A 60,948-nucleotide genomic window follows, 5' to 3' on the forward strand; every position below is an offset into this window, starting at 1 on the left:
TTGGTCCACATTTGGGATTATGGGACTATTTGCATGACTAAGATCAACTGGATACTATTCTCAAGTGCCCAGTAAAGTAGGAACTGGGAATTGGCAAGGAGGTGAACCTTGCAGGTACTTCTGCATATTTTATGCCACAGATTCACCAGTGTGCTGGAACATTCTAGACTCCCCCCTGCTTCAGGTAGTTTGACAGGGATCCACCATTTTTTCTCTTTTTTCCATGTCATAGCAGCTCACATTATGCCTTTCTGTTCATAATTGTATTTCTTGCTGAGCCTTTTATATACACCCCCAGCAGTATACTAGCGTACTCTGGTTGATACCCCTGGATCTATTTTGTTGCCCCTACATTGTGTCTCTGTTTTTATACACAGAAATATCTCTACTTGTGATTTATGCAAGATCTGCCCAGATTTTAGCTACAAAGCCTCACTGGGATACATCATGATGCTCACTAGGGTCTGCACGATCTTTCTTCTAAGAAGCTTCAAAGTGCCATTATCATATGCATTCACACAGTATTTTTGCTTTCAGTCTTCCAAATATTTTTTCCTTCCTGGAGCTTTTACTCCCAAAAACAGTGACTTTCAGCTCAAGGTGAAAAAATTCAGTTCTGGAGTAGAGAGAGGTACTGGGTAACATATGTTGTGGACTACAGTCTTAGAGGTTCAGGTTCATACCACCAGAGAACTCGTTGTGGCTTTGAAACAATAGCTGAGGTTACACTTGTGATTTTTTTATCTAAGTAAAAGTTTATTTTTGTTTACTTTTAGAACAAAGGATAAATTGACTCCCTCAAAGCCTAAATGGGTGGGAGGTAAAAATTCTTCAAAGTGCACATCAGCAGCAGCTAGCAGAAGAAATATTCAGGTCAATTTAAATCAATCTGATTCTTCGTTTGCAGAATATCCGCAACAAATTCCAAGATACTGATTTTAAATTTCCAAATAACAGAAAAGATTGTTTCACCATTGCTTAAAAAAAAATAAAAAATAAACAAAAAAAATCCTTAGAATGCATTTTCTATAGTTGGCTTGAACACAGCTATTCAGAGCTTGGCTATGTAAAGACCATGGCCATTTTAAGCTCTCACTACTCCTAGACACCACCACCAAGTCCTTTATTTATGTCACTCACTTTCTCTCTCAAGACAGATGACCTTCAAAATGTGTTGTATGCTTGTTTTGTTTTAGCAGCTGCAATGCCTGGGCCACCAGGTCCTCCTGGAGAGCCAGGGTCACCTGTAAGCAGGAATCTGGTAAGACAACAAAAGATGGAAGTTTGCCATAGCAATCTTGTTTCAAATCTTTTCATGGTCATTGGTAGCAGTAACAGAAGACAGAAAGCTTAGTCCTGCATTTTTATTTATTAGAATCTTTTCTTATTTACTAAACCTCATCATGTTTCAGAATGGAATCCATGCAGCTGGGAAAAGTGATGAGAGAAGTCTGTGCATTTCCTTGTTACTAACAGTACATTCAAACAAATGCAAGTATTGATGGGATGTTAAAGAAGTGGAAAGGTGTGCGTATTCCATACCCAAAGCAACAGTTCTGAAAGAACTGCACTTGACTTGCAAAGATACTAGAATAACCTCTGAATGACTAGTTTCCATTAAAAAAAAAAATCCGCACTAGTCTAAAACACACTAATTCAGGTCACTTGATTCTAAGATGAAAACTGCAAACTTTCCTAACAAATCTAAAATTTATTATGACAGAGAATACAATACTCTTTCCTTTTCTTACTGGATAAATCAAATGAGAATTTTATCCCAGGTATCCATCCAGAGAAAATGGCACCTAAGACTTCTGTCTTGTTAATTTCTAAATTAAATATTCTTAATTTAATTTAAAAAAAAAAAGATTCAAGCTAGCAGAAGTGTTTCACTACCATTTTTTAACCTTTTCCATATCAAATGAACTAACAAGAATGTAATTGCCTTACCAGCACAGTATCATATGTCTGCTAACTGCATTTCTCATAGAAATTCAGAAATTCAGGACCTGTCAATGATTACAGATGAGGGGAGAAACAGGTGTTCAAAGACTGGTCCCTCAAGGTAGAGAACTGTGGTTACAGACTAGGAGCTACTTTATTAGATAGGAAATACAAGCCTGATTAGGTCAAAACCAACATTAAAAAATCAATATACAAATCTATAGTAGGGTCTGCATGATCCATAAAGCTTTTGGATGCCTTCTGACACTCTTGCACCAACTGCAATTATCAAGCAAATTGCGGCTTTAGAGATAACTGTGTTCTTATCATCAGGTGGCAAAGACAGAGGTAGTGTCCTTATCTGATAGATGTCAGTCTCAGCTTCCGGATGATCTATAAAAGAGAAATTGAAAATCATGTGCTGTGTAAACTAGAGGGTCTGCAAACATAACAAAATAGTTAGAAGAAAACACCCTCAAAGAAAAGAGAAAAAATTATCCTTTCCATCAACATCACTTCTCACAGCAACGAACATATCTTCAGTCTTCCACGGATTTGTTTCTCAATTGATTACCAAATCTAGAGGCTCACATTTCAGAGTCTCCGAAAAAGATTATCTGGTAAAAACAACTTTTACATTTAATTGAGCACGTCATCTGCAGCTCACCAAGCCCAAATGATTCCATAAGATTTATTCAGTCTTTCTTCAACAGCTGACATTTTTGAAAATTAAGTATTTTGCTTTTTATCTCTTAATTTTAAAAAGGTTATGAAAATAGTTCCATTCTAAAATACTGTCTATTAATCCTGCTACAAGGTTTCAGCTCAGCTAAAATGTATTATTACCACATCTGAACTCAATACACAATTAGTGCTGTTTCTCACTCAGATGCCCGATTTAAAGTTGTATCCCATGAAACCCATAGAATAAATATCTGAATACGTCACATTAACAAGACCACAAAAATATTTAAAAAAAAAAAAAAAAGAGACACAAATGTATCTAGAAGTGTGTGTGATATTTATCACACACCTTATCAAGTCTCTTCTGAATTCTGCCATTTCAATCTTGTATGCTAAATGTTAGAGACACAATCATCTCACTCTGTGAAAAATTAACTATTGGTGTAGTTCTATTAAAATCAACAGAGTAATGATTCTGTTATGCCAAAGTATGTCTTTTTTATTGAAGTTTTTTGTATGGAATGACAAAAAACTGATTTTATGAGCATTTCCCGAGCAAGAAGTCTTGACATTTATGTGTTTAAATCAAACTTAAATTTAACTTGCAAAATGTTTTGTGTGTTTGATGAAGCATCTTTTGTTTTGCTGCTTGACAGATTACAACATTCCAAAACATTGCGGGTATGTTGGAAAAGGTTCATTTCGTAGCAGAAGGTACGCTAATCTATCTGAGTGAAACCAGTGAGGTTTTTATCCGTGTTCGGAATGGATGGAGAAAATTGCAGGTATTATTGCACTACATCCTAATACTTTCCAGCTCCCTTACTCAAAATGGAATCGTTGCAGATATTTTTACAGGGGTGGAGAAGTATGGGTGCAAAGATACCTTTTTTTTTTTTTTTAGCTCATAAGCTCCTACTGATATGATTTTGTTTGCTTCTCTTTTTGGGTTCTTTCAGCTTGGTGAGCTAATTCCCATCCCTGCTGACAGCCTTCCTCCTCCAGCCATATCAAGCCATGTAAGTACAAAATACTAGACTGTGAAAAAATGAGTCTAAATGTGCAAAAAGAGACGACACGCTTGGCAAAAGTTGCAGGGAGGTCCCTGCACAACATGATTTTCTGCTGAGACTTGTCAGTTCAAAGTATCCTGCCACTACATAAGCTTGCAAACTAGTTCAAGCTGGCCAGCCATTAGTCTTTTTCCATTATATTCTGAGATTTCAAACATGACAAAGACAAAACAGTCTCCACAAAATGCAGGACAAAGCAGACCGCCTACTAAAAAGAAATCGGTATTCTGTTTCATAACACTTCTGTCAAGGAAACTCAGAAAAGTGTCTCTGAAAAGCAGGTTTTCTTTAAAAGTTTATAGTGCTTTATTTATGCTATATCATCATCACCTGCATATAGCTTATCCCACATTGGGATAAGTGGGGTACTGAGATCTATTCTAAAATATCACGTGTTAATTTATACCTGACTCCATTCTGCGGATTATTGTCCAAATTTGCATGTGAACATGCTGCCTGTCCCAAAAAATCGTAAGAGGATGAAACCCAGGAAGTGGCAAAGGGGATAGAGAAGTCTTGTTGATGACTGGTCAATTGATCTTACTGATAATGAAAGGACAAGAGAGTGCTATGAAGGCTCATGAGAAGGAAAAAGGCTGGGAAAATAAAAGTAGTTGGACTAGGTCAGACAGAAATGCACTTATCACACTGGGAAGATGTCTAGACTTCGTTTTATAAGAAATTTTCTGCAACCTCCAGCTGACACCACATTATTTTCCCAACCGCTACATTCACTGGCTCGTTACTCATATTTTCCATGACTATAGAAGAAAATTTTGCTGTTCATGAGAGAGCTATTGAAGCTCATCCACCTTTTGGTCTCTCCATTCCACTTGTTTAGGAGAGGGAATTACTAAGGCCTTAAGAAATCTTCCCAACCACTATACTTTCTGTTTCCACATTCTTCCTGTCCTTTCAATGTTATTTTTCCTGAAGAGGTCTTCTGCTCCTACCAAGAGCAGGCCACTTCCATGTGGGACTCCAGGTGCATATTGGTGCTGACACCAGCTATGGCAGAGTACTGCAGAATGGTTACACTTGGATCTAGCAAAGCAACTTGGCCAGGACAGCTTTCAAACACGTATTTATGTGACAAACTAAATTGAAGATACATAGATAAAGTATTGTGGCTACATGGTTCGGGTTTATTTTTCTGATGCAATATAGTTTCAGATTCTCCAACATTCAATGTCTACTTTATGTACAATATTATTCAATGTCTAAAATTCTGGTCTAACTAACATGTTTAACATACACATCTGCATGTGTTAAAATAACAGGGATTTCAGTCTCTTCCGGCACCGAGTCCAATATCAAATATGAACAATGGAAAGCCAGTAGTAAGTATGAGATTTGTATTGCAATTTATAGCTGCATTTCAAAATATTCCAATTTGCATGTTGAGGGAGATGTGTAATATTTCCTCTTCAAATTAACAGATTTTGCTTTAGAAATTTACAAATATTTTTTTTAACTAGTTTAGACATCTCAGATAAAATATTAAATTGTTTCCTCCAGGACTATTTTAGTCTCCCTAGCCCCTTTCATATCTCAAAAAAGAAACAAATGAACAAACAAACGAAAACTGGTTCTATGTTAGGAATACCTCTTAACTCAGTGATTGCGCCAAAAAATCTGCAACACAGTAATTTTTAGCTAATAATTGTGTTACAGTTAAATCACTAAAATATTAGTTAGAATCTTTTCTATCTTCATGATGCTACTTGTTTTTAAATAGACACTTTAGAATAGAAGCCTTCATTTGAAGTACTTTAAAATATTCAGACAAGGAAAGCAAAATAATGGAGTTACATGAAGAAAAAAAAAAAAAGTGGAATAGTTCTTGCATTTGTACTGTTTGACTCAAGTATGCTAGTTCTAATATTTGGTAATAGTGAAATTTCAAATGGTGTACGTCACCTCTTAGTACTTATTTCCATGCCTGTAAGATTTCAGATTATATTGTTAACTTTTTGAGACTGTTGTTTTAAGATATTAGCTACTTTAAAAAGTTTTTAAAGAGTATATAATTCATGGTTTCCTGACTGTTAAAGAAATATATTACAGGGCTGAATAGATTTAAGGAATTTAATATTATTATTATGGCAAAAAACTTTAATACCAAGAATGGAAGGTACTAGGTCTTGTGCTGGCGGGGGACAGAGGGTAGTTGTTTTCAAATATATGTCTTTCTCGTGTTATATACTTTAAAAAAAATGGCTTTTCTTCTTTCTTTTCTCCAGCTGCATCTGGTGGCTTTAAACTTGCCATTTTCTGGTGACATGAGAGCAGATTTTCAGTGTTTTCAACAGGCCCAGCTAGCAGGTTTGACAGCTACTTATAGAGCTTTTCTCTCATCACATTTGCAAGATCTGGCCACAGTTGTCAGAAAAACAGACCGATACAATTTACCAATAGTCAATCTTAAGGTAAGAGTGAGTGCTTAGTATTTGTTATATTAGGATAAGCTGTAGGTGCCCCAAAATCTTACAAAATGCCAAAAGCTTAAAAATTCCAACACAAATTGCATTTTATAAAGAAGTTTTCCTTCATATTTTGGAATCAGGTTACAGGAGGAAAAAGGTAGTGATAAAGCAGGAAGTTAAAGACTCTCATTTCCTTTACATTTTCAGGGGTTACTTCTTTCAATATCCTAAAGCTTATGGTAGAAATAAAGCTGTGAGAATGGCATACTTCAAGTAGACTACTGACAAATCAACAGTATAATGTTCAGTGTTCTGGATATTTTTTATATCAGCAAAGAAAATGCATCCTTATTTCTCAAAGATAGTAGTTATGTTTTACCTTCTACTATGAACACAGAGCACAGTAGACTAAAATGCCCTTTCTCATTTCTTAAGATAAAGGCAAATTCTGTGCTTAGGAGTGATGGATTTACCCCCTTGAACCTGGGCAGAGAGTCTAAGCAAGAGTCTGCAGCACGGTTCAAGTTGTAGTCTCACATAAACAGACACACTCTAAAACTGAGGAAAACAAACCATGTCTCTGTGATATTGGGTGGCTCACAGGAAAAATAAATAAATAAATGTCAGATCAAGAAGCCTGATGTCTATCAAAAGAGATTTCTGGGCCCTGGGAAGCCAGCTAAAGTATTCACTGTCGGCTCATATTCAGCTTGTTGTTGACCAAAACCCCCAGATCCCTCTTCTCGGTGAGGCTGATCTCCAGCATCTCATCCCACAGTCTGTACGTATAAGCAGGGTTGCCCCTTCCCAAGTGCAGAATCTGGCACTTGCTCTTTTTAAACTTCATGCAATTGGTGATTGCCCAGCTCTCTAATTTGTCTAGATCTCTCTGCAAGGCCTTGCCACCGTCAATGGAGTCAACAGCTCCACCCAAATTGGTATTGTCTGTGAACTTGCTCCAAAAACCTACATCCAAATCATTTTATGAAAACATTGAATAGGACTGGTACTAAAACGAAGCCCTGGGGAACCCCGCTAGTGTCAGATGACCATCCTGATGTAACCCCATTTATAGGAGCCCTTTGGGCCCAACCCATCAGCCAATTGTTCACCCATTTTATTATGCTTTTATCTAACTGTATTCTGGTCATTTTGTCCAGAAGGATACTGTGAGAGACAGTATTGAAAGCTTTACTGAAATCCAGACAGATTACATCAACTGTCTTCCTTTGGTCAGCTAGATGGGTGATCTTGTCATATAAGAAAATTAAATTTGTTAAACATGACCTTCCCCTTGTGAACCCATGTTGGCTGTTACCAATGTCTGCATTGTCCTTCAGGTGCTTTTCAATAACTCCCAGAATAATCTTCTCCATAATTTTACCAGGCACTGAAGTGAGACTGACAGGTCTGTAATTGCCAGGATCTTCTTTCTTGCCCTTCTTGAAAATTGGGACCACATTTGCCATCTGGTCCAGTCAACTGCGACCTCTCCAGATTCCCAAGACCATTGAAAAATAATTGAGAGAGGTCCCACAATGACATCAGCCGGCTCTCTGAGTATCCTGGGATGAATCCCATCAGAGATCGTGCGATCACTAGGGTTTGTCCAGTTTGGACAAAAAGAGGCTGAGAGGTGACCTCTTTGTTCTCTATAACTTCCCAAGGAGGCAAAATGGACAGGGAGGTGCTGATCTCTTCTCCCTGGTAGCCAATGTTAGGATGCTTGGGAATGGCACAAAGCTGCACAAGGGGAGGCTCACACTAAATATTAGGAAAAAAATTATTTACCGTGAAGGTGGCCAAACACTGAAACAGGTTTCCCAGCCAGGTGGTTGATGCCCCATGTCAAGGCATGGGGCATCATGTCAGTGTTGGACAATTTGGACAATGCCCTTAATAATATGCTTTAACTTTTGGTCAGCCCTGAAGTGGTCAAGCAGTTAGACTTGTATAAGTCTAATTATAATTATAATACTTGTAGGTCCTTTCCAACTGAACTATTCTATTCTATTGTAGTCTATTCTAATCAAGTCTAAACAACCCCTTAGACAGTTAGGAGAAGGACAGTGGTAATAAGAAATGAAGGAGTGTCATCCAGAAGGACTTGAAAGGTGGGCCCACGTAAACCTCATGAATTTTAACAAGCCTGGGTGTGAGTTCCTGCACATGGATTGGGGCAATCCCCAGTACCAGTACAGACTGTGTGATTAACGAATTGAGAGCAGCCCTGTGGAGAAGGACTCAGGGGTACTGGTAGATGAAAAATTAGACACAAGCGATGTGCACTGTCAGCCCAGATAGCCAGTGATATCCTGGGCTGCATCAAAAGAAGCATGGCCAGCAGGTTGAGGAAAGTGATTCTCCCTCTCTTTTACACAGACCTACTAGAGCAGATCCAGAAGAGAGCTACAGAAATGATAGGGCTGGAGCACCTCTCCCACGAATAGAGGCTAAGACTGTTGGGGTTGTTTAGCTTAAAGAGAAGGCTCCAGGGAAACCTTATTACAGCCTTCCAGCACTTAAAGGGTATCTACAAGAAAACTGGAGAGGAACCCTTTGTCAGAGAGTGTAGTGATAGGACAAGGGGTAATTGCTTTAAACTAAAAGAGGTTAGATTTAGATTCAATATAAGGAAGAAATTCTTTGTTATGAGTGTGGTGAGGCACTGGAACAGGGTGCCGAGAGAAATTGTGGATGCCCTATCCCTTGAAGCATTCAAGGCCAGGTTCAGTGGGCCCTTGAAAAACCTGATCTAGCTGAAGGTGTCCCTGCCCATCTCAGGGCTGTTGTACCTAGGTCATCTTTGTCGGTCTCTTCCAACCAAAATCTTTCTATGACTGTATAGTTCTACGATCAAGCTGAATATTCAGAGTGACAACAGAGCAGAGATGCAACTATGAGGCAAAGGTCAGAGAGCTATTTGCAGAGAGATGATAGCTGGATTCATTCAGGAGCATTGTGCAGAATCTAAGATGTGAAAGCTGGAATCACAAGTTTTCTTAAATGAAGATAAGATTTTAGATTTACTGAGAAGTCTATAAAAGTCAGGTATGACATATTATTTTGTTTGTAAAAATGGCTTTGAAATTTTAACAGGGAGAAATGCTTTTCCACAACTGGGAATCTATATTTAAAGGCAATGGTGGAGAATTCAACATTAATGTTCCAATATACTCCTTTGATGGGAGAAATGTCATGACAGACCCATCCTGGTGAGTTTACATTGTCATTTTAAAGTTTAACATGACATTTATTTTTGCCAGATAGTAAAAGTGGCAATACCTTGGGCTATTAGAAATATGATAAAAAAAATCTCTATTTTCTTATGCTCTCTTCTTTTCCATTTCAGATAGCCTTCAACTGAGATATCAGGCTGTGTTTTCCTTTTCTTCCTCTGCTTTCTATCTTCATCTTTTCCCACATGCTGTTTGCTTCAAAGCAGGAGAGCAACAAAAAATGGTCATATGGTATGAACAGAACAAAGTCACCATATAGGCATGCGGGTGAATGAAACAAAATAGACTCTTTCAGCAAATAACCTGTTAGCATTACTTTTCAGGCCTCAAAAAGTAATATGGCATGGTTCAACTGCAAATGGGATCCGAATGGTTAGCAACTACTGTGAAGCCTGGCACACAAGTGATTTGGCAGCTATGGGACAAGCATCACCACTGAAGAAGGGAAAACTTCTCGATCAGAAAGCATATAGCTGTAGCAATCAGTTTATTGTTCTCTGTATTGAAAACAGTTTTGTATCTGATCCCCAAGGAAAATAATTCACCTGTTGCACATAGTATTCTATCTTATGACAGAAAAAGCTGACACTGAAGTTTTATTTGTACTGATGTAAATATTTTATTTTTTGCAATTGCACCTTTCAGGAAAAAATAGCCAAGGAAAACGTACCTCAACATAAACCATATTCCAGTTGGGTGAAATATCCCATGTCACATGAAGCTGACTTAAACCCTTCTTTCCACTTGAACCCCACATGGTTCAAGGTCTGCCAACACTTAACTCACAGCCCCTCTTCTTTCTGTCTGAAGATCAGTGAAAGTCTAGTGTGGTCTACAGGAAAGATTCAGTAGCTTATCTTAGAAGCAGTACGGCTCAGCAAGGCTGATGCTTCTTCATAGTTGAGAAGATGCATGTTCTTTTCACTTGCATAGGTTTTGAACACTCAAGGCACTATTTAAATATATGTCTATATACATGCTGTCCCCGAGTAAATAAGGGAATGCTGTTAAAACTTGCAGGGATGGAATTGTCAAAAATTTTTAAGAACGAAGGTGCTCACCTTTCAGTCTCTGAGGAAGCTAAGTAATTACCTCCCATAAGCTTTTACAGATTTCACCCTTGTTCTTATACATGAATTTAGCAACCTGACTTCTTACTTCCACTATTTGCAGATTCTAGGCATAGGGCTTTATGCAGGAGAACTGAATCTCACATAGACAAAATCTTCTCCTTATTTTGGTGCTATCATTATCAGGAAATCTGGAACAACATTAATAGAAAACATCCTGTTTTAACTGGCAGAACTTTGCAAAGTATATGCAGACAAACAAGCCATCTGACCGTTATTTATTTTATTGCATGTTAGAGGAAGTCATTTCCTGTTGTGGCAAGCATTGCTGAATGAAAAATATCTGTCATCGTTTCTTTACAATAGGTTCTAGATATTGTTATCTCACTAAGTTACATGTAAAAGTGATTTTCCTTTTTTGTGAATTTACCCTTCTGGCATTCACATAATGAAGGAATTGTTAATATATAATCACAGCAGCAATGATGGAAATGACCTGTAAATGCTAATGTTCTTGGCAAACAGTATCACCATAATATCTTAAGTCTTTTGCCTACATATTTGTCTACTGCATACTTTAAAAAAGGTATTTTGTTGTATTTTTTCTGGTGGTAACTATGGAATTCAAGACCCATGTTATCATTTTTAAAAATCTAATCTAAAGTCTGTGTTTTAAGTACATAATACTCTTATTTGTCAGCAAATTAATAAATTACTAGATAACTACTTTCAAAAGACAAGAGCAAGCCAAATCACATTTATTATACTAAACTGATTTAATTATTACATAATAATGTGAAATCCAGCTTTATTCTTTCAATTATTATAAAAGCATATTTCCCAGGGTCAGCTGGATTGTATCTTCTTTTTTTCTTGGAAAAGCCATGACTCATTAATGAGGCAAAAACAGCCTCTATATTACATTTTAAATGTATGCATAACAATTCACTGCACTCATTTTTAGTATATCCATTTCCCTAAAATGTTGAGCACTTGTGAAATGCTGTATTCCTTTAATTTGCACAGCTGGAAGAGCTGTGTATGTATGGTGGGGTTTCACTCTGAGTCACAGAAGCTTCAAGGGGGAAAATAAATTGTTTTTTTATGTACGTCCAGCAGGAGCCACCTAGATTTAAACCTCGGTTTATGCTTGCAGCCAGTAATTACAGTCAATTCTTACTCTTCCACTCCAGAGCTAGAGCCATCAGTCACAGGGAGCTGGGTATTTCCTTGGCTAAAACTGCAATGACAAGTTGGGGATAAGAGATGGGATCAAAAACAAGTGCTCAAAGGGGGAGGGGAGAAGGCAGAAAAACATACAGTTTTTAGGAGATAGTGAATGAGCATTAAGTCAGGCCCAGCAGAAATGCGTGTAGAATTCCGTTTGTGCTGATCATTGCACAGGACTAACTTCTCTTTGTATCCTGGATAGCTGTTAGAGCTTAGGAGGAAACTGAAACAGTTAAACATGATCAGTGATACATTAGAGAAATCTTAACATTTGCTTCCCAACTCTAACATTAATTCACACGCTACAGGAATTTATTGTACATCCTTCATCTTAATACAGAGCATAAACAATGCATCATTTGGCTGTTCCAGTGCTGAGTACATTCACTGTGCTCATACACCTGCCAGGGAGCTAGCTGAGCTGAGACCAACAGAAGAGATCTGTTAGAAAACTGAGGTTTCCCTTGAAAAAAAACAAATAATAAAATTTTCTGTCATTGTAACCAGAGCCGAAGATGCTCTTTATATTCCCTGGTATAACTGCAGAGAAACACATGTTTATCAAGGATATGACAGAGACAAATTTGGCCCAGTACTTAAAAATAAATTAGCTCTCCCTATCAAAGCTGAATACTTTTGAAGTTCAACACAAAAATCAGGTGCACTTCAGGAAGAAGATTTGTTAATTCCAGTAAGTAACTGCATTTAAAGCAAATGAATCAATCACAAAGAGTAACACCGGAGCACAGTTGAAAAGAATAACTATACTAGAAACGGATGTAGCAGTCTGAATGAATGAAATCAGACTATCAGTCCAACAAGATTCTTCCATCCTTAAGAGGTAAGCTTTGGTTGAAAGCATCCATTTATCTTGAAGCTTTTGTGCACTTTAAAATATAAGTTAATATACTGCAAATACACAGGAGGTGAAAATACTATAAACCATGAGAATTCCAGGGCCAGTTGATGAATCAAACACAGCAGATACATTTCAACTATTGGAATGAGAATTTCTATACATTTGCCTTTATACAAATTGTAGGTTAAAGCTATCACAATAAAAGTTTGATTTAAATCAAGAGGAATCCACAGTTGGGTTTGCACTTCTCCAAAAGTGCAAAGTTCTTCTTCACCTTGGAATAAACAAGAAACAATAACTCCTTCCCTTACAAAGTTGTTAACCCTCCTGCATGCTCTTGCAAAGTACTACACCATATTTCTTTCAAGCTCAGTGCACATAATAGACAGCACAAGCTGTGGGAATATTTAAGTGTGAAGTTCAGCATCATGCCCTGGTGTTGATCAGGAGTAACATTACAACCTGCTATCCTAAACTGGTCTCAGGGATACTAGTGATGGTTCAGTAGAAAAGAGGTTGTTAGCCCTGTCTGACCTTACAAGAGGCGCATGAGATCACCAGCAAATTCAGTTCCAGCCAGGATGGTGATCATAGCATAGGAAAGGCATTTTTGTATGCTGCACTTCAAGACAAATATGTTTGTATGAACAGCAGCAGTGGACAGCTGTGTTTCTCCACTGGTCAGTACCACTACTACCGCACAGTCCTTTTGTTTGGCCTTCTTTAGCTCCACCAAGCTCCTAGCTACAGTAATAGTTTGCTACTGCAAAAACTACTCCCCACTCAGTTAAAGGATAGGCTGGGGTTAATCTCTGAAAAACTGTTAATTGATGTTTAGCTCTGCTACAGTTACATATTTTAATTTTGCAGGTACCAAGTTCTCAACAGAGGCTAGTTCCATCTCTGAGGCTACATTTACAGTAGAGAATTATCAGAGCCAAAGTACAGGCATTAGCACAAACAGTATGACTGATTGCTGAATTATTCGCTGGCACAGTTCTGGTTTGTCACCTTTCCAGCCCCTGGCTTGAGGCATGTTTTTGGGGGACAACATGTGCCATGACTGCTTCCATGGGTATATTGAAGGAGCCACTCTATTTGGGAACACAAAGGTTTAATTGTACTAACCGGTATTTAACCACTGTGCCTTGTTTCAGGGCTAACTGGAGTCCTCACTCAGCGGAAAGCCCGTAGTGAGGCAGGGCATGTTTGTCTGACACAGCAATATGTCTTCATGGTTTTGCCAGTTTGACTATACAACCCTCCTGCAAATATCCATTCATGTAATCTTATATGTTCAGGCTGCATTCATTCAAGAAACAAAGGAGAACCCTCTTAAAGCCATCGCTGCCTTACACAAGTGCTCTCATGCTATTTACAGATACATGGTGCCATCCTGTTATCCTCACCTCATTCAGCAGTGATAGGCACCTTGGCTTGGGCATGGAGCAGCTGTTCACATAGCTGTAAAGTTTCAGATCTGTGAGAAAAAAAGGGCACTGGCATGATCCTTCTGTACCTGATGACTAGTACCATGAAGTTTTACATTAGCAAACAGGGCTACATAAGACATTTGCCTGTGTCCTTTACTCCAGGACCTGATGGATCAGTTATCATGTTCATGTGTGTATGTATTGGGTTTACATGGCAAGGGCCTGGTAGCAGGGAGGTTCAAGAATGGCCTCTGTGAGAAGAGTCCAAAGCTGCCCCATGGCAGATCAAAGCCAGTTTCAGCCTGCTCCAAAGGGACCCGCTGCTGGCCAGAGCTGAGCCAATAAGCGACATTGGTCATGCCTCTGGGATTTAAGAAAGGAAAAAAACTGCTGTGCAACTGCTGTTGCTGGGATAGAGAGGAGTGAGAAGCAGCCCTGCGTCCCCCAGGTCAGTGCAGCAGGAGGGCAGGAGGTGCTCCAGGCACACAGCAGCAGTTCCCCTGCGGCCTGTGCAGGGAGAGGCCCCCGGTGGAGCAGGCTGTCCCCCTGCAGCCCATGGGTCCCACACGGAGCAGATCTCCACGCTGCAGCCCGTGGAGGAGCCCCCGGTGGAGCAGGTGGATGTGGCCTGGAGGAGGCTGCGGCCCATGGAGAGCCCCCGCAGGAGCAGGCCCCGGGCCGGAGCTGCAGCCCGTGGAGAGGAGCCCACGCAGGAGCAGGGGGTCTGGGGGGAGCTGCCGCCCGTGGGGGACCCGTGCTGGAGCAGTTTGCTCCTGGGGGATGGACCCCGTGGTACGGAGCCGTGTGGGAGCAGTTCCTGAAGAGCTGCTGCCTGTGGGCAGCCCCCGCAGGCTCAGTTCGGGCAGGACGGCATCCCGTGGGAGGGACCCCACGGGGAGCAGGGGCAGGGAGTGACCGTGAGGGAGCGGCGGAGGCAAAGTGTTACGGACTGACCACAGCCCCCATTCCCCATTCCCCTGTGCCACTCAGGGATAGGACGTAGATGAGGGTGGATGGGGGAAAGGTGTTTTTAGTTTGTTTTTAGTTTCTCACTGCTCTAGCTTATTAGCAACAGGTAACAAATTATATTCTTATATATTATATACTCCCAATGTTGAGTCTGTTTTGCCCATGGCAACCCTTAAGCCCTTTCCATCGTATTTTCTCCCTTTTTCTTTGAGGAGAGGGAGTGGGACAGCAGTTGTGGTGGAGTTCAGCTGCACAGCAGGGTAAAACCACCTCAGTGTACAGTGTAACAGCTTCAGATTCTACAGTCAGCAGCTCTTCTGCATGACATTTTATGATTCTAGAGTTCCCAGAATCATCCCACCACCCTTCCAACCAGCCCATCAAAAACCTTCCTGATACCTTGAAATATGAGACTGCATCCCTTGATCCTATACCATATTAGGGTAGGATGAGTGGTGTGTGTGAACTCATGAGTTTTTTAAGTTCTCATTGTGATGCTGACCACAGCCAAGCCCCTTTTGCAATTACCAAAAGCCATATTAGATTTTTTGTTACAGATGAATTGGTAATTGTTCATCAACTCCATCAAAACTTAGCAGTAATTTCCAACTTGTTGATCATATTATTTTAAAATTGTTATTTCCTTCCAAGAAGGTATTACCCCATGAGCTGTGAACCCTCATGAGTTCCTAGGGCTTGTGAAGTCCCTGTGGTCCATCTGTCAACAGGTTGCCTTGGAAGGCAAGAAGCAGGTATCTCTGCATGTGCCATGATACTTTTCCATTTGGGCAGGAAAGTACCTGGATGATGTACAGAGGTAATTGTCACCAAAGTGACAAGTGAATGGATTCGTAGATGAGGCCTCTCAAAATATGTCTCCTACAAAAAGGCTTCTGCTCTTACAAAGAAAAGCTTGGGGGAGAAAAGCTAAAGAAATTAGTTGCACCAAACTCAGTTACTTTCTAATGTCCATGTTTTTTCCTGGGGGGGGGGGGGGGGGAAGTGAAGTCAACCTAACTATTGATGATATAACAGAAGACACGTCAAGGCTTAGGTACATATCAGCATTTCAAACTCCTGCTCTCAATTGAGTGTCACATAACAACAGATAAGCTATTCATTCTGTCAAAGGCACTGAGTCACGGGATCTCTCTTACAAAAAACTGATTGCTCACCACCATGAGAAAAGGTAGGGAATACTGGTGAGTAGCCTAGAGAGCGGATCAAAATAGTCACTTAGAGCTGTATCATCTCTTACAGGTACAATCACTAGGACATAAGGTGGGAAGGAAGAAGGGTAAGGCGAGTCAAAAATATTGGAGGAGGAAGAACAAAGCACTGAAGTTGTAGTGAACTCTGTAAATGAGAAGTTAGAAGAAAATCCTATGTAGGATCCATTACAGAAACTCAGTAGGCAGTAAACAGGCTAGTCTACAGGTTGGAGCTACAGAAGGGACAGTGAACTCAGATGAGATGTTTGCAAAACGCAACCCATTTAAATCTAACAGAGGTTAAACACAGTGATGAAAAGGACTTAATGTATCCACATACAAACTTAATGATCCTCTAATGCCCCCTCAGCCACTGGTAAATATCCATAGGCAACTATGCTTCCATTGACACTTTGGGCATTTAAAGAGCAAAAATCCCTTTCTGTGGCAGGAAGAATCCGAAGACATGGAAATAGCTCCAACAGGAAGGACTGAAAGTATCAAGCCAAACATCCATAGTCTTGCAAGTAAGGTCTGTAAGCACAAATCCCTTGGGCATTGAAAGTACATTTCCCATATTAGCCACTAGAAAAGTGAGCCAAAAGGTACCAGCTCTAAGGTATACTTTTGCATAAAAGCTTTGGTTCTACATAGCAACTAAACTATGTGAAGAAAGTGAAAAAGTCTAGGCAATCCTTGGTGCCCTGACCACAACTTTCTGTTCAGTTTATTTTTAGGTTGATATCTCTGTACAGTGTGCAGCTGTAAGCACCCAACAGTAAAAAAAAAAAAAAAAAAAAAAAAAGTACTACATTGATAAGACTTGAGCTGCCTAAGTATGAAATGGTAAGTTACTTCTGAACTACTGAAACCTATTTTAATCAAAGGGAGGTAAAGATAAGAAGTAGAGCAGCAACTTATTGGTATAAAAAATCACAACCCTCTGGAACAGTTAGTCCTAGTTCATGTGCAAGAGAAGACTAAATCTGTTTTAGCCCCAAGTAAAATACAGAATACAAGAAAAATACAAGAGCAGACAGACTTGTGCAGACTTTGTACGCATAGGACAAAGCTGTAATAGCACAGACCAGGACAGAAATCTGCGGAGATTAAAATATGCCTCTAAAGGTTTTGGTAGCAATGTTCAAATGTACACTGCACTTAAGACCAAAGTGGTTTATGGTTTTATTTTTGCAACTCTTCTTCTTCCTTATTTTGTAAACAGGAAAGCAATGTCCAGAGCACAAACTGAGATTATTTATTAAGGCTAAGACTGCCCAGAGAACCCTAGCTTCCTGTGTTACAAATGCTACAGTGGCTAAGGCATGGTGTGGCCAAAGAGGTCTCATGGTCTCATGTTTATGGTAATAGAATACACATTTGCCCATTAACGTTCACAACAAATCTATTTTCTGCTTCAGGACATACAGTGTTTTTTTTTTATACTCTTTGTTATTTTCTGCTCACATCACTTGCCTTTCCTTTCAGTGTTAATAAGCCAAGACACCAGTCTTATACAGAGCTCCCATTTGGCAGAATTGGGTTCCTCACAACTGTACTGGGGAATTGTGCATACTGGAATGGGATTGATCATTTATTTACATTTTCCTTCTTGTAATCACAGACATTTGAACCTAACCTATTCAGAGATGAGTGGAAGTAACTGGGATGAAAAAGGCTGGCGATCTGTATACTATGTCGCCAAAATAGCGCACTGTTAATTTTGCTGGAGGAATGCAGAATTATTTGTGAATGGAGACTGTTTGATGTCCAGATTCTGGCATCTACGCTAGTAGCAAAAAGAGTTCTTTACAGCAAGGACTGCTGAGTACATTGATTTGGCATCACTAGTTCAGTAGTAAGCACCCAGACTCAGGGTTCTACTCACAGCCATGCTTAAAGTGGCATAACACAATTTCACAATCCTGTGGAATACCAGAAGGGATCTGTGAACTGTACAGAAATATCAACAGAAACAAGCATCAGAGGGTAAGACTGGAATCTCATATCTCTCAGCTCCTACTTTTAAAGATATATGAAAAAGCCGTTTCCCTTCAAATATATCAGAAATATTTTACCAGATGTAAGCAAACAAATAACTGAGTGCCAGGTGACCTTTATGATGCTTACTACTCTGTGACTGTGCTGTGCTGTTGCAGTGCTGAATTTTTAAAGTGAAAGCAGAAATGGATCATGACTTCAAGAAAAATTTAGAGCTTTATTAGTAGACAAAATTAGAGGTGTGAGTCAACTGTTATCCTTATGCACTAAGAAATTCTGTAAAGTTTTTAGACAATATTCCTTTGAGGTTAAATACCAGCAAAAATAAAGAATTACAAGAAATGAATACCAGCAGTACTCTATGAGGACTTCTCATCAAAAAGACCTTTTTTCTCCCTGGCTTGAGATTATTTATTTAATTATGTGGTGCAAAAGCCACGTACTTTCAAGGATATTTGTTGTGAGCATTACCTGAGGATCTTGCCAATTGAGGTTGTCACTGCCAGAGAAAAGATATGAAGGACACCATCACTCCAGGTCACAAGCAGTCATGAGCTCTGAAGAATGAGAGTGGATGGTGAGTAAGTAGCAAGATGGGATGTGCTGTAGGAAAAATGATATACATTATTACCTTATTATTACTATCAACTCGGTACAAGAAGTAGAGCTCAAGCAGGTAAAAGCTGTGCTTTTACCAAAAAAAAAAACAAACTATGCTTTCTTAATTAAAGGCAAGCTACTATAATGTATCTATCCTTCACTGTAGAGTCATTGGTGAGATAATCATATAATTTCAGGGTTGCTACAGCAACATAAAGCCTTTGGATAGATCATGACATACAGTCCAAAGTCATTTCCAGACCTCATTGATGTCAGCCTCTTTACTTCTGGCTACCCACCCCCAGTCTAACCAGTCTTCTTAGTCACTTCTGTGTTTAGTAACATGCCTCAGACTACATATTTCCTCACTGCTTTTAGCATAAATTAGACCACTCTTTTGTGAGTGCGGCCCCAGGGCGGGGGGACGGGCCGCTGCGGGCTGTGGCTTAGCCACAGCGGTGGGCCTGGTGGCGGTGCTGGCCCCTGCAGTGCTGGGCCCGGTCCCCGTGATGCTGGGCCTGAACACATCAGGCGGCCCCTTGGTGTCCTGTCCCCGATGAGATGCCCCCGCAGAGGGGCCCTCATCCGGATCCTGGCCCAAGGGCTCCAAGCCAGCTTCCTGTCAGCTGGCGGAAGACTGGCTGCAGAAACCTCTGCATTTTGCCTGACCCAAGTGGGTTTCTTCTCTTCACAAAGTCACGCTGCCTTGCATTGCATCCTGGCTTGTCTCAGGAATAGTGTAGCCAGCAGGACCAGGGAGGTGGTTATCCTCCTGTACTCTGCTCTGGTGAGGCCGCACCTCAAGTCCTGTGTTCAGTTTTGGGCCCCTCACTACAAGAAAGGATATTGAGGCCCTGGAACATGCCCAGAGAAGGACGACAAAGCTGGTGAAGGGCCTAGAACACAAGTCTTATGAGGAGTGGCTGAGGAAACTGGGTTTGTTTAGTCTGGAGAAGAGGAGGCTCAGGGGAGACCTTATTGCTCTCTACAAATACCTGAAAAGAAGGTGTGAGGAGCTGGGAGTCAGCCTTTTCTCACAGATAACTAGTGATAGGACTAGAGGGAACTCAAGTTGTGCCAGGGGAAGTTTAGATTGGAAATTAGGAGACATTTCTTCTCATAAAGAGTAGTCAGGCATTGAAACGTTGCCCAGGGGGTTGGTGTAGTCCCCGTCTCTGGCGATGTTCAAGGAAAGGCTCGACCTGGTGCATAGGGACATGGTTTAGCGGGTGATATTGGTAGTAGGGTGATGGTTGGGCCAGATGATCTTGGAGGTCTTTTCCAGCCTTAATGATTCTATGAGACTTACAGTCAACACTGCCCTCTGTGAATACACCCATACCTGATTTCAAATTAAGCTGGACATTGTATGTGTAGGAAACAAAGTTCAAGGGGTTTAATAGCAGCACCATTAAAACTGCCGTCACTGCAATCTGCTTAAGTGCAAACTAAGAACTTACAACATTGCAATATACTTGTAAACCTACTAGCTGTAGGATAACTAGTGTAAGCTGTAGGGACCAAGCAACTGTATACTGAAGCAGTATGAAGCAGTGCTGCCTGATTCGTAATTCTGAGATACGGATCTGTCATGTTTCACAGATAGTGAATTAAAAGGAAAATTTCAAGACATATGACACCCTTTAACTGACCTCCTGATAATGGGGATAATGAACTGGGTTTGTTTACCTAAGAACTCCCCGTATTTAGTTTTGGAGGGACTGATGAGGTAAAACTGGCAATATCTATAAAGGTTATAAAGGTTGCTTGAGAAAATCAGGGATCTGGTTTTTTGTTGTGTTGGGGGCTTTTTTGGCTTTTTTTGATGAAAAACAGCTTATTCTGTTGACTTGGAAAATATTACACATTCAGTATTTTTCCTCTTACTGACCATAATTTGTAAATATCACAATGCACCAAATAGTTTAAAAAACATAAAATTCAGCTAGTTGTATGAATACTTTAAAAACTGCAAATGAAGTTTTGCAACATCTTTATTTCCTCTTGCGCTAGCACTAACCATGCATATTTTCTTGTTGAAACACAGATTAACTAAAAATTTTTGTTAGCCTGATACAGTACCTCTTACCCTAGAAGACTGATAGAGCTGTTAGTGCCACATTTCTGTTAGACCACATAGTGGTGTAACCACAGCTGTTAGACCACATAGCAGTCACTGTTAGTACCACATTTCCATACACTTTTACTTCAAAAACTGAAAGATTTTTATTAGTGCCCATTTGCTTAAGTAAATCTACTTATAAGGATATTTGTATATTTGATCTTAGTTAAAAGCTAATCCATAGAACAATTTGTTTCGTATAATTTCCTGTCATCACTTGTCCCTTTTCAAAACTGGTTATATTTTCATGCTTTATGTAGCTCCTTAGCATGTGCTTTTCTTGCATTACAGAGTTCTGTTTGAGCCTTCCATACATTCTCAAGTATTTGATTTCCTTCTGGAAGGTGGAAGTAAAAGACCATTCAAAAACTGTCTATAATTCTTGCAAGAAATAAGACTACCACTAAGTAGAGATCAAATATTCCATTCTCTGTCCCTCTGGGTCCTGCAAATTTTACGCAATGTGTCTAAATGCCACCATGTTCTAGTAGAGGTATGAAACAAACCCATGTTTAAACTGCAGATAATCCTTGTATAATAACCTGCTTTAATGAATCTGTGAAATAACACAGGAGCAGCAAACAGGGTCTAGCAATGTTCTGTTCTCATACAGTACTAATGCATGTAGGCTCTATGCTATGACCTTTCATGCTACAGGAAGACAAATCCTTTGCTCCTGAATTGCAGGCAGGCTGCAGGACTAGCATCACGAAGGCTGAGCTTTCTCATATGTATGCCAGCTGGTCTGTGAGTAGTGAGTAAGCTGTCAGTGTTCGTGCGTTACATCTACACCCAGCCGAACAACGCGTGAGAGAAAAGCATCACAGTGAGAACACGGAAGGGCTCTGCTTGCTTCTCCTACTTCATGTCCCACCCACACAGTTTCCAAAGAGGAATTCCTCAGCTACTGGGGCTTCTTCTCCTCTCTCAAGACAGCCTGAGAGGTGTCCAGCTCCTGCCCGCATCTCTCTTCGATGGAGCCGCTCTTCACCCTTCAGCTAGCCGGTCAAGGCGCGGAGCACTCGCCAGGACAATCCCTGCTCCTAGCGAGAGCCGTGACAGCGCCCCAGCCACATTCCTGGGTGCTCCTTTTCACAGATATACCACGGTGCCTGAGGCAGGAGGCTGCCCGGGGCTCTGCGCGCACGGGGACCGCTCCCCGCCGCTACCCAGCGCCTCACGGAGCCTCGCTGCAATGGGGGGGGGGGGGGGGGGGGCAGCTCGGTTCCTGCCGGAAGCCCTCTCCGGCGGACGGACGAAAGCGGATGCTCGGCCCCGCCGCCCCAGCGGCGAGCCGCAGCCAGCCAGCGCGCACCGCCACCGCCCCGCCGGGCCCACCCCGCCCCTCGGCCGCGCTGTCCGGAGCCCCGTCGCTGGGGCTCCCGGCAGCTGCCGCGGGGGTGGGACGGGACGGGACGGGACGGGACGGGGGGGGAGCGGCCAATCAGGCGGCGCCTCCGCGCCCGTCGCAGCCGCGGCAGGAGCGAGCCGAGGGGCGGGGCGGGGAGGGGCGGGGAGAGGGTCGCGAGGCGGAACTCCGGCGGCGTGCGGGTGCGCGCGCGCGCTGGCTTTGCGGGTTCGAGACCGGACCATGGCGGTAACGGCCACCCGGCGGAGCTGGGCCCCGCTGTGCCTGGCGGCGGCTGTGCTGCTCTTCCCCGGGGCGGCCGGTGAGTGTCTGAGGGGAAGGGGGGGGGAGCGGGAGCGAGCGGGGTAGTGCGTGGTGCGGTGGGGGGGGCGGGGGGGTAGGAGAGCGGCGGCGGGCTGCAGGTCCGCGGCGGTTCCTTTCAACAACATGGCGGAGGGGCTGGCTGGGGCGGAGTCGCCACCCCCTCACCCCCCTGGTGTCCGAGCCTGGCAGAGCCTGGGGACGGCTCGTCCCTTTGTTGGCCGAGCGCAGCGGCTGCCCCGAGGGAGGGGCCGCGGCTGCAGGGCAGACGTGATGCTGCCAGGCGACGAGGGGCGGCGGCGGCGGCGGCTCGCGCGGAGGGTGTGGTGAGAGGTGGACGAGGTACCCGCAGCGGGTCTCCCTCGGTAGCCCCCGGCCACCCCGCCGGGGCGCGCGTTAACCCTCTCCAGCGGTGTCTGCGGAGGGTGACTTGATTGTACGCCCGCCCCCGTCAGGCAGGTACACGGAGGTAACGTGGCTGTGGGTGGCAGAGCGCTGCTCCTCGCCCGGGTCGCTGTTGTCTGGCGCCTGGGTGGTTGGAGCGAAGCAGCCTGTAGGAACGAGCCTCCCTTTTTCTTTGGGAAACTTGTGTCTGCTCCCTAGACGTGCTGGGTTCGTCATCGGGCTAGGGAAATCCCGCTATGTCTTGCGGTCTCCTCTGAGCGTGTTAAAGGGCGCTTACAGACAGTACGACGGGGGAGGGAGAGAGAGGAGGCATGAGGTTGTGTGGTTACGTGTTGAGTGCTCCACGGGGTGAAGGTAAAAGATCCCCTGACTGCCATGTCGGGCGCTTTAAGTCGGTTACGCGCCACGTTGTAGCGTGTTTACAGTGTCTTCGGAAAAGTTGTGACGATTTAGGTAGGCGATCTTCCAGTTACAGTCAGACGGCTATGTTTGCTTTGCGAGGACCAAACCGTGAGGAGGTGAAGTCTTTAGTGAATGTTGTACAGTGAAATGGCTTTGTTCTTTTGGCCTCTCTGTACTTAACGGTGTCTTGTAAGAGAAGGATGGTAGCAGAGCTGTGCTGTGGCAGAGCTAATGCGTGAAACGGGAGTTTTTAATGGCATTCAGAAATGAAAGAAGTAAACTTTCTTTTATAAAAAAAGGAAGTGGGAAAAATGTTTTGTTCTTTGGATAGCAGTTCTGTACATGTCCTAATGTGTTTGTTATACAAATGTTATAGATGCCTGGTTCTAATTGCTTTAGGTTCCAGCTTCATCTGTATTGAGAGGTTAATAACATATACAAAATGTGTCTTATAATGAATTCCGGTTCCTAAATTATTCTGCAGGTGGGTCGTATATTGCTTTGGGTTTTAAAGAGGAAACGGAGAAGCACCACAACTTATTCCAGCTATAAGACATCTGGGGTTTCACCATGCTGTTTACAATTCACTTTAAGGTGGTACTTACACTGCAAAGAAAGTACTGCTTAAAGCAAAACAACAAGTAGCTAAACTAAAATGCTCTATTGCTTGTCAGTATTCTTACTGAAGAAGATGGAGAATCTTTTGTTGTGGAAACAGTGAAGTAAGCCTAAGTTGTTTTTTCTTGCATTCTTGAAAAGGTGTAGCAGGCTTTAATAATTTGAAGCTTTCTTATGTACTATATCCAATCTAGATGTTGAGGGAAACTTTAACTTGATTTCAGCTTTGAAGCTTTCTTTTCCCTTTTAATGCTTCTAGTCAGTCAAGAATTCTCATTTAATCTCTTTCAGGAAAGAAAGGTCTGAAAGCTTTATGTGAAAACAAGGTAACAGATTTCTATGCAAAAGCTTAAGGTTGGAAATAGAAGTGTTCTTTTTTGTGTGTGTTTCTTTGTTTTGTTTGTTTTAAGTGGGGCAGGAGGGGAAAGAAGTCTACCTTGTCCAGAGTAACAGGCGGGGATCTAGGGCTATTGATCCGTAGCTCGTAGACAAGTCCTCCCTTACTGGTAAAGGGATTAAATTGTCTAAATACTGTGGTGTAAGTTGACAAAGAAGCATGACATATGATTTGTCTACAGTTACTTAGTGTTCTTTGCAAAAGTTAGGCATTTTCTGATTGTAAAACAACAGCATCAGAAGCAGTATGCTAGTTTAATGTGTGAATGAATCCTCTTATGATAGGGTTTATATGAAAATCAGACATGTCGTGAATCACAGCGGCTAGTTGACTTCCTGTCAAGCTCTGCTTTTTAAGCCCTACTACTAGCCTTAATTTGAAAGCAGTTGTGATTTATTTATTTTTTTATTTCATAACTGTGTAAGCCATGAATAGTCTTTAATCTTTCAGGAATTCAGGGGCATTACCTCTTGGAAACAATTGCATTCACACAACTAGTCCTTATCACAAATAAGGGTAGAAATCTGTTTTGTATGCTGAAGTATATTTAAACATATAAACTAAAGAGTTCTTTTTTTTATAAAGGTAGCAAAGCTAAAACAAAGATAAAGACCAAGGTTTTTAATTCTAATTTTCTTTTTTTTTTTAAGCATACTTTTCTGTGAAAGTTACCCAAACCAATTTTGATGTATTTTGCTGTAAGAGACAAGAACACACCTATGAGTAGCTTTATGGATGAGTTGCAAAAAATATGTAGCACCATTTGCCACCTGCACTACAGAGGACATAACATGGCTTCTTGGAAGCTGAGATTTTTCACAAGGCTTTATCATTACCTGCAAGATATAGATAGGGCCTCAAAGTATTTTGTCTGCTGTCTTGAGTGTATCGTTTTGGTTGCTAAAATTGCTGTTTTCCTTTAAAGTTGTGCTCAACAAAAAAGGATGAAATGTATGTGAATGCTGTCCTGGAAACTGTTACCTTACAATACTTAAACTGAATTAGTGCCTTTGTGCAAAGAATGACTTAGTGAATGTCCTGAAATATCACGGTTAAAAATGTCATAGAGTATCTGGAATACCGTACCTAAACGCTTTTGCATCTTGAGCTAGAAGAGTTCAGAGGTGAGTCAGGTGTGTTGTTTGAGGGGAATGTACAAATAATGTAGGAAGCTGACAGTACCTCTATGTATTACCTTTTTGCTTGTGAAAAAAAAAATTATTGGACAAGGAAGAAAGTGACAGTAAACACTACAGCCCTGTTGGTCATCTCCCCAGGATCTCTCACTGTCTCTTTTGTATATCACAGCCTTGCTCCTTTCTCACCTTAAGCATTATGTCTTGTGGAACCAAAGTCCTGACTGTTCCTCTGGTGGTACCTTCCCCCCAGCTGTCACGTGCATTTCCCATGGAAGAAGAGTTTTAATGTATATCACAAGAGAAGGACCTGGAGCTTCTTGTTCAGCATAATACTGCTTTTGGGGCCTGAAATCACTTGACTTTTGATTTGACTTATTTTAAAATGTTTAAAACAAAGATTTTGATAAAATAATTAAAAATAGAAAATTATATTTATATTGAGATGTGGTTTTGCTTTTGAGAAACACCCCCCAGGGTGTTCTAACTGCTTCAATACCCTTTGTTAGCATCCCTTGAAAGATGCTTTTCAACATATGATTTACAGCCAAAAATTCTTTCATCAAAGGTGGTGTTCTATACTAAACTGTCTGGATGAAATAGTGTTGCAGGATGTGAACAAATAGTATATAGTAATTCATAGGTTTTTGTGTTACTTAAAAAAAAAAAAGTCTTTCTGTACTTTTGTTAATTTGGGAATGCAAGAAATATATTTAAGATATCGTTTCTGTAGATAGAACATAGACTCTTAAAAATTAAGTGAATAGGCTGTACTTAATCCTGTTCTGTTCGCTTTTTGTATATAGTGTTTATAACTGAGCTCTGGAGAACCAGCTTCTTGTCAAGCTGCATCTCACTTACGTTGCCAGCTTGTTATACCCTCACTTAATGTCAGTGGTTGCATCCACACACTGTTGTAATTTTTTTAAAAGAAGAAGTGTTCTGTGCTAATTAAAACATGGACTAAAACTTGAATTAAAACTTTTTTTTCTTTTTCCTCCTCTTCAGGTTTAGTAGTTTTGAAGGAGTTTTTTGTGTTATAAACTTTACTGGGGGGAGAGAGGGAGCACGGAGATGAGGGTTCAAAATTTATTGGAATGCATTATACCTGAAAGGTATTACTAGCTCTGGAAGATTAGAGAATGACTGCTGTATCTTACAGCATGATCTTATCAACCAACTGTAGTTGAAAATACATGAATATTTAAGTGGGCTTGGAGAACTGACTGGGTTCTGTGTCTGTTCTTAATTATAATGCTTCCCTGAAGAAAAAATGGAGATGAAGCAAAAACTTCTCTCCGAGACAATAGCAGTGTGATTATTTTTTTCCTTGAGGTTGAAGTTGTGAAAACACTTGCTTATCAAAATGATTTAATTGCATGTTAGTAATTGGCTTCTCCTTCTCATCCCGCTAGTGTTAAATCTCATCTATAACATATTCATATATTCATAGTCTTTGTTCTTTTATGAATAGGTAACTGGGAAGTGAGATATAGGCAAGAATATTGCAAGGCTCTCTCTTGTCCTCCTGCTAGTGGTTGTTAATGATGCCTGATTCGGTTTTCCTGTTAGTAAAATTACAGGCATTCTACCATTACACACTGTAGTTGTAAGGCATTAAGAATTGTAAATGGCAAAAGTAGAAAGGTGGCTGACATTTTTGGATGTTTTTTTTGTAAGAGTGTGTCCACTAGAGAGCAGCAAAAAACTGTATTCCTAGAAGCTTGCCTGTTTGGCTGATTAGGCATTATTTTCCACTTTAAAATAAAGGGAGGGGGAGTGTAGCTTCAGAAGGAAGTAGGGATGTATTTGTGGAGAAAACCATTCAGTCGAGTGTGAACAGTGTGCTGTCTTGATATGAGGCTAGAAGATAATTGCATCAAACTGGGACAAAAATATAAATTGTTCTATAAAATTGCACTCATTGAGAACTCTGTAGCAAAAGAACAGTGGGAACAAAATAAGGAAGACACTTACCAAATGCCTTATTTAGTATGAGTGACATTTGTGTATCTTTGCAATTCTGTGTGATCAGGGAGATGAATAAGCTTAACAAGGTCTACTTAAATGTCACTTTTCAGTTCAGGTAACTTATTCTCTGTACCATGACTTAATGTACATAAAAAAATATTATCTCTCTTACTGTAGGCATACAGATGCATGTGCAGTTATGATGAGTCAAGAAGATGACTTAAATAGAAAAAAAGTCTTGGATGAAGCAAGTCAGATAAAGGCCTGCAGGAGTTAACTTGAAGAATAAATGTTTGTAATAACAGATTTCCTTCTCCAGGAAATTCAGCAATTTAAAGAATGAAACCCGATCTTACATGTGATTAGTCTGCTATATTCCCCCTGCCCTCAAATTACTAGTTCAATTGATAGGTTTAGTAAATCAGGAACCTGAGTGCCGTAAGGAAATGTTTTCCTGTATCTTCAAAATAAGTCTAAACTCTATTCTGCTTGTGTGGAAGGAGGTATGTTCTCAGGTTGTTTGGGCTCTATTTAGGGTTCAGATTCTTTTTGGTTTTGTTTTAAATGAGGATTAAGCCTTCATATGCCCCTTCCTCAGCAAAAATTGTAATTGTAAAACCATAAGTAATGGTGTTAAAATGGTTTTAAAATGACATTACTTGTACTGGTTTTGAAAATAAGATAACTGCATGGTAAGTGCTCTAGAGGGTAGTGTTATAACGTATATAATTTTTTAGGATGTAAGACAGTAACAGAACTTCTCTACCTGCAGAAATATCTAAGATAGTAGCCTTTCTCTTTTAATACACAACTGTATAAGGAAGATGACTTCAACTTTGTTTTACTTTCTTAAATATGCAGATCTCCTAATTCTGTTGTCACAATAAAAAGCATTGTAGTGTTGTTGTTTAGTGTTACAGTCCTGTGTTTATGTAGCCAGAAAGTTTATATAGGGCTCAGTTTCTTAAACTTTTATTTTTTCAGTAATTCAAGTTCTTTTACAATCCAGAATGTGTGCCAAGAGTAACATTAATGTTTTTTTCTCCATACAGCATTACAATGTTATTGCCATCTATGTACAAAAGACAACTTTACATGTGTGACAGACGGGCTTTGTTTTACCTCAGTAACACGGACTGCAGACAAAGTCATACACAATAGCATGTGTATAGCAGAAATTGACCTGATTCCCCGAGACAGGCCATTTGTTTGTGCACCATCCTCCAGAGATGGAGTTATTACTTTGCCTCATTGCTGTGACAAAGACCACTGCAATAAAATAGAACTTCCGATTCCAACACCAGGTAAGAGTTCTTGGCATGTTGGTTTGTTGTTTTTTTTAAACTTCACAAATTCTGCAGGCATACAAATTTTGAAGTGGCAGGTGAACTTGAAGGCCTAAAGTACACCTTAGATTTTGCAAATAAAATTTCAAGAGCTTTGATATAAGACATTAATATCTTGTGTAGGAACAGTAGAGCCAGTTTTGAAGACTTATATGCAAGTCAAATAAAAACTCTGAGTAAGCATATAGTTGCTTTTGTTCACTGTAATACTTAGTCTTCAAAAATTTACTGTGCAAAAGTTATTAATGAATGCGTTGAAGTAAATTGAACATCACAAAATAACTAAATTTAATGTATTTCATAGTGTTACAAAAAGGGAGGAAGTTTTACCGTTTCCTTTTATTTTTACCATCAGGTCCTACTCCAGGAAAACCAGCTTCTAATCTAGGACCTGTGGAACTGGCAGCTGTTATTGCCGGACCTGTCTGCTTTGTCTGCATTTCACTAATGTTGATTCTATACCTTTGTCATAACCGTACTGTGATTCATCATCGTGTGCCAAGTGAAGAAGATCCCTCATTAGATCGTCCCTTTATATCAGAAGGAACTACTTTAAAGGATTTAATTTATGATATGACAACTTCAGGCTCTGGGTCAGGTAATGTCATACTTGTAGTAGTAATTACTCTGTTAAAGAGCTTTGTAAAGCATTGATTTTTTTTAAATATTGTCGGATCTACTTAAACTTGTAAATAATTGGAAAAGGAAGTAGAAAAGATGCTGCTTTCATGTAGATTTATTTGATATCGGTAAAGATTGCAGTATATGAAAATAAGTGATTTTTAGCTCTAATTTCATATACACCTGTAGCTATCGGTGTATAAAGAATATTCTAAGTACAAGTTAATACTTTAGCCAGTTCTCTCCTTAGAGAAGACGGTGTGTCAATTGTAAATTGCTGCAGACCATGTCTGAAGAATTTCTATCCCTTGATTTCATAATTTGTATTTATTAATTCTGACTTCAACAGGTCATCCTCTGGGATGAAGAGGTTATGGTCTGTTTAGTGCTTATAGTCTTTGCTATTGTAATGCTAACATAGGATTGTGGTGGTCTGTCATAAAAATATGGTTTAATAGGCTTTGATAGGGGATGATGCATCACACAAAACATTGCAGAAATTAATTCATCTATGGTCCGTGTTAAGTAGCATATATTCTACAGGAGTGAGGTACCAGATTGTGTACAGTAGTAGTTCTCTTCTAACTTATATAGATAATCACAGCATTTCTAACACTTTCTATGTGGCTGCTTTCCCCCACTACTTTAGATCAGAAGTCAGGCCTATGATCATGTTAATTCAGGCTTAGTTGTCAATTGACCTTTCCAGTTGTTACTGGGAATATCCCTTCATTTGCATTCTGGCTTTCCTCCCTCTGGTACTTCTGAGAATTTTCATGTTTGAAGATATTCTCTGGAAGTATGCCTTCAAAATAAGTTCTTGATAAGCTGGGAATCACAGAAGAAACTTACTCCACAGTGGTTCAAAGTTACTGAACCATTTGCATCCTTCTCTATTTGCAAATGTTGGGTGGTTTTGGTTGGTTGTTCTTTTGGTGGTGGTGGTGCTTGTTGTTGGATGGGGTATTTTAGGGTTGGGGGGAGGAGTGAGGTGTTTGGAGGTTGGACAGGTAGTTTTGTTGCTTCTTTGTTGTGGAGGTGATGTGGTTATCATGGGAGTGGAATAGGAAGTGTTTCAAGTACTTATTTTCAGTGCTGTTGGTAGTGTTTATATTTACTATGACTTGTATCATTTTGTCTCAAAATTAGTCAATCGCTTACTATATAAATTCTCATTCTTTTGTGCCTTAGCATTTGAATGATAATTCCAGCATCCTGATTTTGGTACAGCACATTTAAAAATGAGAGGACTCCTCAGTTATGGAATAAACTGAGGGTAGGAACAGTGATAGGAACAGAGCTGCTAGCGAGAGAGGTTTCTGACATGGTTAAGCACTGAACTGTATAAACGGTATGCTGCTGGGGAAAGAGGATGCAAGAAACAGGAAACGTACAGAATAGACAACAGTCCAAATTTAGTCATAAGAGCCATAGTTATTCAGCACAAAGCACTTATGTAAGAGTTGCAGCTAAGAAAGTGTTTGGGCTGCTGGCCTAGGGTAAATGTTCATGCAGAGGGGTCCAAAAACCCTGAGCTTGTCAAGTAAAAAAGGGATTCACCTGTTCTTGTATTACGGTATTCTTTGAAGAGAAGCATACCAAACGATGTCTATGGAATTCTAAAAATGAACTTACTGCTGAGATCAGAAGGGAATTAGGATTCATTTTCTGTGGTGATAAATATTGAACTGCTGTTAATTATTTGACTTCTGTTAGTATTTCCTTGTTCCATGAGAAGCAAAAGAAAATAAAGCAAGACCTGAAACAATTACAGGCTTGATGAAAGGAATTCATAAAACATTTAAAGTAGAAGCTGAGACTTAAGCAGAGGGCTCTAAGAGAAGGATTTCAGAGTCTCTTGGAGCTGAGAATGATTTTCAGATCATGATGCAAATCTCGGAAATAACTACATATTGTATAGATGGATAGGGATGCCCCACTGTAACTCTATAACTTGCAAGTGACAAAGCAACTTTGTTGCAAGGAAACAGGAAGAGTCATATGAAATGGGAGAGGAATTTGTCATTGATAGGTGAGTTCAAGCAGGTACTTAAAGCATTTGAAGACCAGAGGATCGTAAAATCAATGTTCAGCTGAGTCAGTTCAACTAGATGTAAAACTACTATAAGTTACCTGCAATTCATAGAGGTTTGAAGAGAATTAAATTTTCCCAGTTCATAGGTTTTTGGGTTGCCTTTCAGGGAAAGTCTTTTGCGGAGAGACTTATCCAGGTAAATTCTGCACTGTAGATCAAATGTTTGAGAATATGAACAAAAACCTGATAGAGCAAGTACTTAACATGAGCCTGCAGGAAAGATGGGGAGAGACTTTATCAGGGAGCGTAGCAATAGATAATTTTTTTAAACTCAAAGAGGGTAGATTTAGACTAGATACAAGGAAGAAGTTCTTTGCTGTGCATGTGGTCAGGCACTAGAAGAGGTTGCCTAGAGAAGCTGTGGATGCCCCATCCCTGGAAGTGTTCACGGCCAAGTTGGATGGGGCTTTGGGCAACCTGGTCTGGTGGGAGGTGTCCCTGCCCATGACAGGGGCGTTAGGACTGGGTGATCTTTAAGATTCCTTTCAACTCAAACCGTTCTGTGATTCAGAAACCAAGTTATGGCAGCTGATTTTGTTGGCTGCCTTCAGTGCCTTAAAACTTAATTCCTGAATGCAGAATTTACTAATCCAAATCAGGTAAAAACCTGTTATACATTGGAAAATCATTGGTCCTAGTTAATCAGAGCATAGTTAAGATGTGGGAAGGAAAAAAACTCTTCTCTTAAACTCTAAGAAGGCTTGAGGATACTTGGATATAAAGTATGAAGATGATGGATGCTTCATGGATAAATTGGATGACCATGCTTGAATATAAGATGACCTGTTGTTGAATTTAACGTGAGCTTGATTTTTCTCTCGTTCTTATGATTAGCTAACTGACTCTGATCTTCATGCACAGTTGAAAAGGAGCTGTACTTGAGCTTAAAAAAAAAAAAAAAGAGCTTGAAGGACACTTGTGTCCAGTGTGTATGTCACAAAGACTAACATTGTAGCCATGTGCAGCAAGTTACTTTTCAGGCATTCTGGTTTACAGTAATACAGTTGCCCAAACTCCTGGTGATACACAGCTGAATTTCATCTATAGCAAAGAGTGGAGAGTGCTCAGTTGAAACAGTGTCTGTGAGGTAAAGAATTCTTACTGACTTAAGATAATTATGGATTCCAGCCTTCCAATACTGTTTCTGACAGCAGCAGTAGTAAAAGAAAGCACAGTTGCAAAAAAAAATAGGAGTAAATGAATTGTGTAAATATTGTAAAAACAAGTATAGGAGCAAGGTGGATTAAGCTTTGTATCTGTTTTGAGGTTAGCCAATATCCTTGGACATCTTTTTTTATACAAGAAGTGTCATCCATAAATGGCTCACCATGTTGAAAGCAGTGTGCCTCAAACTGTAGATAAACAATTTTTGGAAGCAGCTATAGAAAAAATAGTAGGTACATCACAACTTTCAAGTATAGAAAATCAACTTCTATTTGAAGTTTGTGTAAGGATTTTGCAGTAGCACTTAAGTGCTGAGAAAGAAACTTCTTCTGGTCAACAGAGTCAAATTTCACATTTTTAGAAATTAGTTTGGTCCTGTGGTTATTCTAGGTTGGCTTTTTCTGCATTTCGAAAATCTGTCCGTAAAGAATACAAATCAGGCTTCACAGATAAGCATATATAGTTTGAGCAGACAACACAGTTGACCTGAGGACAGCTATTACAACAGAAGCTTTGTGTTTTAAATCTCTAGTATATACATTTTCCCCTTCATTTCTTCATGTAGAATTACACATTTTCAGCACAGAACATGCAGATAATTCCTCTAAATCTGAAACTATCAATGAGCTCCTCTGAACACTGCAGTGTTTTAACTTACATTTCTCAAAGACTGTCAATGCTGTGGAGCAGATCACACGTCCTAGTGCTGTTATTCGCAAAAAATGTCCAGAAATGGACAGGAACTAGTTACTTAAGCTTTTAGTTGTGATACATTTTCTGTAGCTTAAGGAAATGCAGATGTTCTATCAGCTGTTAGAACAGCGATCACAGAGCAATAGATTAAGTGTTTGATTTCAGTGAAATAATCCAATATCAAAAGACTTTACTGTGAGCAGATAACTTGGCTGATACATTCATCCTGTAATGTAGTATCACTGCAGAATCCAACAAGCCTTTTAGTTACAACAAAAACCTACCCTTGGGGGATACCAGTGCTTCTTGTTTGTTGTGTAAGTTTATGGAAGCATGTTACGAGGTGCTGTGATTTGAATGCATGTAGATGTTCTGAAGCTGTGAAACCTGCATGAATGTGAGCATTTTTCTCTTGTATAATGCTAGTGAAGTGCACAAGTGTTGCCTGTGAAACAGGAAGATAGTGTTAAAAGGATGTTTTCCTGTGTTACAGTGGCTTGAGAGTACTAACAGGCTGCTCATGTACTTGGGTATCAGCATGAATGTTTGACAGTGTTGCTGATAAGCATGATTTAACTTTAACTTAGAAAAGGACCAAGTCTCACCTAGCGAGAAGTCAAGTAAATGGACTAGTAGAAAAGGTGCTCTTGATCTGCTTTGTCAAGAGAGTTGCGATCTTTTAACAACAACAAAAAAACAATCCTGATGGTTCCATTGTTTGTGTTTCTTATGTTTGGTTAGTTTTTGAGGTGTTGTCCCCTCCATCCCCCCCTCGCCCCCCAGGTTTAAACAGAAAGGAAGTTTGTACATTCCTTTTAAAAACTGTAGAAGCAGTTTGCAGCGTAATATATTTCAATACTTGTATTGTTGGCGTTTAAGATTGTAGGCAGCATCTTACTGATGTACTTATTAGCAGTCTCCAACAAGCTGTCAAAATCTTATGAGTGTGCATTCTAAGAGAAACATCTTAATGGAAAATAGATGCTAAGTGCATATTTTGTTTTAAGGTTAATATTAAATCTTCTTTTCAGGTTTACCTTTACTTGTGCAAAGAACAATTGCAAGAACTATAGTACTTCAAGAAAGTATTGGTAAGGGTCGCTTTGGAGAAGTATGGCGAGGGAAATGGAGAGGAGAAGAAGTTGCTGTGAAGATCTTCTCTTCAAGAGAAGAACGCTCGTGGTTTCGAGAGGCAGAAATTTATCAAACAGTTATGCTACGACATGAAAACATTCTCGGATTTATAGCTGCAGACAATAAAGGTTAGTAATACTATGAATTAATCTCGCTGTTCATATTCTGTGTCAGAATAGATGGTAATTTTAAAATCTATTTTGCAAACATCCAGTTAAGGACAGGAAAAAAATAATGTTATTATTTGAACATTTGGTATTTCGACAAGTTTAATTAAAAAGTACTTTTTTCTGGAAAACATGCTTAAGTCTTTTAAATAATAATAAAAAAAAGATTGTGTATTTAATGAGGTGTAATTTCCACAAGCAAGTTAAAATATTAGCTAAACTTCATATCAAAAAGTAGCTGCACTATCCAGTCAGCCTGCAAGTTTGCTGAATACCTTTACCTTCCTAATAGCCTAATAAGACAGACATGTGGAACCAAGAGAAATAATGTCTAATCTGGTAATCCTAATATAATGAAGGAGGTAGAGAATTCATTTTTAAGTCTGAGATATGAGAAGTTTTACATTTAGTAGTTCAATTAGAAAAGAAGCTGTAAAAAAGCAATTAATAGTTTGTTCCTAGTATTAAAAACCTGTACCTATCTCCTGTTGTTGGAGTATACAAGTAAGTAGAATTCTCTTTAATTATCAGTAGACTGATTTCAAGTGTCTGTATCTCTGTGAACACGTCGAATTGGAACAGAACCCAAAAGTTTGTGCGAAACACTCACCTTCTTCAAGGAAGGGTTAGCTACAGTTAAATCGTTCCGAACGTGTTTGTTTAACATGTTTGTCTCCAAGAGCTTGGATATCCACAGCATACTAAGCAACTTGTTCCAGCCATGTAGTATGCTTACCATTAGAAACTGTCTTAATATCCAATACAACTTTAGACGTGACTGTAAGAACACCTGTGAAAGCATGAGTTTGTTGTGATGGACCTACTGGAATATCTAGAATCTGCACCTTAAATGAATACATTCGTTGTGTTAAAGATGCTAATGAAAATGCCCCTCCGCAGAAGTTACAGGCACTATTTCAGTTAGAAGTGCCATGAATGTATCACAATATCTTAGCTGTAACTTTCAAGAAAATCAGTCTGTGGTTAAGCATAGCAGTCTCCCATTTTGCCTCAAACCCATAGATAGTTTGTCCCAAAACTACACTTGACTACTGTGCACAGGGGGTATGAGGAAGTTACCCTAAACTAGTGGGCTCATAAAATAATTCTGTAATTGCTGGCTCAGGTTCAAAACAGTGGATTTCCATTTAACTTGAACATCTTTTAGTTCCCTGTAATACACTATAATGTGATGTAAAAACCAGGGGGTTTGTTTGTTTGTTTGTTTCTGTTGTTAATATGCTGGACTTAAAATGGGGGAAGAAATCCTTTGTTAATAGTTCATGCTGTTATTTGAGGCTTTGTGGCTTTAGGACAAGGCTCTCTTGTTCTCTTGAGAACTAGTTTGTAAACAGTTTACAAGAAAAGGATGAAGACGTTTTGAAAATGCTGTTACTCTTTACTCTGTCTATTTTTCCAATAGTATTACTATCTAATCAAGTGAGAAAAGCTGTTTTCATAGGACCTTACTGCTGGTTTATTTCACCTATCAGTGCAGAATTCTCAGGATAGCCTTTTGCATCCTCATAGCAAGGATATCTGTACACACTATTATCTCTCTAGATTAAGGATTCAGAAGTCCTGAGTATCAAAAGGAGGCTAATATGTCAACTGTACTTTAGAATAGTCAGAGCCCCCTGTGTACCATTAAATGGGGTAGCACATAGGGACCATTAAGGAGGTAGTTTCTTTCAGTTTCCCAGGTGTGCTGTCATCATGCTTTTAAAGGAACAAGAGATACAGTAGGCTTAAAAACGCCTATTAACAGTCTTTCGTTATAGATGCTAGTGCTTCCTGCTAAGTGCTTATTAGGTGCCAGAAGCAAGATGAAATACTACTTTGCAGTGCTAATAGCTGTGAAGGATTTGCATCCATTTCCCCATAGGGCAGGAGAAATGCTGAATGCGTTCAGGAGTTAGTACAGCATAGCTGGAATGCATGAAGTCATACTGCAGGAACCTGACGATATGTCTCAGACCTTGCAAAGGTAACAAAAAAGATACAGCAGTACAGGGAATTCCTTGTGCAATAGCAGTTCATTGCTTGCTGAAAGTTTCAGTAATGCATGGAGATGAATTCTCAGGAGTAGGTTTTCCTGTGTCCATTGTGAGTGTTGAAGATTCATTTCTCCTTTGTTGTATGTTGTGGTGTAAATGTTGGCCAGTTTGATGCTGCAATTTTCTCTGCTAGTAAAAGCATTAATAAGGTCTCTCATCTTAACACCAAACGTATCTTTCACAACTTTTGGAAAGTCTTTGGCTGACCATTGTATCTGTAAAATTGTAATGTATACAAGCACAGATAGATCAGCTAAGTCAGTGGAATTCAGCTCAGATGGTTGAGTCAGTTTGACCATCAACTCATCAACAATCACTCCTCATTTTACACTGTTTAGGCATTCCACGTGCCATAATGTTCCTCCTCCTGTTTTCCTACATGTGCTCAGAAGGCTGCAGGACCTGGCCCTATTTGTTATCTGCTTTCCCATCTGAAGATTTACTGGGAATTATGTGTTGCTGTTAAGTCAACTTGAAGGCTTAAAAGCAATAAATGTTTTTATCTGCAGTCTTGTTCTGTCTGGCTAGAACATTTGTGTTCTGGTTAGCTCTTTACTTAGCCAGGAGTTACGTGCTAACTTTCAAATACTGCTAGATCAGAGAAATTGCTTTCTGGGCTATGTGTTGCCTTGTTTTGAACTACTTAAGCAGGTAGTTTGGGGCTTGGGTGTTTTTTGTTTGTTTTGCTTGATACCCAATGCTAAAGCGTGTTAAGTACCTACAGTATTTTACAAGCAATGGCAGCAACCTCTGTTCACAGTACTAATTACTTCCCTGGGTTCAACTGTCCATAACCCTCTGTAGTCACATTTTGAGTAAGGCGAAATCTTATACTGCATACTTTCACATAACATTATGCATTAAAATACTTCGACTTTTCTGTTCCTTCCCCTTTGTTCAGTCAGACTAACTTACATGTTAAGTAAATCCCTAAGAATGTTAGGCAGTATACTACAGAAGAATGAGTAGCGTTGCATCCTCTTGAGAGAAATAATGTTTGTGTTTATTCTTTTTGAGCTGTGGTATTAGCCTGAGAAGAATGCATTCGACAGGAAGGTCTTGCAAATCTACATAACTCAAGTGTTTTTACATTAATTTAATCAGATGATTATCTTAATATGATAGTCAAGCTGTTTCACTTTCAAAAATAAAAAAAAGTTGAAGTCCCCTTCCAGCCCCAACTGTCTTATCCCAGCAACTGCCTGAATCTCTCATTTCTAGGAGTCTTACAGTTAAGGATTCCAGTGTAACTGATCTTATCGCTATTCATTTTCCTCCGATTTTTTCTTAAATTATCTGCATGCCAAGAAAAGTTAGTTTCAAAGTACAGAGTAGGATACATTTTACTATGTGATACTAGAGAACATATGCAATTAGGCAGTTTTTAAACTTTAAGCTTCATTTAAATATTCAACTTGGAGCATAAATCTTGGGTTCAAAATTACCAAACAATACTGTTGGACTTCAAAACCTAGTGTTTAGCTTTAAGACAAGCATGCACATGTCCAAATTTTGTTCTAAGAGTAACAACTTGAAAAATAATTTAGTAATGATGTGAAAAATACTTTTTTCATCTAAGTGAATTCATTTTTAGTTGAAACTTGATTACGTGGGTTTGCTAAGGTAATTATAATGAATTCTGCTCTCCAGAGGGAGCTTGTCTAAAATGAATGTTGCTTGGAATTCACTAATGTTTTTTTCACATACTGTAACCAGTGCTCTAACAATAAATCTGAAAGTTTCACAAGTCTAACAAAATAAGAAATTCTGAAGAGAGAAATAAACTTTCTGCTTTAGAGTTATTTTGATGGTCTGAAAATATTTTCAGAAGGTTTATTACAGATCGTTGAAATAACCATAATTAAGCACTTTAAATTTTTTTTGAAGATACCTAGACTTTGTAATATTTTTGAATGTTTTGAAATTGCATGAGGCTCTTGATTAAACTGTCTGTATTACCTAAATTAGTTTACCTTGTCTTGGAAAGCCGTGCTACTGCATGTAACTATGACTGGGTATAATTACTTTTTCATACCTGATGATGCAAATGCAGTGGTTAAAAACTTCATGGCAGATGCTGTTTACTGTGGAGCCAAAATATTCAGATGACTAGTAATTAACCACACTATCAACAGTGTAAGAAGACTTAAGTTCATAGTTTGTGTTCTGCTTGTATCACTGAATAAATACGTGTATAGCTGGACAAATTTAGTGGATATATTGTAATAAGTTCCATCTAAAAGCTGAACAGTGATTTAGTCATTGCTGCATTTCAGCTTGTTTGTAAATAATAACATTTGTGATAACATTTGTGTAAGCTTGGATGTAAGACCATGGCTTGTTTAAATTCTTGTTAGGCATCCACAAACAATACATAATAAAAAAAAAGTCGTCTTTTGGAAAGGATAATGATCCAAGCTTTATTTTTTCTTCTTTGGAAAAAATGTTTTTTTCTTTTTTTTTTTGCAGGTAGTAATAAAGTTGTACATAAGAAAATAGAGGTGTCTATAATTAGTAGCATATTCTCTTCTTAGAAACTTAGGGTTCAGAAGTAAAAATTTTATGCATAGACAATATAATCTTGTTTCAAAGCAGTGATAATTCTTCAGAAACTATCTAGTGTCTTTGAAAGATCTATTTAAATGCAGTAGGTCAGTACACAGCTTAAAATAAATTGCATTTAGATATCTCTGCCTGAAACAGTGCCTGGGCATTAACACTATACACATACCTGTTGTTTGATCCTTTATTTGACTTCTCATGTTTCTTATGAATGGGGCTTCTCATTGTGTGTTAAAACTAGACAACAATAAATAGAGAAGCTAGCAATGTGGGGATATAACTGATGAAGCATTGGAATAAAGGTAGTGAAGAGAATGTTCTGACTTCTCAATGAATTATTTCTTTTTGAACTACAGCTTTTGGAGCTCTTTGAATAATGTATTTTAGAGAGCCTTTTATGTGCCTGTAAACACATACCCTTTTCTAATGGTTCTGTAAAACTGGCTCAGCAAAGCTACAACTGTTGAACTGACTTTTCAGAGACCATATTTTCTCTGGTGGAAAAAGTGACACTTAATAGTGTACTGAGTTCTGCCAGTTCATTTGCTTGTCTATGCAAAATAGCAAAAGATGAAGCAGTCCTAACTTAAAAGTAGGTGAAGACTTTAAAAAGAAAAAAAAAGTTTTCCTTTTTTTGTTGCTTTTTAAAAAACGAAGCTCAGGAATTGCGTCTGTGGATATGTTGTAAGAGTCTTCCCACTTCAGTAGCAGCTTTACAACAGTCTTTTATGGTCAGAGCATTTGTCTGCTTTCTTTCGCCTGTTTAAATGAAACCTAGTTGAGGCTAAGCTGTGAATGTACAGAGTCAGTATTCTTTCTATTGTAAGAATTGGTTGAATGTAGATTAGACTTTTATTTTCCTACTTTGAAGTGTTCTGGTGATTTTTATTATTACTTTTTTATTGCTTTTTTTCCTTTAATGGTAACTCTGGCCTCCATAGAAATGTCCAAGTAGAAGTGATGCTTTAAAGTCTTCCCTGCCAATCACAGGTGCTTAAGTAAATATAGTATTTCTTGATCTGTAGATCGTTTTGTGCCTATGTAACGTTTCTGAGCTAAATGTACTTTTGAGGGGATTGGAGGAAAAGGAAAGGAAATATAAGAACCTCCAACTTGGAAACTAGGCTTTTCAGTTTGCTCATCAGTATGTTTATGATAGGAACTAACTTCTGAATTCACTTCTTCCTATTCTTCAGATTTAGTTCTTCATATATTTAGCTTATGCTAAGTTTTCTCACTTGCTATTAGAGAATAATGCCTGTATAATCTAGGATAGAAGTCCAACAGAAATTTTAAAAGAATAGTTATCCCATAGAAAGAGATGAAAGGCTTTTCTACAAAGTAGCTGTAAAAACACTTGTCAGATCTACCATTGGAGTTGCTTTTATTAGGCTTTCTGATTGTTTTGTTTCTATGTTGTATCTTTCAGTGGCCTCAACTTCAAGGTATTCTGTGTCCATTGTTTTAATAATTCAAACAATTTAGTTGTTGCATGTCACTTGTATGTCTTGAGATATTTGCAAACATATTACAACCTGTCTGGCTCACAGTTCAGGTACTGGTGCCGTTCACGTATTCAGCATTGTTCCCCAAGCAGAAGAGTTAGGGGAAGGCAGGGCCTGACTAAATAACCTGAATAACTATTCACTAATAATGTCATCTATGAATAATAGTGACATTGGCTTTCTGCAGTTTGTCTTTTAGTTTAAATGAAAGAATATTCCCTAAGCTGTTCAGGTTGCACATTGGTAGGCCCAGCCCTTACAGTGGCATTTAAGTGTTATAGGGACAGAAGTAAAGACTTAAAGTCCAATTGGCTGAGGTTGCAAAACAGTTTGTAACCTATAAGCATTGTATAAAACTGGTATATATGGGGTGTGTGGTATTCATGCCAATGTTGTTTTGCAGACAATGGTACATGGACTCAGCTGTGGTTGGTGTCAGACTATCATGAACATGGATCGCTCTTTGATTACCTGAACAGGTATACAGTAACTGTGGAAGGAATGATAAAATTAGCTTTATCCACTGCCAGTGGCCTTGCTCATCTTCACATGGAAATTGTGGGCACACAAGGTAATCTTACAATTGTTCAGTTTGTCCAGTGGATAATACTAGATTTTTTTTTAAATAGCACATACGTATTTTTTTCCTACTGTGATTCTCTTCTTAATTAGAATATCAAACTCTTTTAGGGTGTAGCTGCTTTGCACACAGCTGCTTGTTTTTGTGATGAGAAGGCATCTGAACACAACACTGATAGCAAGGTTAATCTTTTGAGGACCTGAGTGAATTGAAAAAAGTCTGTGATAATTTCTGAACTCATACAAGTTCTTAATTTGATATAGATACTGTGTTTCAGTATCAGTTTCTACTGAGGACAATATGAAAATAAAAGTTTTCTCCCACTACTAAACAAAAGCATGGTAAACGTCCAAAAATATATGATTTATACTGTTAGGCTTCTCCCTTTCTCCTCAGTTTCCATGCCCTTTCTCTCAACCCTCACCTCCAGCCCCATTCTTTTACATGCTAAAATTGTTGCTCTTCTGTTATTACAGCAGAACACTTCTTGCTTTTCTTCCAAAGCTTGAAAACAAAACAGTCATAAACTTCCCTACAGTTAAAAAGTATATAAAGTTTCTAGTAGTGTTGACATATTTTGTAACTGCCTAACTGATAATCTGCTGAGGGATTCTGGGGGATTGGGTCTTTTATCTTCCTTTCTGTGGTATATCCAGGTCAAAATGATGTAATAATCATTCATACAAAACACCTATGTGGTGTCTATAGTGCCTGTCATATCTCCCTAACTTTGATTTATGACAGCATTATGGGTCTGTTTGCCAGCAAGTAGTATTTGTGTACATGCATGGAACGAAGGAGGGGAGCAGCAAAGACTTGATGTGGTAAGCATGTAGTGCACTTTTCTGGGTAACCAGCTAGTCCACAATGAATGATTTCAAGAGTTACCTTGATGAGCCCAAAGTGGTGGAACTAGAAGGGATTCCTTTATCTCAGTCTGCATCAGATTTGGAATACCAGCAATTGTCTTTTACAGATGTGTTACTACTATTTTTTTTTATTTACAGGCAAACCAGCGATTGCCCACAGAGATTTGAAATCAAAAAACATATTGGTAAAAAAGAATGGAACATGCTGCATTGCAGACCTAGGATTGGCAGTTAGGCATGATTCCGCTACGGACACAATTGATATTGCCCCCAACCACAGAGTAGGAACAAAAAGGTAAAAATCATTAGTGTGATGTATTAGGTGATTTTTACAATGAAATGCTTTGCTTTCTCTTTTTTTCATTTAGAAGATTTTTCTAGCTACAAATATAATTAGCAAAAACTGTCAGTAATGGCAGGTAGAGTTCTGTAGCCCTTTCTTCCAGCTAGTGATTTAGTTAGACTGTACTGAAAGTGCATGCTGAACGTTGGGTTTTATTAATAGAATTTGAAAAATGTCGAAAATGTGCAAATTGCAGTAGGGCACAAGTATATGTTAAAACAGTCAGGAGACTTCATGAATAGCGATTGTAGATACTTCACTTGCTGTATCTTATTCTTTCATGCCTTGTTGCATGGAATTATTGCTTGCAGCACAGTCTGGTGACATGTAAGACAGGATATTGATAGTAAAAGTAAGAAGCTGGGGTTTTTTGTTTGTTTAGTTTGAAGCCTATGTGATAGAACAAAGCACAAAGTTTCGTATGTGGGCTTTTGTGAAAATATATTCTTTAGAGAAGTACAAGAGCTTAAAAAGTAGTTGTCTCTGTCATTTACTGCCTAAATAGTTATCAGTGGATGAGTATGTTCCCTTTTATTTTTAAAGGCCTACTTCTGAATTTGGAAATAAGAATTTTTCTCATTCTCAAAAGAACTCCTGAGAGCTGTTTAACTGCACTTCGTTATAGCTTCTGTGTTAAGTCAGTGTAGTACAGTTTAGTACAATTAGTACTTGTACTAAAATTGCTGTTGCTGAGAAATGTGTGGAAGTCCTGTGGTCCAGGGTTGTGCAAGAGTAACTTATGCATATGCCCTAACTGTGTTGGAGAAAATCCTGTGTTAATGTTGTTGCCTGTTCCCCAATCCTTACATTAAAGAATGGTTGGTTTTTTTCTTTTGATATCTCTTTAGTGAGTGATACTGTACCTGTGTATGTGTGAATGGGATGTTACAATGAACTAGGATATACCTTTTAGTTGTGGCTTTTGAGGGAGAAAAATGGGGTTTAGTGAACAAGGCTTTTTGGATTTGTATTGAAACTTTTTTTTACTGACAATTATATTGCTGAGATTACTTTGTTCTAAAATTCTGTTATTCTTCTTCTGTTACCAATTTTTTTAAAACTACACAAATAGTTGAGACTTACCTTCTGAATTTTAACTAGATTACAAAATACTAGGCATTATTCCTTCTCAAGTCTCCACTAATCATTGCCTCATGCTTCTTCACAAGGGTGAAGGTGTACCAACTCTCTTACTGCAGTGGGCAGCAGCAGTACTAAGTCCACTGCCCACTTTAGACATTAGTCACTTTTACTTCTCTGAAAATTGTTCATTCTCATAAAAGGCTGGTCCCTTCTTCCTTCCTCTTGTTTATTCTTAGGTAAGTAACTCTGCATCTTTGCTTATTTTTCCATAATGAAGCTCAGCTCTTATCTGTTCAATGACAATTTTGTTCCCATTGATGGGTACCACTGCTGGTATCTCTTCTGCGCATGGAAGTTCTGTATGCAAGTTCAGAGAGGCTTGACTAAGTTCGTGTTTTTCCAGTGATTGTCTACAGTAAAACATGGTCTAGGGAGCAAGCAAGACTCATTTTCAGGTGAGTGCTGTAGCTACTGATTGGACTGATTCTTCTCTCTGGCTGAACGAATCTTTATTTCTGCTTAGAGGCTTAGCTTCATCAGGGGATGTGAAATGTGTGCTTTTGCAGTTTAGCCTAAAGCAGGGAATGTGAGCTTTAAACTGAGGAGGAAATAAAATCCCTCTCTCCCTTTTAAAGAAGTGTAACCCAGCTGTTACTTCTGGTAGTTGAAACTGGCTGTGTTTAATCTGGAGAAGCAGTTCAGTTGTAAATTACACCTTAGCATGGGCAATCTTCTGCAGTTTACCTAACCCCAACATGAGTGGAATTCTAGCTGTGCTTGAGAACAGGTGTGGTGAAGAGAAATGTCATGTTCAACATGTTTTTGGGTCCTATTCCACTCCCTGTAAGCTTTAATAGAATTTGAGGAAATGAATACAGAGCTTTCAGACTGAGTTTGACAAGAGGAAATCCAGCAGGCTCCCAAAGCTTGGCGAGGCTATGCTCAGCATTGTTTGTAAACTCCTGTGTAGACCAATCATTCCGTTCTTGGAGGATATTGGCCTGCAGACCGTGTTCAGAAGGTCAAAATTAGTCCGTGTAGAGTAGTTCTCTTCAGAACCTGAAATACTGTTTCAGTGAAAAGCGCATTTACAATATGTAAGTTTGTCAGCTTACATATGAGTACACAGGAGATGCATTTTTCTCTGTTTTGTCTAATAGCCATGAAACGCTAGCTAGGTGATCTACTTGCCTTTTGCCTCCAGCAATAATCTCTCAGACTTCGAGTAGTCAGTCACCATTTTGAGTTGCAAGTGAAGCCAAAACCAATCTAATTGCATTGGTGGAAGGTCATACAAAGTCAGTTTGCCTATAAATTCAGTGGAAGGCACATTTTTGGGAGGGAGGTGGTCGGCGTTTTTTTGGATGGTTGGTTGCTGTTGTTTTGTTTGTTCATTTGTGTTTTTTTCCGCCCTCCTCTGAGGGTTTGAATTCAGCTTCATTACTACAGTCAGGCCTCTTATTTTTTTTCTGTTAAGACCCTTGTGCTTAGGATGACTTACAGAAATGGAGACAGTCTCCTTTACTGTTTATATAAGTGATTATGGCTGACAGACTTGCAGCATGATTCGGGTTTTTGGCTTACGCTTTTCCCCTTCTGCTTCTGGCTCCATCACTCTTCTTGTCCCCGTGTGATCTTGAGATGGATGAGATATTCTTTCTTCTAGAGCCAAAGCTGATCACCATACTGTCAAGTACATGAAGTAGCATAAGAACAAATTACAATACATGTGTGGAAAATCCTTGCTAAGATAAGGAAAACACCCACAACAGTCTTGCATGCTTCTCGATTAAAAAGTTTTTGATATGGGTGGCCTAGAATAGTTTGACTCTTGTCCATGTCAAAGACTGACACATATTAAGACTGCCTTTCTTTCAGTAAATACTGTCAAGGTAAACCATATGTACTTCTTCAGGCAATTGTTCTCCTCAGCTTGTGCTGTTACCACATGTGGGCAATTCATATGCCTACACAGTGCTTAGGAGAACTCTCGGCAGCAACCCTTACTGAAACTCTGGACTACTCTAATGAGTATTTTTGCTCTCTTGTTTATAGCCCTTGCTTCCTTGTATGTCACTTCCATAGGATGCAGTAATGCTGAGACAATAAGCTCTTTATTCCTAACGAAATCATGATGTTTATTCTAAGCAGTCAGTCTTGTACTCTGCCTGGTGCTAGAAGGAGGAAAAAACAGTCGTAGTAAGACTTTTTTTAGTAGTATTTAGGACTTTGCTGTGCTACATTGATTGGATAAAATTGTGCACAGGCTTGTGATTGTTTCAGAGGTTGATCTATTGGCTGATGTTGTATTCCACTACAGTAATCTATGCATGTTGCTTCTTTGCCAATTAACTGTGGTGTCATATGTTTACCTACTTCAGTAATAACACCAGCTTGAGATTGACAAGGCAATGATGTGGAAACACACACTAGTCTGCTAATGTTGCATATTGTATTTAGCTGCAAGAGCTATACGTACAAGACTGAGAAAGCAATACTGCAACTTCTGACTGATAAATACCATTCACATTCTTTCTAGCAGCCTGTGGACGTGCTGCTGTCACTAACTCAGTGAGTTCTGTGCTGACATAGTACTTAATTCATTTGGATGTCATGACTAGTTTTCAGTCTCTCTCAATCGGAAGGCTACAATAGATTTTCTGTTGTAGGGAATGTTGAAGGTCAACTCAGCACAGTTGTTAGAGCATGTAACCTGAATTGGATTTACTATTCAAAAAAAAAAAAAGGCCGGCATGTTCAAGAAGTGTGTGTTGGTTGATGACAGGACGTACTGATTGTATTATGAAGAATCAATTACTACAAGGTAGGAAGCCTTTGTTTCCAAGGAATACTTAACAGTGCTGCCTTTTTTTAACTAGATGCCCTATGTGTTCAGGGCTTTGACTTGTTAGGGGGATGTTACAAGTGACTGCTACCTCCAGCAGACTCCCAAGAACTGGGGATTCTTCCTGCCTGGGTCCACTTAGTGTGCCCAAAGGCCTGGGGCCCTGTCCATCTCTGGCCTGTGGACGTGGGTGCTGCTTTCTCAGTTGAGGCTCAAGCCATAGTGAAGCTGAACAGACTCCAACAGACTCATGCAGTCGTGACTCAGCTGGCTATGCAGATTGCTATGTGCTGTTCACAACACCTGTATAAAACACTGTCAGAACTTGCAGCAGTCACCTCTCCGGCCTTCTCTTTAGCTAATCAGGATTGAACTTCACTAGTGAAAACATGTACCCACATCCTTCTGTAGCCTCATAAGCACGCGCTTATGGGTCTCTAAAATATTAGTACAACTGCTTTTCTCTAAAGCCTTCTGATGGGCTCCAGTGGTCTCCTACTAACCAGCTGGACGGGATTAGAGCATGCCAGCAAACAGTTGCATGTATTTGTCCAGTCATCTCACAAGCACCCCTGTACTTGTGGTTTTCCTTGAATACCAGCATAGGCCATATGTCTTAACAACCCTGCCTGGATGCTGGGCCTCCTACTTGCTGGATAGTCGAGCTTGAAGTTTGCTAGCAAATTACACACGTGTACCCTTGCTGTGCACATCAGGTTTAGGGAAAATACAAATCCTCCAACACTCCCCTGCAGCTGGCATCCAGGCACAGAGGCTTCAGGACCTGTGATTCTAGCTCCAGTCTTTGGCACTGAGAACCCTCCTTACTCTGCTTCTCTCATTCCAGTCCCCCAGTAGCTGGTACCTGTGAGCATGTGACTGTGGGCCCTGTGACCTGTGGTCCTACTCCAGTGGCTGAAGCAGAGACCTTCATTTGTTCCAGTAACTAGCACTGGCAGTGAGACTACTACTGCTTGCTGTGTTGCTGGCAACACAGTCCCAAAGATTGCTTCACCCACCGTCTAAATGCAGTGGAGTTGCTGCTTCATAATTCATTCACAGTGGTCCTCCTATAGTAGCTGACACTCTAGATCTGCTCCTAAGACCTTTGGATACTCGCTTTTAGGATCTTTAGTTCCCCCTTCTGCTGCTGCTGAGACACTACTCTCTAGTTGGTGGTTCCCTAGGCCCAGTGGAAAATTCATTCCTGGTCTGGTTCCAGTTGCTGGCCCTGAATCACACCTATCTCTAATTGCTGACACGTAGTCCTTAAAGCACACATGCAGGTGGCATGGTGAGTGAGATTACATAGAATAATAGTTTAAAAAAAAAAAAAAGGATTTAATAAGAAGATAGGATACGCTGCAATGAGCAGATACAGGGCTTGGTCAGAAAAGCAGGCTGACTAGCAACTGTTCACATTTACCTGTCCCCTTTGATAGGCCTTTCTGTCTATTCACCCAGTTTTGCTCCTCCTGGATTCCCTTCTCTCAAACATTCCTTGATAAGTTTTGCATAGTCCCACGGTACACCTTGAATATCCACAATCCTCACGTTCCTCTTGTTTCCCACTTGAAGTTTCCCAGCTACAGAGTCCAGACTGGCCTTTTCCAGAGCTATGCCTTGAGTTTCTTAATAGCCCATCAATTAGTGACTGGAGACTTTTGGTCTTGCTGTTGTCTGTTACCCTGTGTCTACAAGTTTGTCTCTTTTTATCATTTCACCTTTTACTTTTTCTCCATTATTTATTTGCATATTGCCTTATGTTTATTTATGTCCTTTGTTCTGAAAGGTCTTTGGTTGGATAACCTTAATGAGGCAGATGCTCTCATCTTCCATATACCCTTACAACTGCAATTTAGTATTATCTCCTGCAGGTCTTTTCCTCTGTGTCTTGGAAGTGTTCGTATCCAAAAATCCATTTTCATGCTGATCTGCTCTCTTCTATACAAAGAACATCTAGCTTTCCTGTAAACTGCAACCCATGTATTTTTATGTGGGAATTCTATTACTACTTTCCTTTTTTTGTCCCTGTCTTTTTTGAAAGCTTAGGGTTTTCCAAGTCCTCTACGCTCCATTCCCTTGCTCTTAAATTGGCACTCATTTTTCTTTTCTTACTGTGTTCTAAATAGTGAAGCGTTTATTGTTAATAATCAGACATAACTATCCTCCATACATTCTGTTTAAGGACTACGTTACATCATACAGTTGTTTATTTGAACACTTCATTGATTTTTGGAAATGTGTAGGCCAAGAGCAGAAAAGCTTTGAATATCCTAGTCTTTGTAAAGTGCATAATTTCTCTGTCTCCTTTTCCACATAACTGTTTTTGAGTTGAACAGTAATACTGACTTTCTGTAGTAAGTATTCATGAAATTAAATGTTTTCTGTTCTTTTATTGCAAATAGGTACATGGCACCTGAAGTTTTAGATGATTCCATAAATATGAAACATTTTGAGTCGTTCAAACGAGCAGACATCTATGCAATGGGATTAGTATTTTGGGAAATAGCTCGACGATGTTCAATTGGTGGTATGTGGCAATCTACAAAATTGGACAGAATTATAAGTAATTTACAGAACCTGCATGAGTTTGAGAAAATTTTCTCTAAAAATAGTGCAGTACCTCTCAGATTTCATAGTCATTAATCTTGTAAATGATGACTGGTTTATTCCACCATTGCTTAAAATAATGAAAAATATCAGTCAAAGAAAATAGGAAATATTCCTGTCTGTATTATTTTTTTCCCTAAAACCTTTCACATAAGGAGGAGAAAAGGGTTAAGTTAAATGCCCTTGAGAGCAAGGGATAAACACATAAGTAAAGGCTAGATGTAATGTGTTCAGATAATGTGCATAGCTTATTTAAAATAAAACACTGTTATTAATCATATACTAAAGACATACTTCTTGAAAGCATATCATATGGAAAAATTTGACATAGCTTTCATCTTTTCCAAATATATAAACTTATAAATTAAAGACTTTTCAAGGATAATGATAAGCATAAAGATATGTTTACGGATTCTTTTTTTTATTTTGTCAGTCATTGTAATTAGCTTTTAAAAATAAAAGCAGAAAAAGAAAATGGTGGGTACTGATAAGGAGCATAAGTTAGAAGTAAAGAATACATAATTTAGTGTTAACTAAAATAAAGTTATTTTCAACCTTTTACAGGAATCCATGAAGATTACCAGTTGCCATACTATGACCTAGTTCCTTCAGATCCTTCTGTTGAAGAAATGAGGAAAGTTGTTTGTGAGCAGAAGTTAAGGCCCAATATTCCAAACAGATGGCAGAGCTGCGAGGTATTGGCTAACCTATCTAAAGCTGTTTTAATGGACGCTGGAGCTTTTATTGATTTCAGTGGCTTAAGAATTGTGCTTGTTGTTAAAGGGAGAAGGGTCACCTCCATAAACATAATTTCTTTCTAACCGTTGTGGCTTTATCAAATGCTGCCGAACTTTGGTTATATATAAATATTTAATAAAGTCCCACAAAAGTGAATAGCTTATGTTCTAGGATCCCTTCTTATGAAGCTAATATAAATTAAAGCTAGTATGAGTTATATTATCCAGGAAGTGTCATTGTAAATTAATTGTGTAACAGTGGGTCATACTATATCTGGCTGGTACAGAGTTAATTTTCTTCATAACAGCCTGTATAGTGCTGTTTTTTTGACCAAAACTGTTGATAGCACACTGATGCTTCAGCTGTTGCTGAACAGTGCTTATACAGCATCAAAGCTTTCTTCATTTTTCACTCTGTCCCCACAGCATGTAGGTTGGAGATGGACAACAGATCAGGAGGGAACACATCCATGACATTTAATGTCATGCTCAGCAATGAAACTCTGAGCAGGGGGACAGTTTTCCAGGGGCTGCTATTGCTCAGGGACTAGTTAGGGATTGGTCAGCTGGTGGTGAGCAGTTGCTTTTGTATCACTTTTTTTTTTCCTTTATCGAACTGTCTTTATCTCAACCAACAAGTTTTCTTGCTTTTGCCCTTCTCATTTTCTTTCCTCATCCCACTGTGGGGGGAGTGAACAAGCAGCTGTATGGGAGTTAGCTGCCTATAAGGGTCAACCCGCAGCCAGGGTAATAAAGACATGAATCAGAAAAAATGTATAGCTGCTTATTAGGTCTGTGCCAGTTCGTTTATGACTAGGTTGGTTAGTTACCTTTTTCAAAAGCAGGACTTGCTAGTTTCAGCTTGGCACTCTGCCAGCCCAGTAGTAGTACTGCTTGTTGGAATACAAATGATATCTTCAACAGTGTTGTCCATCCTCATGTGAATCCTCATGTCCCCTTGGAATTATCTCAGGGACCTTTTCCCTATCATGTTGTGGTAGACACATATCCTGCAGAATTTAGACTGACCAAAATAGTAAGTGCCCTTAAGAATTTTCATCCAAGACAGTAGTGGCCTTAAAAATTTATCCGTCTCAGAATTTGTACTTATGCACATACTGAAATACAAGCACAATTATTAGGAAGCTGAGTCTAACGTAAGCCAGAGACATAGAATTGAGGTATGCATGTAGCAACTGCTCCTGACCATGCCTCTCTGTAGATGTGCTTGTGCCTGATTCTAGAGTGAGTTTATTGCACTGGTAGTCACTGCTTACCAGGACGTAGGCAGTAGTATGCACAATTGTGAGCTCTTGCCTTTCCAGCCAATTTTGGTCATAGTGCTTGCTCTAGGAAACCAGTTAGGACTAGAATTGATACTTTCTGGTTCAGAGCATAGCAAAAAATCTGTAGGAGACTAAAGCAGGAGTAAGAGACAGATGAGATGTGATATACTTCAGATGGGAGAAGGAACTGGGTTATGGAATGTATGAAATCAATACATAAGTGAAGGCCTGAGAGAAAAGACTGGGCAAGAGAAAAGATAGGGCAAGAGAATTCAGCTGGGAGAGAAAACCAATATACACCCACAGACTATAGAATCACTTTTAAATGCTGCTATTCCAACCCTATAAATTCACTTAGCAGTTCCTTGTCGTACAGTATAAAATCTGGAATGTATACCTATTATTTTATTTCATCATTAGTTTTTGTTATTTGCATTATTACTTGATATTAGCATTCAAGGATTTCAAAGAATGGCTCTTTGAAGGATAAAAAGGCTCCAGAAGTTTTCAGAGTATTTTAGAGCTTCAGTTTGAGGAAGATGTGATTAAAAAGTGCTGAATAGCTATACATATAATTAACTTTCTGAAAAACACTTTATCATTGAAGGAAGTGATTGAGTATATTCCCAGCTACGTGCCATTTCTGTGCTAATACCGAGTGCCTTCTATTATTTTGCTACTGCTTTTCAACTGGACTTAAAATGAGTATATTTTGTCTAATGCAAAAAATTAGAAAATTGTCACAGAAAATCTACTAGTTCTTCATTAAAATATTTTTGTGTGAGCCAAAATTGCACTGAAGAATACTAGTGTTCTCCTTATTTTATTTACGGAAAAAAACTTTAAGAATTTGAGTTTTCTTCTGCAATATGCAGCTTTAGTATTAGTAACATAATAGACTTCAGAAATACGTACTGTAAGAGACTAAGGCAGAACAGAGGTTACATAGGACCAGAACTGCATGTAATTACTTGTCTTTCCTTTGCAGGCATTGCGAGTAATGGCGAAAATCATGCGGGAATGCTGGTATGCCAACGGAGCTGCTAGGCTAACAGCTTTGCGCATTAAGAAAACATTATCACAGCTTAGTCAACAGGAGGGGATAAAGATGTAATCCTGGATTTGCTACCGAAAATACTGTAAAAATCCATATCTGCACCGGAGTGGCATGTTAAGAACATTAATTGTTCTACCTCATTGGGGGAACAGAAGGATATTGCTGCCTTTTAATACTTCATAGGAACGTCACTTACTAGGATTTTTGTGGACATGCTAAACAGTTGTTTTGGGTCCTGTCTGTGCACTATGAACCTCTTCTCAAGGTTACTTACAAAACATCATGTAGTCTAGTTTTATTTTTATTAACCTATATTTTTTTTATTTGGAAAGTTCATAGCTGGTCTTAACTTCTAGTTAACTGTGCTAAAAATATGAGATCACTTTTAAAATGGAACTGGTTCACTATAGTGTTCTAGAGTGCATTGATGGCTTTTTAAGCAACATTATTCCTGGCTGGTACATTGACTATTCTGAACCACCATGACGGTTCTTAGATTCAGATTTTGAATGTACCGTTGCAGTATACTTTGCTAGCTATTAAGGTTGTATGTCTTTCGGACTTTTACCTAGATTTGCAAATTGACCTCATTTGGTTGTGAGGAACATAATTTATGCAACTGTATACATGATTGCTGTTACATTTTCCATTTTTTCAGAACACTACATTGCCTTCAAAATAGATTGTATTATACCAGTAAGTGCTACTTTTGAGTCTTTTAATGCAAAACAGTAGGAGTGTACAAAGCTATGGTACTTTTGGTTTCAAAAATACAAGTTAAAAACTCAACTGTTCCTTTCCCTAAGATTTAATTCACACCCATTTCAGCGAGTATATGTTTTGTGGAATATCTTTAATTTTACCAAAACCTGACTCTTTAAACCACTGTAGGAGTTTCAAACCATGTAAGCTAGTCACTGTGTAAGCTAATAATTCACTGTCATATTTTGTAATTATCAAGTCATAAGTCATAATTACATGTAAATTTTTTTTTCTATCAAGTGGTACTTTTAAAATGCTTGAAGTACCCGTCTACTTAAGAAAAGTAGGAAGAGGACTAAGATGTTCTTAAGGGAGATTTTCGTCCTTTAAATTAAATAAGAACAGCCTGCTTGCTGTGCAGTTCTACAGTCTTTAGGCTAAAAAAAACCAACACCATTTTCAATTAAATGAGGATTAAGTGCACCTTTAACTGTGGAGAATTTATCTGGGCTTTTGAACAAGAAAGTTAAAAGCTCCTTACACATTCTACGTACATATTTTTTGTGTGTGCCATGTACACAGGAAGTGATGAGCTGAAGGTCTCTGGGTACAAATACCAGGGGGCTCCATCAGTTGTCTTCATAGTTACAGGAACAATGTTGATGATGGCTTGTGTCATCATAAGAAGACAGAATGGTATGCATGGCTTTAGTCAAGTTTTGCCTGAAATTGTAAGGATATCACAAGATTTTGACAAACTTCTTTAGAAATTGAATTGTTTTCTCTACCCAAATTTATAACTTCTGGAGGGGAATGAGGGGGGAATCCATGTAGAAACCTTTAAAACTATTGTCTCCAGGATATCATTTTAATTGCAATATTAGGAAGAATCTGGCTGACCTTTGGTATCATTAATGTCTGTCAGGATTTCTGTATATAAATGTGCCTGGTAATCAGTATGCAACCTAACAGTTAACCTCTTATCCTCCAGAGCGCATTGATATCCTTGGTATGCAACACATACAGGGAAACCTTAATTCTGCTGCCTTTTTATTCGGCAAGGTGGTTGCAAAAAGGAGCACAGTTGAGATTGTTTTCCTTTGTCTGTGATAGTTAAAGCAGTAAGAAGAGGCTATGTAGGTAGCAAAAGACTTTGCCGAGACTTAGCATTAGCACTTCATTAACTCGTGTATTTCCAAATTCTTGTTTGGAGAGGAGCTAGCTTAATTGATGTGGGAATTACAAAAAATGCAGAGGTTGAACTGCAAACAATGAAATACTTTCTTCGGCCACCGTTATGGATGAGTTCACTCATCTGGGAGAACAGGGAAAAAATAAAAGGGAAGTTCTTATCAGAAAACAACAGTGTTTAAACGTATATACAACTGCCACACTTAGTTTTTTTGGCATTAACCTCCCAGTCGTGCTTTCTGGCCTATATCAAGCAAAGTTGAATAAAAAGTGACTTCACGTAAGGATTTTAAATAAATTCTGCTTCTATGCAAATGGTCAGCTGTGCACCACAGAGTTTTCCAATTATGACTGTTTAAAAAAAAATGAATAACTAAACTCCCCATTCTACCTACTTGGCATGCTTCCCTAACAAGTTCTATATATCTAAACATATATTTAAAGAAACAGGTCAGCATTGAAGGAGGACTTACTATTAGCTCTGTACTTATTTCAAAGGCTTCCTATTTAAACACTTTTTTTAATTTTAGTTTGCCATACCTTTTTTTACCTGGTTCTTTACCAAATACATTTAGATACAAATGGTATAGCTCATACTTCCGAAACATCAAGCTACCAGCATGCTTCTGATCTTTGTAATAATCTTGATGGTATTGTGTGAGAGTTTCCAGTCTAATTCATCAGATAACTTAATTTGGGGAGGAGAGAGGTGGGAATTACCACATACAAAATCTTGTCACTGTAACATTTAGTTTCCTAAAATGTAAGGAGCAGTTCTATAGCACTTAAAAGAGAACATGTGGTGCCTAAAGAGCGTAATGGCATGCAGATTATTCAATCAGTTGTACTCATCTAACCACCTACTATTCTTCATTCTCCTGAATTGCTTAGCAATTCCTGTGTTGTTCTAATTTTCAACTTTGTAATAGAAGCTTGCAAAAACAAAGCACAGGAAGGACACTTGATGCAGTGTGTGACCTTATGAACATTATTTTGAACAACCAACCATATTATTCACATTGGAATGCAGAACAGGAAAATTCTGAATAGAGTTGTATGTATCCTCAGTTCTGATACCACAACTTCAAGCTGTGGTTTTGTTTTGTTGTTTTTTACGTTATATAAACTGAACACCTTTTACAAAGGCTGTGTCTGTATATATTATGTAACTTTAAATGTTACCTGTGTAAGATCATATCTTATATATATGGACACAGGTACACATAAGTATTTTTTAAATTAAGATTGTAATATCACTAGATCTGCTCTTGGAAATCCAGGGGGACCAAAATATTTTAGCATTCAAAATACTAATTTTGTATAATTTCAAGTATATGCCAAAACATTTTGATGAATATTGATACAAATGTTTATTGTACATTAAACATTCACTTAAGTTTAATCACTTCAGTCAATTTGATATTTTAGTAGCATTGAAGCCTCAGTGACTAAGTGGACACATAAGGACATGGAGAATAAGGAGCATTGGAAATGGTCTGATGCTGAAAAGCCTGAAAAGTTGCTTTTGGAATGCTGGAATTCTTCAGGGACCTTCCAACTTTAAAAGCTGGATTTCTGGATTGTTTTTCAAGCTGACTTTCCAAGCATGTCACCCTGTCACCCTCCAATGGTTTCACTTGTAATCCTGAGAAAGACTTTTGTATATAGGGTAAAGACATTGGGTTTGACTGTATCGGGACATGAAGGTGTCAAATGATTAAGAGGCTATATTATAGTTTTCAGTAATGGTTCTGAGTGTGACTGCCATGAAATTCACTGTTTAGTTGGTTCCTTGTTTGTATCATTCCATTGAAATGATTGCAAGGTGTTAATCATTTTACATTAAAAAATATATATATATCACTATATCAGTTGCTTTAAACTCAAAATACCTCTTAAAAGATCAAGGTACATTTACCTCATGTGTATATAATGCTTAATATTTTTCAGAATATTCTCCAGATTTGCAGTTACATATTTCTAGAAATATGGGTGTTACTAAATTTACAACAGTAAATTCAGCGGTACTAAATGTATTATCTCATGCCCCCAAACACTTTCATTTTCTGTATTGTATTAGCAAGTTTGCTGCTTTGTCAATGTAACACCTGCCCTTTATGTAGCTGTGTGTATACTGCCTTGTAAATTTTACTTTTTAGACGATAAATTTGAGGATCCTGTACAGATGAGTGTCACTTCTTTAAACCTCACAAAATTGTGCATTTCCCCTTAAATTTCTGAAAATATGTATTGTATTTGTAGAGTATACACCTCAGTGGATTGTAAACAGGACAGTAGAAGAGTGGATGCTTATGCATAAGTGGTAACACTACAGTAGAGAGATTAAAGCAGTGAAAATAAATTACTTTTTTTTTTTTCCTTTCCAAAATACATGAGTTGTCCTTCAGAGGAAGAAGTTACAGGTATGTTCTGGACGTGATGTTCTTAACTGGCAAAATGCGGATTTACAGTGAGGTACCTGTGAATTTCTTCCTGCTGAAGGAATTTCTGCCACCGTAAAAATGATAAAGGGGTTTGCTAATGCTGAGGCAATCCATCTCATGTATGCAATACAAATAATAATAATGTGCCTGATCTTCCTTGTGTCCTATAATGTTTGAATAGGATAGGTACATTGCTGGTGTCTATGATAATTAATGACAGGCTAGAAAGTCTTCTTTCTGTTTTACATTTATATAGAAGTAAGAGCTACCACTTACATTTACTTATAAGAACTAGTGAGAATTTCAAAAGATTTCAGCAGCTGACCTCAGTGTGTTGCAGAACAGCAAGTAAAGTCTGCTTGTGTTGAACTGCATCGCTTCTGTGCAAAACTCAGTTATAAACTGATGTTATATTTCTGAAATAATTGAGATACAGACACAGCAACAAAAATAAGATGTCTTGGCCTTATGTGCACCCATTTTAATTCAAATTAGAATAGTTCAGTTGGGATAGACCTACAAAAGATCATCGAGTCCAACTCCCTGACCACTTCAGGGCTAAGCAAAAGTTAGAGCATATTATTAAGGGCATTGTCCAGGATGCTCCTAGAACACTGACAGGCATGGGGCATCAACTACCTTGCTAGGATGCCTGTTGCAATGAAGAAATCTTTCCAGATATCTAATGTAAACCTCCCCTGCCTCAGCTTTGTGCTATTCCCATGCACAATGGCACCTCTAATCACCTCTTTTGACCAGGTGGCTGTTCTGCGTTTAATGCACCCCAAAATATGGTTTGTCCTCTTAGCTGTCAGGGCATTCAGAAATCACCAGCATAGCTTCTAGTAAACTCTCCAAACTGGAAATCCTTAAGGTATCCAGAGAAAGCCAAAAGCTGTATCAAAATGTGTTCATCTTTCACAGAAGGTATGATTATTTGGCTGAAAACATGCTCGTGCTTCTCCCATGAGTGACTAGAGAAAGGCCTCCCACAACACTACAAACCACAAAAAGATCAGTAAAATTCAGTAAAAAATTCAGTAAAATCAAATCCTATGTTCCTTTTGTAAATCTGTCAGAGAAAATGTATGGGCTCAAAATAGCACAGTAGTATTGACATCTATCAAGCTTAATTTCTATTGAATGTGGATTTCTGTTTCATGCTTTCAGGATAAGATTCAGGTTGGAGTTAGGTTACTAAAATACATCTGATAGCAATCAGATGTTCTTGTCAGGTGGTTTTTGATCTGGGTGCAATACAGTCTTGCATGATATTTTTACATTGCTACAAGGAGTTGACAAAGTGTATGTGGTCATCTTTCATGTGACTTGCTCTGAGGTGTGCCCAATTAAAAAAAAACCTAAAAGCTGAAAATCTGCGGTTTGAAAATATCAAACACTTAACCAAGTTACTTATAAGTGAGACTGTTTTGCAGTTTTAGAATCATAGATTATTTTAGAAGAGCTGCTGAATTCAGGGTTTGCATGCTACCTTGCACTGTTCGTTCAGCATAATTTGTGTTTGCTATCAAAATTCGAGGTGTTCAAGGAGAAAGTGTCTCAGGAAAACCAAGGTGTATTTTCTGCTTTAAAAATCAAAACCTCCCACCACCCTTCTACGGCAAGGTAGTATAATGAAATTGTGAACTTTAGTTCCTTTACTGTTTTGTTACAGATTTATTCACTGAGAGGCCCAAAAAATGTGAAATTACACTTATTAGAAATGCTGCAAATCAGACATTTCTACCTCTTTATGGTCATCTTATCCTAAACAAATAAAGTTCCCAGCATTTCAAAATGAATCAAACTGATGAGCCCAGCAGAGAAAGTTACTCACTTGATTAATGCAGGCTAGGTGCAGGGTGTCATTTTAATCACTGTGGTAAAGATCCCAAAAGTTTTTTCTTTGTTTTTTTTGTTTTTTTTTTTTTTAAAAAAAAAGCCTCATCCTTTGTTTTAAAGCTAGTATTTTTATTGTAATTTTTCACACTTCTTTGGAAGAGTCAATAAACTTACCTCCCTCAAAAATCTTATGTATGGTCTAAGAATACTTACTGCAAAGAAACTTCTATAGCAAAATAAAACATGTAGGACCCAAGATAAATGCCTACTACTAGCTAAGGAAAGTGAAGGCTTAGAAAATCCATAAAGAGCAAGCCATGTTACAGACAACTTTTTCTTAACTGAAAAAAATATATATTTATTATTATTATTATTTTCTATGCTATAGAATGCATTATGTGGCCAGATAAAATGTTGACAGGTGGTAATTGTGGATCATTGCCTGCTAGTGTATGTTACATTTTGTTTAAAGGAGTTGTGGCTGTCAGTCCAGTCCTGATGGGTCCAAACCACTGAAAAAGAAGTAAGCTGGAACTGACACTTTACTGGGGAGCACACTCGTCTGTGAAGGTTCTGGAGTGCAAAGGGGAGTAGGCAGAAAAGGACAGACATAGTCAGGGCCTGCAAAATGGGGGAGCAGGAGGCAGGCAGAGGTGTGATAGGAAAAAAAAAAAAAAAAGGTTTTACCTTGCTAGGCAGCTGAACACCACAAATGCTCTCTCGCTCCCCTTCGTCAGAAAAGGAGAAGAAGAAAAGGAAAAAAAAAAACTCACAGGTTGAAATAAGGATAATTTAATTAAAGGAAAAATAATTATTAAGGGAAAAATATTAAGGGAAAATAAAATAATTTAAAGGTGAAGAGGAAAGGGGGGAAGAAGGGGGGAATAAAAAAGCAAAGGCTGTGTTAAAGCACAGAGAGAGGGGAAAGAAATTACTTGCCACCAACTAACGATGCTTGACCACATCCTTGAAGCAGAGCCTCAATACGCTTAGCCCCGTTGTTTAGGAGGACAGGCATTTTCATAACAAGAGCCCACCCCTCTCCTCTCTTTCCTTTTTCCACCTTTTATGCTGAGTGTGACACCCCATGGCATGGAATATCCCTTTGGTTGGTTTAGGTCAGCTGCCCTGGTGATGTTCCTTCCTCACCTCTTGCCCGCCCCCAGCCTGCTGGCTCTTGGTGGGTCTGGAGGGAGTCCTGATGTGGTGCCAGCACTGCTCAGCTATAGACACAACACTGCTGTGATACCAGCACTGTTCTAGCTACACGTGCAGAGCACAGCACTGTATGGGCTGCTGCAGGGAAAGTTAACTCCGTCCCAGCCAGACCCAGCACCACTCAGAAAGCTTCAAAAAATATGCTGGATGAGGGCAGAGATTTCAAACCTTTTCATTTTTATTCTAGCTTGCCCAGCAGACCTGAGCTTCTTTAGTTGAAGTATTAACGTGTTTCTCAGGATACCGTTAGCTTTTAATGCCTTTGGTGGTTTGTGGCTGTTTAAGATGTGCAGGCAGTTCCCCCTCAAAGGACTAGCTTAGTCAAAAACAGTAAGAAAGTTGTCAATACTTCCATAAATTTGTTCAATTTAGGATAGTGAAAGATTTCAAGGCACAGATGTGGCGAAAGCTGCTTGTTATTCTGTGTTTCTATTCATATTACTTGGGCACTAGCTGCAGAGCTTGAACAGCTATTTTGAAAACTAAAAAAATGATGAAATCAGAAAGGGATGTCATGGATTTAAATTCCTTTAGGAGAAATCCATAAGACACTTGCCTAAAGAAGGCAAATACCATAAATCTCTCAAAATGCTGTCATGCTACATGGAAAATCTACATTCATGAAAAAGTACAAGAGCTGAAAGCAATGGAGATGTAACTTAAAAACCAAACTAGTGTTGTGAATCTCATAATAAATAATGTTATTTTAGGAAAGGGAAGAGCTCTGATGTCTACCAGCCCTCTTATGTATAAAAAACATGAAAATGGTACAGGTATCACAGAATTTTTGAGTTTTTCTAAGCATGTTCCTTTCTTGATCTCAGTCCACAATTTCATTCTTGGATTGCTAAATTGCTAGCTGCAAGAACTATGTAATATGGTCATATAAAAACTAGCTTTTTATCATATTAGATGCTCATCGGGAACATCTGCTTGATATATGACTTCATGAAAAGAGATGTTTGTGTGTGTTACCAGACATTGGCTAGGAACAGAAGGCGGCTAGCATAACATGTCTGTCCACAGCAGGCTGTACACACCATGATACGTATAACATAGTAACGCCTGCACAGGGTTGTGGTTTTACTCAGCAGGGTAGCTGGGTTCCACTACAACTGCTCTCGCACCTCGCCTCCTCAAAGGAAAAGGAGAAAATAATGCAAATGATGAAAATGGTGCAAGGGTTGAGATGAGGACAGAGAGATCACTCAATAATTATCACCATGGGTAAAACAGACTCAGCACAGGGAAATTAATGTAATTTATTACCTATTACTAATAAGTTATAGCAGTGAGAAACTAAAACTAAAACCACCTTCCCCCCGTCCACCCTCT

The 60,948-nt window shown here is 39.0% G+C and overlaps 2 protein-coding genes across 5 annotated transcripts in view; both read left to right on the forward strand.

The window, feature by feature from the left end:
* Positions 1-11,289, forward strand: part of COL15A1 (collagen type XV alpha 1 chain) — a 123,212-nt gene extending 111,923 nt beyond the window's left edge. Inside the window, exons 31-37 of the mRNA XM_080580151.1 lie at positions 1,197-1,261; positions 3,285-3,413; positions 3,588-3,647; positions 4,982-5,041; positions 5,945-6,130; positions 9,227-9,342; positions 9,690-11,289. Of these exons, the coding sequence (XP_080436277.1) occupies positions 1,197-1,261; positions 3,285-3,413; positions 3,588-3,647; positions 4,982-5,041; positions 5,945-6,130; positions 9,227-9,342; positions 9,690-9,906 (833 nt within the window). The 3' untranslated portion in view covers positions 9,907-11,289. The remainder of the gene's footprint in view (positions 1-1,196; positions 1,262-3,284; positions 3,414-3,587; positions 3,648-4,981; positions 5,042-5,944; positions 6,131-9,226; positions 9,343-9,689) is intronic.
* Positions 11,290-22,312: 11,023 nt separating this feature from the next.
* Positions 22,313-58,473, forward strand: TGFBR1 (transforming growth factor beta receptor 1). Of its 4 annotated transcripts, none has more exons than XM_080579196.1 (9): positions 22,313-22,531; positions 28,512-28,763; positions 29,161-29,403; positions 34,410-34,640; positions 41,207-41,374; positions 42,391-42,547; positions 48,932-49,056; positions 49,701-49,831; positions 52,148-58,473. In XM_080579196.1, the coding sequence occupies exons 1-9, from the start codon at positions 22,453-22,455 to the stop codon at positions 52,271-52,273; spliced, it is 1,512 nt and encodes a 503-aa protein (XP_080435322.1). In that variant the 5' UTR covers positions 22,313-22,452; the 3' UTR covers positions 52,274-58,473. The 4 variants fall into 4 exon arrangements, with proteins under 4 accessions (XP_080435322.1, XP_080435324.1, XP_080435325.1 ...); XM_080579198.1 differs by lacking the exon at positions 22,313-22,531 and adding an exon at positions 22,694-22,989; XM_080579199.1 differs by lacking the exon at positions 22,313-22,531 and adding an exon at positions 22,694-22,985.
* The last annotated feature ends 2,475 nt before the right edge of the window (positions 58,474-60,948 follow it).

This window comes from Anser brachyrhynchus (assembly GCF_964034855.1).
Source record: "Anser brachyrhynchus genome assembly, chromosome: 2".
Classification (NCBI taxonomy): domain Eukaryota; kingdom Metazoa; phylum Chordata; class Aves; order Anseriformes; family Anatidae; genus Anser; species Anser brachyrhynchus.

What these genes read in the sequence shown, in the direction of transcription:
- TGFBR1 (XM_080579196.1), top strand. Translation starts at nt 22,453, where the DNA reads ATGGCGGTAACGGCCACCCGGCGGAGCTGGGCCCCGCTGTGCCTGGCG. An exon ending in CACAGAGTAGGAACAAAAAG is followed by an intron (nt 42,548 to 48,931) that starts GTAAAAATCATT and finishes TATTGCAAATAG; the next exon opens with GTACATGGCACCTGAAGTTT. An exon ending in TCGACGATGTTCAATTGGTG is followed by an intron (nt 49,057 to 49,700) that starts GTATGTGGCAAT and finishes AACCTTTTACAG; the next exon opens with GAATCCATGAAGATTACCAG.